We start from the raw sequence: 72,089 nt of genomic DNA on the forward strand, positions 1-72,089 counted from the left end.
CAAACCGTGTTGGATTTAGAGTTCCAAATACATCTATGAATATAGGAGAAAACAGAGTGAAACCTAAAAATTCAAACTGTTACTGGAAACGAACGCTTCAACATAGAAGAACGAAATCTGGGGAACCAAGTCGCCTTAGTGTACTGCTCATTACCTGAAAGTATCATCCATTTTGGGTGAAAAAATATTTGCTGAGATTTCTGGAGATTCGTAATTTTGGGAAGCCTGGCAACCCCTTTCCATGAAAGTGTTTCTCGCCAGTCACTGCTTAGGGCTACATCAAGAGGAAACAAAACATAGAGATAGAACGTGAAACTACTTTATTGTGTCAAGTTTCAAGAAGCTAGCACAAACCGTGTTGGATTTAGAGTTGCAAATACATCTATCAATATAGGAGAAAACAGAGTGAAACCTAAAAATTCAAAATGTTACTGGAAACGAACGCTTCAACATAGAAGAACGAAATCTGGGGAACCAAGTCGCCTTAGTGTACTGATCATTACCTGAAAGTATCATCCAGTTTGGTTGAAAAAATATTTGCTGAGATTTCTGTAGATTCGTAATTTTTGGAAGCTTGGCAACCCCTTTCCATGAAAGTGTTTCTCGCCAGTCACTGCTTAGGGCTACATCAAGAGGAAACAAAACATAGAGATAGAACGTGAAACTACTTTATTGTGTCAAGTTTCAAGAAGGTAGCACAAACCGTGTTGGATTTAGAGTTCCAAATACATCTATGAATATAGGAGAAAACAGAGTGAAACCTAAAAATTCAAACTGTTACTGGAAACGAACGCTTCAACATAGAAGAACGAAATTTGGGGAACCAAGTCGCCTTAGTGTACTGATCATTACCTGAAAGTATCATCCAGTTTGGGTGAAAAAATATTTGCTGAGATTTCTGTAGATTCCTAATTTTGGGAAGCTTGGCAACCCCTTTCCATGAAAGTGTTCCTCGCCAGTCACTGCTTAGGGCTACAAAAAGAGGAAACAAAACATACAGATAGAACGTGAAACTACTTTATTGTGTCAAGTTTCAAGAAGCTAGCACAAACCGTGTTGGATTTAGAGTTGCAAATACATCTATCAATATAGGAGAAAACAGAGTGAAACCTAAAAATTCAAAATGTTACTGGAAACGAACGCTTCAACATAGAAGAACGAAATCTGGGGAACCAAGTCGCCTTAGTGTACTGATCATTACCTGAAAGTATCATCCAGTTTGGGTGAAAAAATATTTGCTGAGATTTCTGGAGATTCGTCATTTTGGGAAGCCTGGCAACCCCTTTCCATGAAAGTGTTTCTCGCCAGTCACTGCTTAGGGCTACATCAAGAGGAAACAAAACATAGAGATAGAACGTGAAACTACTTTATTGTGTCAAGTTTCAAGAAGCTAGCACAAACTGTGTTGGATTTATAGTTCCAAATACATCTATCTATATAGGAGAAAACAGAGTGAAACCTAAAAATTCAAACTGTTACTGGAAACGAACGCTTCATCATAGAAGAACGAAATTTGGGGAACCAAGTCGCCTTAGTGTACTGATCATTACCTGAAAGTATCATCCAGTTTGGGTGAAAAAATATTTGCTGAGATTTCTGTAGATTCGTAATTTTGGGAAGCTTGGAAACCGCTTTCCATGAAAGTGTTTCTCGCCAGTCACTGCTTAGGGATACATCATCAGGAAACAAAACATAGAGATAGAACGTGAAACTACTTTATTGTGTCAAGTTTCAAGAAGCTAGCACAAACCGTGTTGGATTTAGAGTTCCAAATACATCTATCAATATAGGAGAAAACAGAGTGAAAGCTAAAAATTCAAACTGTTACTGGAAACGAACGCTTCAACATAGAAGAACGAAATCTGGGGAACCAAGTCGCCTTAGTGTACTGCTCATTACCTGAAAGTATCATCCATTTTGGGTGAAAAAATATTTGCTGAGATTTCTGGAGATTCGTAATTTTGGGAAGCCTGGCAACCCCTTTCCATGAAAGTGTTTCTCGCCAGTCACTGCTTAGGGCTACATCAAGAGGAAACAAAACATAGAGATAGAACGTGAAACTACTTTATTGTGTCAAGTTTCAAGAAGCTAGCACAAACCGTGTTGGATTTAGAGTTCCAAATACATCTATCGATATAGGAGAAAACAGAGTGAAACCTAAAAATTCAAACTGTTACTGGAAACGAACGCTTCAACATAGAATAACGAAATTTGGGGAACCAAGTCGCCTTAGTGTACTGATCATTACCTGAAAGTATCATCCAGTTTGGGTGAAAAAATATTTGCTGAGATTTCTGGAGATTCGTCATTTTGGGAAGCCTGGCAACCCCTTTCCATGAAAGTGTTTCTCGCCAGTCACTGCCTAGGGCTACATCAAGAGGAAACAAAACATAGAGATATAACGTGAAACTACTTTATCGTGTCAAGTTTCAAGAAGCTAGCACAAACAGTGTTGGATTTAGAGTTCCAAATACATCTATCAATATAGGAGAAAACAGAGTGAAACCTAAAAAATCAAACTGTTACTGGAATCGAACGCTTCAACATACAAGAACGAAATCTGGGGAACCAAGTCGCCTTAGCGTACTGATCATTACCTGAAAGTATCATCCAGTTTGGGTGAAAAAATATTTGCTGAGATTTCTGGAGATTCGTCATTTTGGGAAGCCTAGCAACCCCTTTCCATGAAAGTGTTTCTCGCCTGTCACTGCTTAGGGCTACATCAAGAGGAAACAAAACATAGAGGTAGAACGTGAAACTACTTTATTGTGTCAAGTTTCAAGAAGCTAGCACAAACCATGTTGGATTTAGAGTTCCAAATACATCTATCAATATAGGAGAAAACAGAGTGAAACCTAAAAATTCAAACTGTTACTGGAAACGAACGCTTCAACATAGAAGAATGAAATTTGGGGAACCAAGTCGCCATAGTGCACTGATCATTACCTGAAAGCATCATCCAGTTTGGTTGAAAAAATATTTGCTGAGATTTCTGTAGATTCGTAATTTTGGGAAGCCTGGCAACCCCTTTCCATGAAAGTGTTCCTCTCCAGTCACTGCTTAGGGCTACATCAAGAGGAAACAAAACATAGAGATAGAAGGTGAAACTACTTTATTGTGTCAAGTTTCAAGAAGCTAGCACAAACCGTGTTGGATTTAGAGTTCCAAATACATCTATCAATATAGGAGAAAACAGAGTGAAACCTAAAAATTCAAACTGTTACTGGAAACGAACGCTTCAACATAGAAGAACGAAATTTGGGGAACCAAGTCGCCTTAGTGTACTGCTCATTAGCTGAAAGTATCATCCATTTTGGGTGAAAAAATATTTGCTGAGATTTCTGTAGATTCGTAATTTTTGGAAGCTTGGCAACCCCTTTCCATGAAAGTGTTTCTCGCCAGTCACTGCTTAGGGCTACATCAAGAGGAAACAAAACATAGAGATAGAACGTGAAACTACTTTATTGTGTCAAGTTTCAAGAAGCTAGCACAAACCGTGTTGGATTTAGAGTTCCAAATACATCTATCAATATAGGAGAAAACAGAGTGAAACCTAAAAATTCAAACTGTTACTGGAAACGAACGCTTCAACATAGAGGAACGAAATTTGGGGAACCAAGTCGCCTTAGTGTACTGATCATTACCTGAAAGTATCATCCAGTTTGGGTGAAAAAATATTTGCTGAGATTTCTGTAGATTCCTAATTTTGGGAAGCTTGGCAACCCCTTTCCATGAAAGTGTTCCTCGCCAGTCACTGCTTAGGGCTACAAAAAGAGGAAACAAAACATAGAGATAGAACGTGAAACTACTTTATTGTGTCAAGTTTCAAGAAGCTAGCACAAACCGTGTTGGATTTAGAGTTCCAAATACATCTATCAATATAGGAGAAAACAGAGTGAAACCTAAAAATTCAAACTGTTACTGGAAACGAACGCTTCAACATAGAAGAACGAAATCTGGGGAACCAAGTCGCCTTAGTGTACTGCTCATTAGCTGAAAGTATCATCCAGTTTGGGTGAAAAAATATTTGCTTAGATTTCTGGAGATTCGTCATTTTGGGAAGCCTGGCAACCCCTTTCCATGAAAGTGTTTCTCGCCAGTCACTGCTTAGGGCTACATCAAGAGGAAACAAAACATAGAGATAGAACGTGAAACTACTTTATTGTGTCAAGTTTCAAGAAGCTAGCACAAACCGTGTTGGATTTAGAGTTCCAAATACATCTATCAATATAGAAGAAAACAGAGTGAAACCTAAAAATTCAAACTGTTACTGGAAACGAACGCTTCAACATAGAAGAACGAAATCTGGGGAACCAAGTCGCCTTAGTGTACTGCTCATTAGCTGAAAGTATCATCCATTTTGGGTGAAAAAATATTTGCTGAGATTTCTGGAGATTCGTAATTTTGGGAAGCCTGGCAACCCCTTTCCATGAAAGTGTTTCTCGCCAGTCACTGCTTAGGGCTACATCAAGAGGAAACAAAACATAGAGATAGAACGTGAAACTACTTTATTGTGTCAAGTTTCAAGAAGCTAGCACAAACCGTGTTGGATTTAGAGTTCCAAATACATCTATCAATATAGGAGAAAACAGAGTGAAACCTAAAAATTCAAAATGTTACTGGAAACGAACGCTTCAACATAGAAGAACGAAATTTGGGGAACCAAGTCGCCTTAGTGTACTGATCATTACCTGAAAGTATCATCCAGTTTGGGTGAAAAAATATTTGTTGAGATTTCTGGAGATTCGTAATTTTGGGAAGCTTGGCAACCCCTTTCCATGAAAGTGTTTCTCGCCAGTCACTGCTTAGGGCTACATCATCAGGAAAAAAAAACATAGAGATAGAACGTGAAAGTACTTTATTGTGTCAAGTTTCAAGAAGCTAGCACAAACCGTGTTGGATTTAGAGTTCCAAATACATCTATCAATATAGGAGAAAACAGAGTGAAAGCTAAAAATTCAAACTGTTACTGGAAACGAACGCTTCAACATAGAAGAATGAAATTTGGGGAACCAAGTCGCCTTAGTGTACTGATCATTACCTGAAAGTATCATCCAGTTTGGGTGAAAAAATATTTGCTGAGATTTCTGGAGATTCGTCATTTTGGGAAGCCCGGCAACCCCTTTCCATGAAAGTGTTTCTCGCCAGTCACTGCTTAGGGCTACATCAAGAGGAAACAAAACATAGAGATAGAACGTGAAACTACTTTATTGTGTCAAGTTTCAAGAAGCTAGCACAAACCGTGTTGGATTTATAGTTCCAAATACATCTATCTATATAGGAGAAAACAGAGTGAAACCTAAAAATTCAAACTGTTACTGGAAACGAACGCTTCATCATAGAAGAACGAAATTTGGGGAACCAAGTCGCCTTAGTGTACTGATCATTACCTGAAAGTATCATCCAGTTTGGGTGAAAAAATATTCGCTGAGATTTCTGTAGATTCGTAATTTTGGGAAGCTTGGAAACCCCTTTCCATGAAAGTGTTTCTCGCCAGTCACTGCTTAGGGATACATCATCAGGAAACAAAACATAGAGATAGAACGTGAAACTACTTTATTGTGTCAAGTTTCAAGAAGCTAGCACAAACCGTGTTGGATTTAGAGTTCCAAATACATCTATGAATATAGGAGAAAACAGAGTGAAACCTAAAAATTCAAACTGTTACTGGAAACGAACGCTTCAACATAGAAGAACGAAATCTGGGGAACCAAGTCGCCTTAGTGTACTGCTCATTACCTGAAAGTATCATCCATTTTGGGTGAAAAAATATTTGCTGAGATTTCTGGAGATTCGTAATTTTGGGAAGCCTGGCAACCCCTTTCCATGAAAGTGTTTCTCGCCAGTCACTGCTTAGGGCTACATCAAGAGGAAACAAAACATAGAGATAGAACGTGAAACTACTTTATTGTGTCAAGTTTCAAGAAGCTAGCACAAACCGTGTTGGATTTAGAGTTGCAAATACATCTATCAATATAGGAGAAAACAGAGTGAAACCTAAAAATTCAAAATGTTACTGGAAACGAACGCTTCAACATAGAAGAACGAAATCTGGGGAACCAAGTCGCCTTAGTGTACTGATCATTACCTGAAAGTATCATCCAGTTTGGTTGAAAAAATATTTGCTGAGATTTCTGTAGATTCGTAATTTTTGGAAGCTTGGCAACCCCTTTCCATGAAAGTGTTTCTCGCCAGTCACTGCTTAGGGCTACATCAAGAGGAAACAAAACATAGAGATAGAACGTGAAACTACTTTATTGTGTCAAGTTTCAAGAAGGTAGCACAAACCGTGTTGGATTTAGAGTTCCAAATACATCTATGAATATAGGAGAAAACAGAGTGAAACCTAAAAATTCAAACTGTTACTGGAAACGAACGCTTCAACATAGAAGAACGAAATTTGGGGAACCAAGTCGCCTTAGTGTACTGATCATTACCTGAAAGTATCATCCAGTTTGGGTGAAAAAATATTTGCTGAGATTTCTGTAGATTCCTAATTTTGGGAAGCTTGGCAACCCCTTTCCATGAAAGTGTTCCTCGCCAGTCACTGCTTAGGGCTACAAAAAGAGGAAACAAAACATACAGATAGAACGTGAAACTACTTTATTGTGTCAAGTTTCAAGAAGCTAGCACAAACCGTGTTGGATTTAGAGTTGCAAATACATCTATCAATATAGGAGAAAACAGAGTGAAACCTAAAAATTCAAAATGTTACTGGAAACGAACGCTTCAACATAGAAGAACGAAATCTGGGGAACCAAGTCGCCTTAGTGTACTGATCATTACCTGAAAGTATCATCCAGTTTGGGTGAAAAAATATTTGCTGAGATTTCTGGAGATTCGTCATTTTGGGAAGCCTGGCAACCCCTTTCCATGAAAGTGTTTCTCGCCAGTCACTGCTTAGGGCTACATCAAGAGGAAACAAAACATAGAGATAGAAGGTGAAACTACTTTATTGTGTCAAGTTTCAAGAAGCTAGCACAAACCGTGTTGGATTTAGAGTTCCAAATACATCTATGAATATAGGAGAAAACAGAGTGAAACCTAAAAATTCAAACTGTTACTGGAAACGAAAGCTTCAACATAGAAGAACGAAATCTGGGGAACCAAGTCGCCTTAGTGTACTGATCATTACCTGAAAGTATCATCCAGTTTGGGTGAAAAAATATTTGCTGAGATTTCTGGAGATTCGTCATTTTGGGAAGCCTGGCAACCCCTTTCCATGAAAGTGTTTCTCGCCAGTCACTGCTTAGGGCTACATCAAGAGGAAACAAAACATAGAGATAGAACGTGAAACTACTTTATTGTGTCAAGTTTCAAGAAGCTAGCACAAACCGTGTTGGATTTATAGTTCCAAATACATCTATCTATATAGGAGAAAACAGAGTGAAACCTAAAAATTCAAACTGTTACTGGAAACGAACGCTTCATCATAGAAGAACGAAATTTGGGGAACCAAGTCGCCTTAGTGTACTGATCATTACCTGAAAGTATCATCCAGTTTGGGTGAAAAAATATTTGCTGAGATTTCTGTAGATTCGTAATTTTGGGAAGCTTGGAAACCGCTTTCCATGAAAGTGTTTCTCGCCAGTCACTGCTTAGGGATACATCATCAGGAAACAAAACATAGAGATAGAACGTGAAACTACTTTATTGTGTCAAGTTTCAAGAAGCTAGCACAAACCGTGTTGGATTTAGAGTTCCAAATACATCTATCAATATAGGAGAAAACAGAGTGAAAGCTAAAAATTCAAACTGTTACTGGAAACGAACGCTTCAACATAGAAGAACGAAATCTGGGGAACCAAGTCGCCTTAGTGTACTGCTCATTACCTGAAAGTATCATCCATTTTGGGTGAAAAAATATTTGCTGAGATTTCTGGAGATTCGTAATTTTGGGAAGCCTGGCAACCCCTTTCCATGAAAGTGTTTCTCGCCAGTCACTGCTTAGGGCTACATCAAGAGGAAACAAAACATAGAGATAGAACGTGAAACTACTTTATTGTGTCAAGTTTCAAGAAGCTAGCACAAACCGTGTTGGATTTAGAGTTCCAAATACATCTATCGATATAGGAGAAAACAGAGTGAAACCTAAAAATTCAAACTGTTACTGGAAACGAACGCTTCAACATAGAATAACGAAATTTGGGGAACCAAGTCGCCTTAGTGTACTGATCATTACCTGAAAGTATCATCCAGTTTGGGTGAAAAAATATTTGCTGAGATTTCTGGAGATTCGTCATTTTGGGAAGCCTGGCAACCCCTTTCCATGAAAGTGTTTCTCGCCAGTCACTGCCTAGGGCTACATCAAGAGGAAACAAAACATAGAGATATAACGTGAAACTACTTTATCGTGTCAAGTTTCAAGAAGCTAGCACAAACAGTGTTGGATTTAGAGTTCCAAATACATCTATCAATATAGGAGAAAACAGAGTGAAACCTAAAAAATCAAACTGTTACTGGAATCGAACGCTTCAACATACAAGAACGAAATCTGGGGAACCAAGTCGCCTTAGCGTACTGATCATTACCTGAAAGTATCATCCAGTTTGGGTGAAAAAATATTTGCTGAGATTTCTGGAGATTCGTCATTTTGGGAAGCCTAGCAACCCCTTTCCATGAAAGTGTTTCTCGCCTGTCACTGCTTAGGGCTACATCAAGAGGAAACAAAACATAGAGGTAGAACGTGAAACTACTTTTTTGTGTCAAGTTTCAAGAAGCTAGCACAAACCATGTTGGATTTAGAGTTCCAAATACATCTATCAATATAGGAGAAAACAGAGTGAAACCTAAAAATTCAAACTGTTACTGGAAACGAACGCTTCAACATAGAAGAATGAAATTTGGGGAACCAAGTCGCCATAGTGCACTGATCATTACCTGAAAGCATCATCCAGTTTGGTTGAAAAAATATTTGCTGAGATTTCTGTAGATTCGTAATTTTGGGAAGCCTGGCAACCCCTTTCCATGAAAGTGTTCCTCTCCAGTCACTGCTTAGGGCTACATCAAGAGGAAACAAAACATAGAGATAGAAGGTGAAACTACTTTATTGTGTCAAGTTTCAAGAAGCTAGCACAAACCGTGTTGGATTTAGAGTTCCAAATACATCTATCAATATAGGAGAAAACAGAGTGAAACCTAAAAATTCAAAATGTTACTGGAAACGAACGCTTCAACATAGAAGAACGAAATCTGGGGAACCAAGTCGCCTTAGTGTACTGATCATTACCTGAAAGTATCATCCAGTTTGGGTGAAAAAATATTTGCTGAGATTTCTGGAGATTCGTAATTTTGGGAAGCTTGGCAACCCCTTTCCATGAAAGTGTTTCTCGCCAGTCACTGCTTAGGGCTACATCAAGAGGAAACAAAACATAGAGATAGAACGTGAAACTACTTTATTGTGTCAAGTTTCAAGAAGCTAGCACAAACCGTGTTGGATTTAGAGTTCCAAATACATCTATCAATATAGGAGAAAACAGAGTGAAACCTAAAAATTCAAACTGTTACTGGAAACGAACGCTTCAACATAGAAGAACGAAATTTGGGGAACCAAGTCGCCTTAGTGTACTGCTCATTAGCTGAAAGTATCATCCATTTTGGGTGAAAAAATATTTGCTGAGATTTCTGTAGATTCGTAATTTTTGGAAGCTTGGCAACCCCTTTCCATGAAAGTGTTTCTCGCCAGTCACTGCTTAGGGCTACATCAAGAGGAAACAAAACATAGAGATAGAACGTGAAACTACTTTATTGTGTCAAGTTTCAAGAAGCTAGCACAAACCGTGTTGGATTTAGAGTTCCAAATACATCTATCAATATAGGAGAAAACAGAGTGAAACCTAAAAATTCAAACTGTTACTGGAAACGAACGCTTCAACATAGAAGAACGAAATTTGGGGAACCAAGTCGCCTTAGTGTACTGATCATTACCTGAAAGTATCATCCAGTTTGGGTGAAAAAATATTTGCTGAGATTTCTGTAGATTCCTAATTTTGGGAAGCTTGGCAACCCCTTTCCATGAAAGTGTTCCTCGCCAGTCACTGCTTAGGGCTACAAAAAGAGGAAACAAAACATAGAGATAGAACGTGAAACTACTTTATTGTGTCAAGTTTCAAGAAGCTAGCACAAACCGTGTTGGATTTAGAGTTCCAAATACATCTATCAATATAGGAGAAAACAGAGTGAAACCTAAAAATTCAAACTGTTACTGGAAACGAACGCTTCAACATAGAAGAACGAAATCTGGGGAACCAAGTCGCCTTAGTGTACTGATCATTACCTGAAAGTATCATCCAGTTTGGGTGAAAAAAATATTTGTTGAGATTTCTGGAGATTCGTAATTTTGGGAAGCTTGGCAACCCCTTTCCATGAAAGTGTTTCTCGCCAGTCACTGCTTAGGGCTACATCATCAGGAAAAAAAAAACATAGAGATAGAACGTGAAAGTACTTTATTGTGTCAAGTTTCAAGAAGCTAGCACAAACCGTGTTGGATTTAGAGTTCCAAATACATCTATCAATATAGGAGAAAACAGAGTGAAAGCTAAAAATTCAAACTGTTACTGGAAACGAACGCTTCAACATAGAATAACGAAATTTGGGGAACCAAGTCGCCTTAGTGTACTGATCATTACCTGAAAGTATCATCCAGTTTGGGTAAAAAAATATTTGCTGAGATTTCTGGAGATTCGTCATTTTGGGAAGCCTGGCAACCCCTTTCCATGAAAGTGTTTCTCGCCAGTCACTGCTTAGGGCTACATCAAGAGGAAACAAAACATAGAGATAGAACGTGAAACTACTTTATTGTGTCAAGTTTCAAGAAGCTAGCACAAACCGTGTTGGATTTAGAGTTCCAAATACATCTATCAATATAGGAGAAAACAGAGTGAAACCTAAAAATTCAAACTGTTACTGGAAACGAACGCTTCAACATAGAAGAACGAAATTTGGGGAACCAAGTCGCCTTAGTGTACTGATCATTACCTGAAAGTATCATCCAGTTTGGGTGAAAAAATATTTGCTGAGATTTCTGTAGATTCGTAATTTTTGGAAGCTTGGCAACCCCTTTCCATGAAAGTGTTTCTCGCCAGTCACTGCTTAGGGCTACATCAAGAGGAAACAAAACATAGAGATAGAACGTGAAACTACTTTATTGTGTCAAGTTTCAAGAAGCTAGCACAAACCGTGTTGGATTTAGAGTTCCAAATACATCTATCAATATAGGAGAATACAGAGGGAAACCTAAAAATTCAAACTGTTACTGGAAACGAACGCTTCAACATAGAATAACGAAATTTGGGGAACCAAGTTGCCTTAGTGTACTGATCATTACCTGAAAGTATCATCCAGTTTGGGTGAAAAAATATTTGCTGAGATTTCTGGAGATTCGTCATTTTGGGAAGCCTGGCAACCCCTTTCCATGAAAGTGTTCCTCTCCAGTCACTGCTTAGGGCTACATCAAGAGGAAACAAAACATAGAGATAGAACGTGAAACTACTTTATTGTGTCAAGTTTCAAGAAGCTAGCACAAACCGTGTTGGATTTAGAGTTCCAAATACATCTATCTATATAGGAGAAAACAGAGTGAAACCTAAAAATTCAAACTGTTACTGGAAACGAACGCTTCAACATAGAATAACGAAATTTGGGGAACCAAGTCGCCTTAGTGTACTGATCATTACCTGAAAGTATCATCCAGTTTGGGTGAAAAAATATTTGCTGAGATTTCTGGAGATTCGTCATTTTGGGAAGCCTGGCAACCCCTTTCTATGAAAGTGTTTCTCGCCAGTCACTGCTTAGGGCTACATCAAGAGGAAACAAAACATAGAGATATAACGTGAAACTACTTTATCGTTTCAAGTTTCAAGAAGCTAGCACAAACAGTGTTGGATTTAGAGTTCCAAATACATCTATCAATATAGGAGAAAACAGAGTGAAACCTAAAAAATCAAACTGTTACTGGAAACGAACGCTTCAACATACAAGAACGAAATCTGGGGAACCAAGTCGCCTAGCGTACTGATCATTACCTGAAAGTATCATCCAGTTTGGGTGAAAAAATATTTGCTGAGATTTCTGGAGATTCGTCATTTTGGGAAGCCTAGCAACCCCTTTCCATGAAAGTGTTTCTCGCCTGTCACTGCTTAGGGCTACATCAAGAGGAAACAAAACATAGAGGTAGAACGTGAAACTACTTTTTTGTGTCAAGTTTCAAGAAGCTAGCACAAACCGTGTTGGATTTAGAGTTCCAAATACATCTATCAATATAGGCAAAACAGAGTGAAACCTAAAAATTCAAACTGTTACTGGAAACGAACGCTTCAACATAGAAGAATGAAATTTGGGGAACCAAGTCGCCATAGTGCACTGATCATTACCTGAAAGTATCATCCAGTTTGGTTGAAAAAATATTTGCTGAGATTTCTGTAGATTCGTAATTTTGGGAAGCCTGGCAACCCCTTTCCATGAAAGTGTTCCTCTCCAGTCACTGCTTAGGGCTACATCAAGAGGAAACAAAACATAGAGATAGAAGGTGAAACTACTTTATTGTGTCAAGTTCAAGAACCTAGCACAAACCGTGTTGGATTTAGAGTTCCAAAGACATCTATCTATATAGGAGAAAACAGAGTGAAACCTAAAAATTCAAACTGTTACTGGAAACGAACGCTTCAACATAGAAGAACGAAATCTGGGGAACCAAGTCGCCTTAGTGTACTGCTTTTAGCTGAAAGTATCATCCATTTTGGGTGAAAAAATATTTGCTGAGATTTCTGGAGATTCGTAATTTTGGGAAGCCTGGCAACCCCTTTCCATGAAAGTGTTTCTCGCCAGTCACTGCTTAGGGCTGCATCAAGAGGAAACAAAACATAGTGATAGAACGTGAAACTACTTTATTGTGTCAAGTTTCAAGAAGCTAGCACAAACCGTGTTGGATTTAGAGTTCCAAATACATCTATCAATATAGGAGAAAACAGAGTGAAACCTAAAAATTCAAACTGTTACTGGAAACGAACGCTTCAACATAGAAGAACGAAATTTGGGGAACCAAGTCGCCTTAGTGTACTGAGCATTACCTGAAAGTATCATACAGTTTGGGTGAAAAATATTTGTTGAGATTTCTGGAGATTTGTAATTTTGGGAAGCTTGGCAACCCCTTTCCATGAAAGTGTTCCTCGCCAGTCACTGCTTAGGGCTACATCATCAGGAAAAAAAACATAGAGATAGAACGTGAAACTACTTTATTGTGTCAAGTTTCAAGAAGCTAGCACAAACCCTGTTGGATTTAGAGTTGCAAATACATCTATCAATATAGGAGAAAACAGAGTGAAACCTAAAAATTCAAACTGTTACTGGAAACGAACGCTTCAACATAGAAGAACGAAATCTGGGGAACCAAGTCGCCTTAGTGTACTGATATTTACCTGAAAGTATCATCCAGTTTGGGTGAAAAAATATTTGCTGAGATTTCTGGAGATTCGTAATTTTGGGAAGCTTGGCAACCCCTTTCCATGAAAGTGTTTCTCGCCAGTCACTGCTTAGGGCTACATCAAGAGGAAACAAAACATAGAGATAGAACGTGAAACTACTTTATTGTGTCAAGTTTCAAGAAGCTAGCACAAACCGTATTGTATTTAGAGTTCCAAATACATCTATCAATATAGGAGAAAACAGAGTGAAACCTAAAAATTCAAACTGTTACTGGAAACGAACGCTTCAACATAGAAGAACGAAATTTGGGGAACCAAGTCGCCTTAGTGTACTGCTCATTAGCTGAAAGTATCATCCATTTTGGGTGAAAAAATATTTGCTGAGATTTCTGTAGATTCGTAATTTTTGGAAGCTTGGCAACCCCTTTCCATGAAAGTGTTTCTCGCCAGTCACTGCTTAGGGCTACATCAAGAGGAAACAAAACATAGAGATAGAACGTGAAACTATTTTATTGTGTCAAGTTTCAAGAAGCTAGCACAAACCGTGTTGGATTTAGAGTTCCAAATACATCTATCAATATAGGAGAAAACAGAGTGAAACCTAAAAATTCAAACTGTTACTGGAAACGAACGCTTCAACATAGAAGAACGAAATTTGGGGAATCAAGTCGCCTTAGTGTACTGATCATTACCTGAAAGTATCATCCAGTTTGGGTGAAAAAATATTTGCTGAGATTTCTGTAGATTCCTAATTTGGGGAAGCTTGGCAACCCCTTTCCATGAAAGTGTTCCTCGCCAGTCACTGCTTAGGGCTACAAAAAGAGGAAACAAAACATAGAGATAGAACGTGAAACTACTTTATTGTGTCAAGTTTCAAGAAGCTAGCACAAACCGTGTTGGATTTAGAGTTCCAAATACATCTATCAATATAGGAGAAAACAGAGTGAAACCTAAAAATTCAAACTGTTACTGGAAACGAACGCTTCAACATAGAAGAACGAAATCTGGGGAACCAAGTCGCCTTAGGGTACTGATCATTACCTGAAAGTATCATCCAGTTTGGGTGAAAAAATATTTGCTTAGATTTCTGGAGATTCGTCATTTTGGGAAGCCTGGCAACCCCTTTCCATGAAAGTGTTTCTCGCCAGTCACTGCTTAGGGCTACATCAAGAGGAAACAAAACATAGAGATAGAACGTGAAACTACTTTATTGTGTCAAGTTTCAAGAAGCTAGCACAAACCGTGTTGGATTTAGAGTTCCAAATACATCTATGAATATAGGAGAAAACAGAGTGAAACCTAAAAATTCAAACTGTTACTGGAAACGAACGCTTCAACATAGAAGAACGAAATCTGGGGAACCAAGTCGCCTTAGTGTACTGATCATTACCTGAAAGTATCATTCAGTTTGGTTGAAAAAATATTTGCTGAGATTTCTGTAGATTCGTAATTTTGGGATGCCTGGCAACCCCTTTCCATGAAAGTGTTCCTCTCCAGTCACTGCTTAGGGCTACATCAAGAGGAAACAAAACATAGAGATAGAACGTGAAACTACTTTATTGTGTCAAGTTTCAAGAAGCTAGCACAAACCGTGTTGGATTTAGAGTTCCAAATACATCTATCTATATAGGAGAAAACAGAGTGAAACCTAAAAATTCAAACTGTTACTGGAAACGAACGCTTCAACATAGAAGAACGAAATCTGGGGAACCAAGTCGCCTTAGTGTACTGATCATTACCTGAAAGTATCATCCAGTTTGGGTGAAAAAATATTTGCTGAGATTTCTGGAGATTCGTAATTTTGGGAAGCTTGGCAACCCCTTTCCATGAAAGTGTTTCTCGCCAGTCACTGCTTAGGGCTACATCAAGAGGAAACAAAACATAGAGATAGAACGTGAAACTACTTTATTGTGTCAAGTTTCAAGAAGCTAGCACAAACCGTGTTGGATTTAGAGTTCCAAATACATCTATCAATATAGGAGAAAACAGAGTGAAACCTAAAAATTCAAACTGTTACTGGAAACGAACGCTTCAACATAGAATAACGAAATTTGGGGAACCAGGTCGCCTTAGTGTACTGCTCATTAGCTGAAAGTATCATCCATTTTGGGTGAAAAAATATTTGCTGAGATTTCTGTAGATTCGTAATTTTTGGAAGCTTGGCAACCCCTTTCCATGAAAGTGTTTCTCGCCAGTCACTGCTTAGGGCTACATCAAGAGGAAACAAAACATAGAGATAGAACGTGAAACTACTTTATTGTGTCAAGTTTCAAGAAGCTAGCACAAACCGTGTTGGATTTAGAGTTCCAAATACATCTATCAATATAGGAGAAAACAGAGTGAAACCTAAAAATTCAAACTGTTACTGGAAACGAACGCTTCAACATAGAAGAAGGAAATCTGGGGAACCAAGTCGCCTTAGTGTACTGATCATTACCTGAAAGTATCATCCAGTTTGGGTGAAAAAATATTTGCTGAGATTTCTGTAGATTCCTAATTTTGGGAAGCTTGGCAACCCCTTTCCATGAAAGTGTTCCTCGCCAGTCACTGCTTAGGGCTACATCAAGAGGAAACAAAACATAGAGATAGAACGTGAAACTACTTTATTGTGTCAAGTTTCAAGAAGCTAGCACAAACCGTGTTGGATTTAGAGTTCCAAATACATCTATCAATATAGGAGAAAACAGAGTGAAACCTAAAAATTCAAACTGTTACTGGAAACGAACGCTTCAACATAGAAGAACGAAATCTGGGGAACCAAGTCGCCTTAGGGTACTGATCATTACCTGAAAGTATCATCCAGTTTGGGTGAAAAAATATTTGCTTAGATTTCTGGAGATTCGTCATTTTGGGAAGCCTGGCAACCCCTTTCCATGAAAGTGTTTCTCGCCAGTCACTGCTTAGGGCTACATCAAGAGGAAACAAAACATAGAGATAGAACGTGAAACTACTTTATTGTGTCAAGTTTCAAGAAGCTAGCACAAACCGTGTTGGATTTAGAGTTCCAAATACATCTATGAATATAGGAGAAAACAGAGTGAAACCTAAAAATTCAAACTGTTACTGGAAACGAACGCTTCAACATAGAAGAACGAAATCTGGGGAACCAAGTCGCCTTAGTGTACTGATCATTACCTGAAAGTATCATCCAGTTTGGTTGAAAAAATATTTGCTGAGATTTCTGTAGATTCGTAATTTTGGGAAGCCTGGCAACCCCTTTCCATGAAAGTGTTCCTCTCCAGTCACTGCTTAGGGCTACATCAAGAGGAAACAAAACATAGAGATAGAACGTGAAACTACTTTATTGTGTCAAGTTTCAAGAAGCTAGCACAAACCGTGTTGGATTTAGAGTTCCAAATACATCTATCTATATAGGAGAAAACAGAGTGAAACCTAAAAATTCAAACTGTTACTGGAAACGAACGCTTCAACATAGAAGAACGAAATCTGGGGAACCAAGTCGCCTTAGTGTACTGATCATTACCTGAAAGTATCATCCAGTTTGGGTGAAAAAATATTTGCTGAGATTTCTGGAGATTCGTAATTTTGGGAAGCTTGGCAACCCCTTTCCATGAAAGTGTTTCTCGCCAGTCACTGCTTAGGGATACATCATCAGGAAACAAAACATAGAGATAGAATGTGAAACTACTTTATTGTGTCAAGTTTCAAGAAGCTAGCACAAACCGTGTTGGATTTAGAGTTCCAAATACATCTATCAATATAGAAGAAAACAGAGTGAAACCTAAAAATTCAAACTGTTACTGGAAACGAACGCTTCAACATAGAAGAACGAAATCTGGGGAACCAAGTCGCCTTAGTGTACTGCTCATTAGCTGAAAGTATCATCCATTTTGGGTGAAAAAATATTTGCTGAGATTTCTGGAGATTCGTAATTTTGGGAAGCCTGGCAACCCCTTTCCATGAAAGTGTTTCTGGCCAGTCACTGCTTAGGGCTACATCAAGAGGAAACAAAACATAGAGATAGAACGTGAAACTACTTTATTGTGTCAAGTTTCAAGAAGCTAGCACAAACCGTGTTGGATTTAGAGTTCCAAATACATCTATCAATATAGAAGAAAACAGAGTGAAACCTAAAAATTCAAACTGTTACTGGAAACGAACGCTTCAACATAGAAGAACGAAATCTGGGGAACCAAGTCGCCTTAGTGTACTGCTCATTAGCTGAAAGTATCATCCATTTTGGGTGAAAAAATATTTGCTGAGATTTCTGGAGATTCGTAATTTTGGGAAGCCTGGCAACCCCTTTCCATGAAAGTGTTTCTCGCCAGTCACTGCTTAGGGCTACATCAAGAGGAAACAAAACATAGAGATAGAACGTGAAACTACTTTATTGTGTCAAGTTTCAAGAAGCTAGCACAAACCGTGTTGGATTTAGAGTTCCAAATACATCTATCAATATAGGAGAAAACAGAGTGAAACCTAAAAATTCAAACTGTTACTGGAAACGAACGCTTCAACATAGAAGAACGAAATTTGGGGAACCAAGTCGCCTTAGTGTACTGATCATTACCTGAAAGTATCATCCAGTTTGGGTGAAAAAATATTTGTTGAGATTTCTGGAGATTCGTAATTTTGGGAAGCTTGGCAACCCCTTTCCATGAAAGTGTTTCTCGCCAGTCACTGCTTAGGGCTACATCATCAGGAAAAAAAACATAGAGATAGAACGTGAAAGTACTTTATTGTGTCAAGTTTCAAGAAGCTAGCACAAACCGTGTTGGATTTAGAGTTCCAAATACATCTATCAATATAGGAGAAAACAGAGTGAAACCTAAAAATTCAAACTGTTACTGGAAACGAACGCTTCAACATAGAAGACCGAAATCTGGGGAACCAAGTCGCCTTAGTGTACTGATCATTACCTGAAAGTATCATCCAGTTTGGGTGAAAAAATATTTGCTGAGATTTCTGGAGATTCGTAATTTTGGGAAGCTTGGCAACCCCTTTCCATGAAAGTGTTTCTCGCCAGTCACTGCTTAGGGCTACATCAAGAGGAAACAAAACATAGAGATAGAACGTGAAACTACTTTATTGTGTCAAGTTTCAAGAAGCTAGCACAAACCGTGTTGGATTTAGAGTTCCAAATACATCTATCAATATAGGAGAAAACAGAGTGAAACCTAAAAATTCAAACTGTTACTGGAAACGAACGCTTCAACATAGAATAACGAAATTTGGGGAACCAAGTCGCCTTAGTGTACTGATCATTACCTGAAAGTATCATCCAGTTTGGGTGAAAAAATATTTGCTGAGATTTCTGTAGATTCGTAATTTTTGGAAGCTTGGCAACCCCTTTCCATGAAAGTGTTTCTCGCCAGTCACTGCTTAGGGCTACATCAAGAGGAAACAAAACATAGAGATAGAACGTGAAACTACTTTATTGTGTCAAGTTTCAAGAAGCTAGCACAAACCGTGTTGGATTTAGAGTTCCAAATACATCTATCAATATAGGAGAAAACAGAGTGAAACCTAAAAATTCAAACTGTTACTGGAAACGAACGCTTCAACATAGAAGAACGAAATTTGAGGAACCAAGTCGCCTTAGTGTACTGATCATTACCTGAAAGTATCATCCAGTTTGGGTGAAAAAATATTTGCTGAGATTTCTGTAGATTCCTAATTTTAGGAAGCTTGGCAACCCCTTTCCATGAAAGTGTTCCTCGCCAGTCACTGCTTTGGGCTACAAAAAGAGGAAACAAAACATAGAGATAGAACGTGAAACTACTTTATTGTGTCAAGTTTCAAGAAGCTAGCACAAACCGTGTTGGATTTAGAGTTCCAAATACATCTATCAATATAGGAGAAAACAGAGTGAAACCTAAAAACTCAAACTGTTACTGGAAACGAACGCTTCAACATAGAAGAACGAAATTTGGGGAACCAAGTCGCCTTAGGGTACTGACCATTACCTGAAAGTATCATCCAGTTTGGGTGAAAAAATATTTGCTTAGATTTCTGGAGATTCGTCATTTTGGGAAGCCTGGCAACCCCTTTCCATGAAAGTGTTTCTCGCCAGTCACTGCTTAGGGCTACATCAAGAGGAAACAAAACATAGAGATAGAACGTGAAACTACTTTATTGTGTCAAGTTTCAAGAAGCTAGCACAAACCGTGTTGGATTTAGAGTTCCAAATACATCTATGAATATAGGAGAAAACAGAGTGAAACCTAAAAATTCAAACTGTTACTGGAAACGAACGCTTCAACATAGAGGAACGAAATTTGGGGAACCAAGTCACCTTAGTGTACTGATCATTACCTGAAAGTATCATCCAGTTTGGGTGAAAAAATATTTGCTGAAATTTCTGGAGATTCGTCATTTTGGGAAGCCTGGCAACCCCTTTCCATGAAAGTGTTTCTCGCCAGTCACTGCTTAGGGCTACACCAAGAGGAAACAAAACATAGAGATATAACGTGAAACTACTTTATCGTTTCAAGTTTCAAGAAGCTAGCACAAACTGTGTTGGATTTAGAGTTCCAAATATATCTATCAATATAGGAGAAAACAGAGTGAAACCTAAAAAATCAAACTGTTACTGGAAACGAACGCTTCAACATACAAGAACGAAATCTGGGGAACCAAGTCACCTTAGTGTACTGCTCATTAGCTGAAAGTATCATCCATTTTGGGTGAAAAAATATTTGCTGAAATTTCTGGAGTTTCGTAATTTTGGGAAGCCTGGCAACCCCTTTCCATGAAAGTGTTTCTCGCCAGTCACTGCTTAGGGATACATCATCAGGAAACAAAACATAGAGATAGAATGTGAAACTACTTTATTGTGTCAAGTTTCAAGAAGCTAGCACAAACCGTGTTGGATTTAGAGTTCCAAATACATCTATCAATATAGAAGAAAACAGAGTGAAACCTAAAAATTTAAACTGTTACTGGAAACGAACGCTTCAACATAGAAGACCGAAATCTGGGGAACCAAGTCGCCTTAGTGTACTGATCATTACCTGAATGTATCATCCAGTTTGGGTGAAAAAATATTTGCTGAGATTTCTGGAGATTCGTCATTTTATGAAGCCTGGCAACCCCTTTCCATGAAAGTGTTTCTCGCCAGTCACTGCTTAGGGCTACATCAAGAGGAAACAAAACATAGAGATAGAACGTGAAACTACTTTATTGTGTCAAGTTTCAAGAAGCTAGCACAAACCGTGTTGGATTTAGAGTTCCAAATACATCTATCAATATAGAAGAAAACAGAGTGAAACCTAAAAATTCAAACTGTTACTGGAAACGAACGCTTCAACATAGAAGAACGAAATCTGGGGAACCAAGTCGCCTTAGTGTACTGCTCATTAGCTGAAAGTATCATCCATTTTGGGTGAAAAAATATTTGCTGAGATTTCTGGAGATTCGTAATTTTGGGAAGCCTGGCAACCCCTTTCCATGAAAGTGTTTCTCGCCAGTCACTGCTTAGGGCTACATCAAGAGGAAACACAACATAGAGATAGAACGTGAAACTACTTTATTGTGTCAAGTTTCAAGAAGCTAGCACAAACCGTTTTGGATTTAGAGTTCCAAATACATCTATCAATATAGGAGAAAACAGAGTGAAACCTAAAAATTCAAACTGTTACTGGAAACGAACGCTTCAACATAGAAGAACGAAATTTGGGGAACCAAGTCGCCTTAGTGTACTGATCATTACCTGAAAGTATCATCCAGTTTGGTTGAAAAAATATTTGCTGAGATTTCTGTAGATTCGTAATTTTGGGAAGCTTGGCAACCCCTTTCCATGAAAGTGTTTCTCGCCAGTCACTGCTTAGGGCTACATCATCAGGAAAAAAAACATAGAGATAGAACGTGAAAGTACTTTATTGTGTCAAGTTTCAAGAAGCTAGCACAAACCGTGTTGGATTTAGAGTTCCAAATACATCTATCTATATAGGAGAAAACAGAGTGAAACCTAAAAATTCAAACTGTTACTGGAAACGAACGCTTCAACATAGAAGACCGAAATCTGGGGAACCAAGTCGCCTTAGTGTACTGATCATTACCTGAAAGTATCATCCAGTTTGGGTGAAAAAATATTTGCTGATATTTCTGGAGATTCGTCATTTTATGAAGCCTGGCAACACCTTTCCATGAAAGTGTTTCTCGCCAGTCACTGCTTAGGGCTACATCAAGAGGAAACAAAACATAGAGATAGAACGTGAAACTACTTTATTGTGTCAAGTTTCAAGAAGCTAGCACAAACCGTGTTGGATTTAGAGTTCCAAATACATCTATCAATATAGGAGAAAACAGAGTGAAACCTAAAAATTCAAACTGTTACTGGAAACGAACGCTTCAACATAGAATAACGAAATTTGGGGAACCAAGTCGCCTTAGTGTACTGATCAGTACCTGAAAGTATCATCCAGTTTGGGTGAAAAAATATTTGTTGAGATTTCTGGAGATTCGTAATTTTGGGAAGCTTGGCAACCCCTTTCCATGAAAGTGTTTCTCGCCAGTCACTGCTTAGGGCTACATCATCAGGAAAAAAAACATAGAGATAGAACGTGAAAGTACTTTATTGTGTCAAGTTTCAAGAAGCCAGCACAAACCGTGTTGGATTTAGAGTTCCAAATACATCTATCAATATAGGAGAAAACAGAGTGAAACCTAAAAATTCAAACTGTTACTGGAAACGAACGCTTCAACATAGAAGAACGAAATTTGGGGAACCAAGTCGCCTTAGTGTACTGATCATTACCTGAAAGTATCATCCAGTTTGGGTGAAAAAATATTTGCTGAGATTTCTGTAGATTCCTAATTTTGGGAAGCTTGGCAACCCCTTTCCATGAAAGTGTTCCTCGCCAGTCACTGCTTAGGGCTACAAAAAGAGGAAACAAAACATAGAGATAGAACGTGAAACTACTTTATTGTGTCAAGTTTCAAGAAGCTAGCACAAACCGTGTTGGATTTAGAGTTCCAAATACATCTATCAATATAGGAGAAAACAGAGTGAAACCTAAAAATTCAAACTGTTACTGGAAACGAACGCTTCAACATAGAAGAACGAAATCTGGGGAACCAAGTCGCCTTAGTGTACTGATCATTACCTGAAAGTATCATCCAGTTTGGGTGAAAAAATATTTGCTTAGATTTCTGGAGATTCGTCATTTTGGGAAGCCTGGCAACCCCTTTCCATGAAAGTGTTTCTCGCCAGTCACTGCTTAGGGCTACACCAAGAGGAAACAAAACATAGAGATATAACGTGAAACTACTTTATCGTTTCAAGTTTCAAGAAGCTAGCACAAACAGTGTTGGATTTAGAGTTCCAAATATATCTATCAATATAGGAGAAAACAGAGTGAAACCTAAAAAATCAAACTGTTACTGGAAACGAACGCTTCAACATACAAGAATGAAATCTGGGGAACCAAGTCGCCTTAGTGTACTGATCATTACCTGAAAGTATCATCCAGTTTGGTTGAAAAAATATTTGCTGAGATTTCTGTAGATTCGTAATTTTGGGAAGCCTGGCAACCCCTTTCCATGAAAGTGTTCCTCTCCAGTCACTGCTTAGGGCTACATCAAGAGGAAACAAAACATAGAGATAGAACGTGAAACTACTTTATTGTGTCAAGTTTCAAGAAGCTAGCACAAACCGTGTTGGATTTAGAGTTCCAAATACATCTATCTATATAGGAGAAAACAGAGTGAAACCTAAAAATTCAAACTGTTACTGGAAACGAACGCTTCAACATAGAAGAACGAAATCTGGGGAACCAAGTCGCCTTAGTGTACTGATCATTACCTGAAAGTATCATCCAGTTTGGGTGAAAAAATATTTGCTGAGATTTCGGTAGATTCGTAATTTTGGGAAGCTTGGCAACCCCTTTCCATGAAAGTGTTTCTCGCCAGTCACTGCTTAGGGATACATCATCAGGAAACAAAACATAGAGATAGAACGTGAAACTACTTTATTGTGTCAAGTTTCAAGAAGCTAGCACAAACCGTGTTGGATTTAGAGTTCCAAATACATCTATCAATATAGAAGAAAACAGAGTGAAACCTAAAAATTCAAACTGTTACTGGAAACGAACGCTTCAACATAGAAGACCGAAATCTGGGTAACCAAGTCGCCTTAGTGTACTGCTCATTAGCTGAAAGTATCATCCATTTTGGGTGAAAAAATATTTGCTGAGATTTCTGGAGATTCGTAATTTTGAGAAGCCTGGCAACCCCTTTCCATGAAAGTGTTTCTCGCCAGTCACTGCTTAGGGCTACATCAAGAGGAAACAAAACATAGAGATAGAACGTGAAAGTACTTTATTGTGTCAAGTTTCAAGAAGCTAGCACAAACCGTGTTGGATTTAGAGTTCCAAATACATCTATCAATATAGGAGAAAACAGAGTGAAACCTAAAAATTCAAACTGTTACTGGAAACGAACGCTTCAACATAGAAGAACGAAATCTGGGGAACCAAGTCGCCTTAGTGTACTGATCATTACCTGAAAGTATCATCCAGTTTGGGTGAAAAAATATTTGTTGAGATTTCTGGGGATTCGTAATTTTGGGAAGCTTGGCAACCCCTTTCCATGAAAGTGTTTCTCGCCAGTCACTGCTTAGGGCTACATCATCAGGAAAAAAAACATAGAGATAGAACGTGAAAGTACTTTATTGTGTCCAGTTTCAAGAAGCTAGCACAAACCGTGTTGGATTTAGAGTTCCAAATACATCTATCAATATAGGAGAAAACAGAGTGAAACCTAAAAATTCAAACTGTTACTGGAAACGAACGCTTCAACATAGAAGACCGAAATCTGGGGAACCAAGTCGCCTTAGTGTACTGATTATTACCTGAAAGTATCATCCAGTTTGGGTGAAAAAATATTTGCTGAGATTTCTGGAGATTCGTAATTTTGGGAAGCTTGGCAACCCCTTTCCATGAAAGTGTTTCTCGCCAGTCACTGCTTAGGGCTACATCAAGAGGAAACAAAACATAGAGATAGAACGTGAAACTACTTTATTGTGTCAAGTTTCAAGAAGCTAGCACAAACCGTGTTGGATTTAGAGTTCCAAATACATCTATCAATATAGGAGAAAACAGAGTGAAACCTAAAAATTCATACTGTTACTGGAAACGAACGCTTCAACATAGAAGAACGAAATCTCTGGAACCAAGTCGCCTTAGTGTACTGATCATTACCTGAAAGTATCATCCAGTTTGGGTGAAAAAATATTTGCTGAGATTTCTGGAGATTCGTCATTTTGGGAAGCCTGGCAACCCCTTTCCATGAAAGTGTTTCTCGCCAGTCACTGCTTAGGGCTACACCAAGAGGAAACAAAACATAGAGATATAACGTGAAACTACTTTATCGTTTCAAGTTTCAAGAAGCTAGCACAAACAGTGTTGGATTTAGAGTTCCAAATATATCTATCAATATAGGAGAAAACAGAGTGAAACCTAAAAAATCAAACTGTTACTGGAAACGAACGCTTCAACATACAAGAACGAAATCTGGGGAACCAAGTCGCCTTAGTGTACTGATCATTACCTGAAAGTATCATCCAGTTTGGGTGAAAAAATATTTGCTGAGATTTCTGGAGATTCGTCATTTTGGGAAGCCTGGCAACCCCTTTCCATGAAAGTGTTTCTCGCCAGTCACTGCTTAGGGCTACATCAAGAGGAAACAAAACATAGAGGTAGAACGTGAAACTACTTTTTTGTGTCAAGTTTCAAGAAGCTAGCACAAACCGTGTTGGATTTAGAGTTCCAAATACATCTGTCAATATAGGAGAAAACAGAGTGAAACCTAAAAATTCAAACTGTTACTGGAAACGAACGCTTCATCATAGAAGAACGAAATTTGGGGAACCAAGTCGCCTTAGTGTACTGATCATTACCTGAAAGTATCATCCTGTTTGGGTGAAAAAATATTTGCTGAGATTTCTGTAGATTCGTAATTTGGGGAAGCTTGGCAACCCCTTTCCATGAAAGTGTTTCTCGCCAGTCACTGCTTAGGGCTACATCATCTGGAAACAAAACATAGAGATAGAACGTGAAACTACTTTATTGTGTCAAGTTTCAAGAAGCTAGCACAAACCGTGTTGGATTTAGAGTTCCAAATACATCTATCAATATAGGAGAAAACAGAGTGAAACCTAAAAATTCAAACTGTTACTGGAAACGAACGCTTCAACATAGAAGAACGAAATCTGGGGAACCAAGTCGCCTTAGTGTACTGATCATTACCTGAAAGTATCATCCAGTTTGGGTGAAAAAATATTTGCTGAGATTTCTGGAGATTCGTAATTTTGCAAAGCCTGGCAACCCCTTTCCATGAAAGTGTTGCTCGCCAGTCACTGCTTAGGGCTACATCATCAGGAAACAAAACATAGAGATAGAACGTGAAAGTACTTTATTGTGTCAAGTTTCAAGAAGCTAGCACAAACCGTGTTGGATTTAGAGTTCCAAATACATTTATCAATATAGGAGAAAACAAAGTGAAACCTAAAAATTCAAACTGTTACTGGAAACGAACGCTTCAACATAGAAGACCGAAATCTGGGGAACCAAGTCGCCTTAGTGTACTGATCGTTACCTGAAAGTATCATCCAGTTTGGGTGAAAAAATATTTGCTGAGATTTCTGGAGATTCGTAATTTTGGGAAGCCTGGCAACCCCTTTCCATGAAAGTGTTTCTCGCCAGTCACTGCTTAGGGCTACATCAAGAGGAAACAAAACATAGAGATAGAACGTGAAACTACTATATTGTGTCAAGTTTCAAGAAGCTAGCACAAACCGTGTTGGATTTAGAGTTCCAAATACATCTATCAATATAGGAGAAAACAGAGTGAAACCTAAAAATTCAAACTGTTACTGGAAACGAACGCTTCAACATAGAATAACGAAATTTGGGGAACCAAGTCGCCTTTGTGTACTGATCAATACCTGAAAGTATCATCCAGTTTGGGTGAAAAAATATTTGTTGAGATTTCTGGAGATTCGTAATTTTGCAAAGCCTGGCAACCCCTTTCCATTGAAGTGTTTCTCGCCAGTCACTGCTTAGGGCTACATCAAGAGGAAACAAAACATAGAGATAGAAGGTGAAACTACTTTATTGTGTCAAGTTTCAAGAAGCTAGCACAAACCGTGTTGGATTTAGAGTTCCAAATACATCTATCAATATAGGAGAAAACAGAGTGAAACCTAAAAATTCAAACTGTTACTGGAAACGAACGCTTCAACATAGAAGAACGAAATTTGGGGAACCAAGTCGCCTTAGTGTACTGATCATTACCTGAAAGTATCATCCAGTTCGGGAGAAAAAATATTTGCTTAGATTTCTGTAGATTCGTAATTTTGGGAAGCTTGGCAACCCCTTTCCATGAAAGTGTTTCTTGCCAGTCACTGCTTAGGGCTACAAAAAGAGGAAACAAAACATAGAGATAGAAGGTGAAACTACTTTATTGTGTCAAGTTTCAAGAAGCTAGCACAAACCGTGTTGGATTTAGAGTTCCAAATACATCTATCAATATAGGAGAAAACAGAGTGAAGCCTAAAAATTCAAACTGTTAATGGAAACGAACGCTTCAACATAGAAGAACGAAATCTGGGGAACCAAGTCGCCTTAGTGTACTGATCATTACCTGAAAGTATCATCCAGTTTGGGTGAAAAAATATTTGCTGGATTTCTGGAGATTCGTCATTTTGGGAAGCCTGGCAACCCCTTTCCATGAGAGAGTTTCTCGCCAGTCACTGCTTAGGGCTACATCAAGAGGAAACAAAACATAGAGATAGAACGTGAAACTACTTTATTGTGTCAAGTTTCAAGAAGCTAGCACAAACCGTGTTGGATTTAGAGTTCCAAATACATCTATCTATATAGGAGAAAACAGAGTGAAACCTAAAAATTCAAACTGTTACTGGAAACGAACGCTTCAACATAGAAGACCGAAATCTGGGGAACCAAGTCGCCTTAGTGTACTGATCATTACCTGAAAGTATCATCCAGTTTGGGTGAAAAAATATTTGCTGAGATTTCTGGAGATTCGTAATTTTGGGAAGCTTGGCAACCCCTTTCCATGAAAGTGTTTCTCGCCAGTCACTGCTTAGGGCTACATCAAGAGGAAACAAAACATAGAGATAGAACGTGAAACTACTTTATTGTGTCAAGTTTCAAGAAGCTAGCACAAACCGTGTTGGATTTAGAGTTCCAAATACATCTATCAATATAGGAGAAAACAGAGTGAAACCTAAAAATTCAAACTGTTACTGGAAACGAACGCTTCAACATAGAATAACGAAATTTGGGGAACCAAGTCGCCTTAGTGTACTGATCAGTACCTGAAAGTATCATCCAGTTTGGGTGAAAAAATATTTGTTGAGATTTCTGGAGATTCGTAATTTTGGGAAGCTTGGCAACCCCTTTCCATGAAAGTGTTTCTCGCCAGTCACTGCTTAGGGCTACATCATCAGGAAAAAAAACATAGAGATAGAACGTGAAAGTACTTTATTGTGTCAAGTTTCAAGAAGCTAGCAAAAACCGTGTTGGATTTAGAGTTCCAAATACATCTATCAATATAGGAGAAAACAGAGTGAAGCCTAAAAATTCAAACTGTTAATGGAAACGAACGCTTCAACATAGAAGAACGAAATCTGGGGAACCAAGTCGCCTTAGTGTACTGATCATTACCTGAAAGTATCATCCAGTTTGGGTGAAAAAATATTTGCTGGATTTCTGGTGATTCGTCATTTTGGGAAGCCTGGCAACCCCTTTCCATGAGAGAGTTTCTCGCCAGTCACTGCTTAGGGCTACATCAAGAGGAAACAAAACATAGAGATAGAACGTGAAACTTCTTTATTGTGTCAAGTTTCAAGAAGCTAGCACAAACCGTGTTGGATTTAGAGTTCCAAATACATCTATCTATATAGGAGAAAACAGAGTGAAACCTAAAAATTCAAACTGTTACTGGAAACGAACGCTTCAACATAGAAGACCGAAATCTGGGGAACCAAGTCGCCTTAGTGTACTGATCATTACCTGAAAGTATCATCCAGTTTGGGTGAAAAAATATTTGCTGAGATTTCTGGAGATTCGTAATTTTGGGAAGCTTGGCAACCCCTTTCCATGAAAGTGTTTCTCGCCAGTCACTGCTTAGGGCTACATCAAGAGGAAACAAAACATAGAGATAGAACGTGAAACTACTTTATTGTGTCAAGTTTCAAGAAGCTAGCACAAACCGTGTTGGATTTAGAGTTCCAAATACATCTATCAATATAGGAGAAAACAGAGTGAAACCTAAAAATTCAAACTGTTACTGGAAACGAACGCTTCAACATAGAATAACGAAATTTGGGGAACCAAGTCGCCTTAGTGTACTGATCAGTACCTGAAAGTATCATCCAGTTTGGGTGAAAAAATATTTGTTGAGATTTCTGGAGATTCGTAATTTTGGGAAGCTTGGCAACCCCTTTCCATGAAAGTGTTTCTCGCCAGTCACTGCTTAGGGCTACATCATCAGGAAAAAAAACATAGAGATAGAACGTGAAAGTACTTTATTGTGTCAAGTTTCAAGAAGCCAGCACAAACCGTGTTGGATTTAGAGTTCCAAATACATCTATCAATATAGGAGAAAACAGAGTGAAACCTAAAAATTCAAACTGTTACTGGAAACGAACGCTTCAACATAGAAGAACGAAATTTGGGGAACCAAGTCGCCTTAGTGTACTGATCATTACCTGAAAGTATCATCCAGTTTGGGTGAAAAAATATTTGCTGAGATTTCTGTAGATTCCTAATTTTGGGAAGCTTGGCAACCCCTTTCCATGAAAGTGTTCCTCGCCAGTCACTGCTTAGGGCTACAAAAAGAGGAAACAAAACATAGAGATAGAACGTGAAACTACTTTATTGTGTCAAGTTTCAAGAAGCTAGCACAAACCGTGTTGGATTTAGAGTTCCAAATACATCTATCAATATAGGAGAAAACAGAGTGAAACCTAAAAATTCAAACTGTTACTGGAAACGAACGCTTCAACATAGAAGAACGAAATCTGGGGAACCAAGTCGCCTTAGTGTACTGATCATTACCTGAAAGTATCATCCAGTTTGGGTGAAAAAATATTTGCTTAGATTTCTGGAGATTCGTCATTTTGGGAAGCCTGGCAACCCCTTTCCATGAAAGTGTTTCTCGCCAGTCACTGCTTAGGGCTACACCAAGAGGAAACAAAACATAGAGATATAACGTGAAACTACTTTATCGTTTCAAGTTTCAAGAAGCTAGCACAAACAGTGTTGGATTTAGAGTTCCAAATATATCTATCAATATAGGAGAAAACAGAGTGAAACCTAAAAAATCAAACTGTTACTGGAAACGAACGCTTCAACATACAAGAATGAAATCTGGGGAACCAAGTCGCCTTAGTGTACTGATCATTACCTGAAAGTATCATCCAGTTTGGTTGAAAAAATATTTGCTGAGATTTCTGTAGATTCGTAATTTTGGGAAGCCTGGCAACCCCTTTCCATGAAAGTGTTCCTCTCCAGTCACTGCTTAGGGCTACATCAAGAGGAAACAAAACATAGAGATAGAACGTGAAACTACTTTATTGTGTCAAGTTTCAAGAAGCTAGCACAAACCGTGTTGGATTTAGAGTTCCAAATACATCTATCTATATAGGAGAAAACAGAGTGAAACCTAAAAATTCAAACTGTTACTGGAAACGAACGCTTCAACATACAAGAACGAAATCTGGGGAACCAAGTCGCCTTAGTGTACTGCTCATTACCTGAAAGTATCATCCATTTTGGTTGAAAAAATATTTGCTGAGATTTCTGTAGATTCGTAATTTTGGGAAGCTTGGCATCCCCTTTCCATGAAAGTGTTTCTCGCCAGTCACTGCTTAGGGATACATCATCAGGAAACAAAACATAGAGATAGAACGTGAAACTACTTTATTGTGTCAAGTTTCAAGAAGCTAGCACAAACCGTGTTGGATTTAGAGTTCCAAATACATCTATCAATATAGAAGAAAACAGAGTGAAACCTAAAAATTCAAACTGTTACTGGAAACGAACGCTTCAACATAGAAGACCGAAATCTGGGTAACCAAGTCGCCTTAGTGTACTGCTCATTAGCTGAAAGTATCATCCATTTTGGGTGAAAAAATATTTGCTGAGATTTCTGGAGATTCGTAATTTTGGGAAGCCTGGCAACCCCTTTCCATGAAAGTGTTTCTCGCCAGTCACTGCTTAGGGCTACATCAAGAGGAAACAAAACATAGAGATAGAACGTGAAAGTACTTTATTGTGTCAAGTTTCAAGAAGCTAGCACAAACCGTGTTGGATTTAGAGTTCCAAATACATCTATCAATATAGGAGAAAACAGAGTGAAACCTAAAAATTCAAACTGTTACTGGAAACGAACGCTTCATCATAGAAGAACGAAATTTGGGGAACCAAGTCGCCTTAGTGTACTGATCATTACCTGAAAGTATCATCCTGTTTGGGTGAAAAAATATTTGCTGAGATTTCTGTAGATTCGTAATTTGGGGAAGCTTGGCAACCCCTTTCCATGAAAGTGTTTCTCGCCAGTCACTGCTTAGGGCTACATCATCTGGAAACAAAACATAGAGATAGAACGTGAAACTACTTTATTGTGTCAAGTTTCAAGAAGCTAGCACAAACCGTGTTGGATTTAGAGTTCCAAATACATCTATCAATATAGGAGAAAACAGAGTGAAACCTAAAAATTCAAACTGTTACTGGAAACGAACGCTTCAACATAGAAGAACGAAATCTGGGGAACCAAGTCGCCTTAGTGTACTGATCATTACCTGAAAGTATCATCCAGTTTGGGTGAAAAAATATTTGCTGAGATTTCTGGAGATTCGTAATTTTGCAAAGCCTGGCAACCCCTTTCCATGAAAGTGTTGCTCGCCAGTCACTGCTTAGGGCTACATCATCAGGAAACAAAACATAGAGATAGAACGTGAAAGTACTTTATTGTGTCAAGTTTCAAGAAGCTAGCACAAACCGTGTTGGATTTAGAGTTCCAAATACATCTATCAATATAGGAGAAAACAGAGTGAAACCTAAAAATTCAAACTGTTACTGGAAACGAACGCTTCAACATAGAAGACCGAAATCTGGGGAACCAAGTCGCCTTAGTGTACTGATCGTTACCTGAAAGTATCATCCAGTTTGGGTGAAAAAATATTTGCTGGATTTCTGGAGATTCGTCATTTTGGGAAGCCTGGCAACCCTTTTCCATGAGAGAGTTTCTCGCCAGTCACTGCTTAGGGCTACATCAAGAGGAAACAAAACATAGAGATAGAACGTGAAACTACTTTATTGTGTCAAGTTTCAAGAAGCTAGCACAAACCGTGTTGGATTTAGAGTTCCAAATACATCTATCTATATAGGAGAAAACAGAGTGAAACCTAAAAATTCAAACTGTTACTGGAAACGAACGCTTCAACATACAAGAACGAAATCTGGGGAACCAAGTCGCCTTAGTGTACTGATCATTACCTGAAAGTATCATCCAGTTTGGGTGAAAAAATATTTGCTGAGATTTCTGGAGATTCGTAATTTTGGGAAGCTTGGCAACCCCTTTCCATGAAAGTGTTTCTCGCCAGTCACTGCTTAGGGCTACATCAAGAGGAAACAAAACATAGAGATAGAACGTGAAACTACTTTATTGTGTCAAGTTTCAAGAAGCTAGCACAAACCGTGTTGGATTTAGAGTTCCAAATACATCTATCTATATAGGAGAAAACAGAGTGAAACCTAAAAATTCAAACTGTTACTGGAAACGAACGCTTCAACATACAAGAACGAAATCTGGGGAACCAAGTCGCCTTAGTGTACTGCTCATTACCTGAAAGTATCATCCATTTTGGTTGAAAAAATATTTGCTGAGATTTCTGTAGATTCGTAATTTTGGGAAGCTTGGCATCCCCTTTCCATGAAAGTGTTTCTCGCCAGTCACTGCTTAGGGATACATCATCAGGAAACAAAACATAGAGATAGAACGTGAAACTACTTTATTGTGTCAAGTTTCAAGAAGCTAGCACAAACCGTGTTGGATTTAGAGTTCCAAATACATCTATCAATATAGAAGAAAACAGAGTGAAACCTAAAAATTCAAACTGTTACTGGAAACGAACGCTTCAACATAGAAGACCGAAATCTGGGTAACCAAGTCGCCTTAGTGTACTGCTCATTAGCTGAAAGTATCATCCATTTTGGGTGAAAAAATATTTGCTGAGATTTCTGGAGATTCGTAATTTTGGGAAGCCTGGCAACCCCTTTCCATGAAAGTGTTTCTCGCCAGTCACTGCTTAGGGCTACATCAAGAGGAAACAAAACATAGAGATAGAACGTGAAAGTACTTTATTGTGTCAAGTTTCAAGAAGCTAGCACAAACCGTGTTGGATTTAGAGTTCCAAATACATCTATCAATATAGGAGAAAACAGAGTGAAACCTAAAAATTCAAACTGTTACTGGAAACGAACGCTTCATCATAGAAGAACGAAATTTGGGGAACCAAGTCGCCTTAGTGTACTGATCATTACCTGAAAGTATCATCCTGTTTGGGTGAAAAAATATTTGCTGAGATTTCTGTAGATTCGTAATTTGGGGAAGCTTGGCAACCCCTTTCCATGAAAGTGTTTCTCGCCAGTCACTGCTTAGGGCTACATCATCTGGAAACAAAACATAGAGATAGAACGTGAAACTACTTTATTGTGTCAAGTTTCAAGAAGCTAGCACAAACCGTGTTGGATTTAGAGTTCCAAATACATCTATCAATATAGGAGAAAACAGAGTGAAACCTAAAAATTCAAACTGTTACTGGAAACGAACGCTTCAACATAGAAGAACGAAATCTGGGGAACCAAGTCGCCTTAGTGTACTGATCATTACCTGAAAGTATCATCCAGTTTGGGTGAAAAAATATTTGCTGAGATTTCTGGAGATTCGTAATTTTGCAAAGCCTGGCAACCCCTTTCCATGAAAGTGTTGCTCGCCAGTCACTGCTTAGGGCTACATCATCAGGAAACAAAACATAGAGATAGAACGTGAAAGTACTTTATTGTGTCAAGTTTCAAGAAGCTAGCACAAACCGTGTTGGATTTAGAGTTCCAAATACATCTATCAATATAGGAGAAAACAGAGTGAAACCTAAAAATTCAAACTGTTACTGGAAACGAACGCTTCAACATAGAAGACCGAAATCTGGGGAACCAAGTCGCCTTAGTGTACTGATCGTTACCTGAAAGTATCATCCAGTTTGGGTGAAAAAATATTTGCTGGATTTCTGGAGATTCGTCATTTTGGGAAGCCTGGCAACCCTTTTCCATGAGAGAGTTTCTCGCCAGTCACTGCTTAGGGCTACATCAAGAGGAAACAAAACATAGAGATAGAACGTGAAACTACTTTATTGTGTCAAGTTTCAAGAAGCTAGCACAAACCGTGTTGGATTTAGAGTTCCAAATACATCTATCTATATAGGAGAAAACAGAGTGAAACCTAAAAATTCAAACTGTTACTGGAAACGAACGCTTCAACATACAAGAACGAAATCTGGGGAACCAAGTCGCCTTAGTGTACTGATCATTACCTGAAAGTATCATCCAGTTTGGGTGAAAAAATATTTGCTGAGATTTCTGGAGATTCGTAATTTTGGGAAGCTTGGCAACCCCTTTCCATGAAAGTGTTTCTCGCCAGTCACTGCTTAGGGCTACATCAAGAGGAAACAAAACATAGAGATAGAACGTGAAACTACTTTATTGTGTCAAGTTTCAAGAAGCTAGCACAAACCGTGTTGGATTTAGAGTTCCAAATACATCTATCAATATAGGAGAAAACAGAGTGAAACCTAAAAATTCAAACTGTTACTGGAAACGAACGCTTCAACATAGAATAACGAAATTTGGGGAACCAAGTCGCCTTAGTGTACTGATCAGTACCTGAAAGTATCATCCAGTTTGGGTGAAAAAATATTTGTTGAGATTTCTGGAGATTCGTAATTTTGGGAAGCTTGGCAACCCCTTTCCATGAAAGTGTTTCTCGCCAGTCACTGCTTAGGGCTACATCATCAGGAAAAAAAACATAGAGATAGAACGTGAAAGTACTTTATTGTGTCAAGTTTCAAGAAGCCAGCACAAACCGTGTTGGATTTAGAGTTCCAAATACATCTATCAATATAGGAGAAAACAGAGTGAAACCTAAAAATTCAAACTGTTACTGGAAACGAACGCTTCAACATAGAAGAACGAAATTTGGGGAACCAAGTCGCCTTAATGTACTGATCATTACCTGAAAGTATCATCCAGTTTGGGTGAAAAAATATTTGCTGAGATTTCTGTAGATTCCTAATTTTGGGAAGCTTGGCAACCCCTTTCCATGAAAGTGTTCCTCGCCAGTCACTGCTTAGGGCTACAAAAAGAGGAAACAAAACATAGAGATAGAACTTGAAACTACTTTATTGTGTCAAGTTTCAAGAAGCTAGCACAAACCGTGTTGGATTTAGAGTTCCAAATACATCTATCAATATAGGAGAAAACAGAGTGAAACCTAAAAATTCAAACTGTTACTGGAAACGAACGCTTCAACATAGAAGAACGAAATCTGGGGAACCAAGTCGCCTTAGTGTACTGATCATTACCTGAAAGTATCATCCAGTTTGGGTGAAAAAATATTTGCTTAGATTTCTGGAGATTCGTCATTTTGGGAAGCCTGGCAACCCCTTTCCATGAAAGTGTTTCTCGCCAGTCACTGCTTAGGGCTACACCAAGAGGAAACAAAACATAGAGATATAACGTGAAACTACTTTATCGTTTCAAGTTTCAAGAAGCTAGCACAAACAGTGTTGGATTTAGAGTTCCAAATATATCTATCAATATAGGAGAAAACAGAGTGAAACCTAAAAAATCAAACTGTTACTGGAAACGAACGCTTCAACATACAAGAATGAAATCTGGGGAACCAAGTCGCCTTAGTGTACTGATCATTACCTGAAAGTATCATCCAGTTTGGTTGAAAAAATATTTGCTGAGATTTCTGTAGATTCGTAATTTTGGGAAGCCTGGCAACCCCTTTCCATGAAAGTGTTCCTCTCCAGTCACTGCTTAGGGCTACATCAAGAGGAAACAAAACATAGAGATAGAACGTGAAACTACTTTATTGTGTCAAGTTTCAAGAAGCTAGCACAAACCGTGTTGGATTTAGAGTTCCAAATACATCTATCTATATAGGAGAAAACAGAGTGAAACCTAAAAATTCAAACTGTTACTGGAAACGAACGCTTCAACATAGAAGAACGAAATCTGGGGAACCAAGTCGCCTTAGTGTACTGATCATTACCTGAAAGTATCATCCAGTTTGGGTGAAAAAATATTTGCTGAGATTTCTGTAGATTCGTAATTTTGGGAAGCTTGGCAACCCCTTTCCATGAAAGTGTTTCTCGCCAGTCACTGCTTAGGGATACATCATCAGGAAACAAAACATAGAGATAGAACGTGAAACTACTTTATTGTGTCAAGTTTCAAGAAGCTAGCACAAACCGTATTGGATTTAGAGTTCCAAATACATCTATCAATATAGAAGAAAACAGAGTGAAACCTAAAAATTCAAACTGTTACTGGAAACGAACGCTTCAACATAGAAGACCGAAATCTGGGTAACCAAGTCGCCTTAGTGTACTGCTCATTAGCTGAAAGTATCATCCATTTTGGGTGAAAAAATATTTGCTGAGATTTCTGGAGATTCGTAATTTTGGGAAGCCTGGCAACCCCTTTCCATGAAAGTGTTTCTCGCCAGTCACTGCTTAGGGCTACATCAAGAGGTAACAAAACATAGAGATAGAACGTGAAAGTACTTTATTGTGTCAAGTTTCAAGAAGCTAGCACAAACCGTGTTGGATTTAGAGTTCCAAATACATCTATCAATATAGGAGAAAACAGAGTGAAACCTAAAAATTCAAACTGTTACTGGAAACGAACGCTTCAACATAGAAGAACGAAATCTTGGGAACCAAGTCGCCTTAGTGTACTGATCATTACCTGAAAGTATCATCCAGTTTGGGTGAAAAAATATTTGTTGAGATTTCTGAGGATTCGTAATTTTGGGAAGCTTGGCATCCCCTTTCCATGAAAGTGTTTCTCGCCAGTCACTGCTTAGGGCTACATCATCAGGAAAAAAAACATAGAGATAGAACGTGAAAGTACTTTATTGTGTCCAGTTTCAAGAAGCTAGCACAAACCGTGTTGGATTTAGAGTTCCAAATACATCTATCAATATAGGAGAAAACAGAGTGAAACCTAAAAATTCAAACTGTTACTGGAAATGAACGCTTCAACATAGAAGACCGAAATCTGGGGAACCAAGTCGCCTTAGTGTACTGATTATTACCTGAAAGTATCATCCAGTTTGGGTGAAAAAATATTTGCTGAGATTTCTGGAGATTCGTAATTTTGGGAAGCTTGGCAACCCCTTTCCATGAAAGTGTTTCTCGCCAGTCACTGCTTAGGGCTACATCAAGAGGAAACAAAACATAGAGATAGAACGTGAAACTACTTTATTGTGTCAAGTTTCAAGAAGCTAGCACAAACCGTGTTGGATTTAGAGTTCCAAATACATCTATCAATATAGGAGAAAACAGAGTGAAACCTAAAAATTCATACTGTTACTGGAAACGAACGCTTCAACATAGAAGAACGAAATCTCTGGAACCAAGTCGCCTTAGTGTACTGATCATTACCTGAAAGTATCATCCAGTTTGGGTGAAAAAATATTTGCTTAGATTTCTGGAGATTCGTCATTTTGGGAAGCCTGGCAACCCCTTTCCATGAAAGTGTTTCTCGCCAGTCACTGCTTAGGGCTACATCAAGAGGAAACAAAACATAGAGATAGAAGGTGAAACTACTTTATTGTGTCAAGTTTCAAGAAGCTAGCACAAACCGTGTTGGATTTAGAGTTCCAAATACATCTATGAATATAGGAGAAAACAGAGTAAAACCTAAAAATTCAAACTGTTACTGGAAACGAACGCTTCAACATAGAGGAACGAAATTTGGGGAACCAAGTCACCTTAGTGTACTGATCATTACCTGAAAGTATCATCCAGTTTGGGTGAAAAAATATTTGCTGAGATTTCTGGAGATTCGTCATTTTGGGAAGCCTGGCAACCCCTTTCCATGAAAGTGTTTCTCGCCAGTCACTGCTTAGGGCTACACCAAGAGGAAACAAAACATAGAGATATAACGTGAAACTACTTTATCGTTTCAAGTTTCAAGAAGCTAGCACAAACAGTGTTGGATTTAGAGTTCCAAATATATCTATCAATATAGGAGAAAACAGATTGAAACCTAAAAAATCAAACTGTTACTGGAAACGAACGCTTCAACATACAAGAACGAAATCTGGGGAACCAAGTCGCCTTAGTGTACTGATCATTACCTGAAAGTATCATCCAGTTTGGGTGAAAAAATATTTGCTGAGATTTCTGGAGATTCGTCATTTTGGGAAGCCTGGCAACCCCTTTCCATGAAAGTGTTTCTCGCCAGTCACTGCTTAGGGCTACATCAAGAGGAAACAAAACATAGAGGTAGAACGTGAAACTACTTTTTTGTGTCAAGTTTCAAGAAGCTAGCACAAACCGTGTTGGATTTAGAGTTCCAAATACATCTGTCAATATAGGAGAAAACAGAGTGAAACCTAAAAATTCAAACTGTTACTGGAAACGAACGCTTCATCATAGAAGAACGAAATTTGGGGAACCAAGTCGCCTTAGTGTACTGATCATTACCTGAAAGTATCATCCTGTTTGGGTGAAAAAATATTTGCTGAGATTTCTGGAGATTCGTAATTTGGGGAAGCTTGGCAACCCCTTTCCATGAAAGTGTTTCTCGCCAGTCACTGCTTAGGGCTACATCATCTGGAAACAAAACATAGAGATAGAACGTGAAACTACTTTATTGTGTCAAGTTTCAAGAAGCTAGCACAAACCGTGTTGGATTTAGAGTTCCAAATACATCTATCAATATAGGAGAAAACAGAGTGAAACCTAAAAATTCAAACTGTTACTGGAAACGAACGCTTCAACATAGAAGAACGAAATCTGGGGAACCAAGTCGCCTTAGTGTACTGATCATTACCTGAAAGTATCATCCAGTTTGGGTGAAAAAATATTTGCTGAGATTTCTGGAGATTCGTAATTTTGCAAAGCCTGGCAACCCCTTTCCATGAAAGTGTTGCTCGCCAGTCACTGCTTAGGGCTACATCATCAGGAAACAAAACATAGAGATAGAACGTGAAAGTACTTTATTGTGTCAAGTTTCAAGAAGCTAGCACAAACCGTGTTGGATTTAGAGTTCCAAATACATCTATCAATATAGGAGAAAACAGAGTGAAACCTAAAAATTCAAACTGTTACTGGAAACGAACGCTTCAACATAGAAGACCGAAATCTGGGGAACCAAGTCGCCTTAGTGTACTGATCGTTACCTGAAAGTATCATCCAGTTTGGGTGAAAAAATATTTGCTGAGATTTCTGGAGATTCGTAATTTTGGGAAGCCTGGCAACCCCTTTCCATGAAAGTGTTTCTCGCCAGTCACTGCTTAGGGCTACATCAAGAGGAAACAAAACATAGAGATAGAACGTGAAACGACTATATTGTGTCAAGTTTCAAGAAGCTAGCACAAACCGTGTTGGATTTAGAGTTCCAAATACATCTATCAATATTGGAGAAAACAGAGTGAAACCTAAAAATTCAAACTGTTACTGGAAACGAACGCTTCAACATAGAATAACGAAATTTGGGGAACCAAGTCGCCTTTGTGTACTGATCAATACCTGAAAGTATCATCCAGTTTGGGTGAAAAAATATTTGTTGAGATTTCTGGAGATTCGTAATTTTGCAAACCTGGCAACCCCTTTCCATTGAAGTGTTTCTCGCCAGTCACTGCTTAGGGCTACATCAAGAGGAAACAAAACATAGAGATAGAAGGTGAAACTACTTTATTGTGTCAAGTTTCAAGAAGCTAGCACAAACCGTGTTGGATTTAGAGTTCCAAATACATCTATCAATATAGGAGAAAACAGAGTGAAACCTAAAAATTCAAACTGTTACTGGAAACGAACGCTTCAACATAGAAGAACGAAATTTGGGGAACCAAGTCGCCTTAGTGTACTGATCATTACCTGAAAGTATCATCCAGTTTGGGAGAAAAAATATTTGCTGAGATTTCTGTAGATTCGTAATTTTGGGAAGCTTGGCAACCCCTTTCCATGAAAGTGTTTCTTGCCAGTCACTGCTTAGGGCTACAAAAAGAGGAAACAAAACATAGAGATAGAAGGTGAAACTACTTTATTGTGTCAAGTTTCAAGAAGCTAGCACAAACCGTGTTGGATTTAGAGTTCCAAATACATCTATCAATATAGGAGAAAACAGAGTGAAGCCTAAAAATTCAAACTGTTAATGGAAACGAACGCTTCAACATAGAAGAACGAAATCTGGGGAACCAAGTTGCCTTAGTGTACTGATCATTACCTGAAAGTATCATCCAGTTTGGGTGAAAAAATATTTGCTGCATTTCTGGAGATTCGTCATTTTGGGAAGCCTGGCAACCCCTTTCCATGAGAGAGTTTCTCGCCAGTCACTGCTTAGGGCTACATCAAGAGGAAACAAAACATAGAGATAGAACGTGAAACTACTTTATTGTGTCAAGTTTCAAGAAGCTAGCACAAACCGTGTTGGATTTAGAGTTCCAAATACATCTATCAATATAGGAGAAAACAGAGTGAAACCTAAAAATTCAAACTGTTACTGGAAACGAACGCTTCAACATAGAAGAACGAAATTTGGGGAACCAAGTCACCTTAGTGTACTGATCATTACCTGAAAGTATCATCCAGTTTGGGTGAAAAAATATTTGCTGAGATTTCTGGAGATTCGTCATTTTGGGAAGCCTGGCAACCCCTTTCCATGAAAGTGTTTCTCGCCAGTCACTGCTTAGGGCTACATCAAGAGGAAACAAAACATAGAGATAGAACGTGAAACTACTTTATTGTGTCAAGTTTCAAGAAGCTAGCACAAACCGTGTTGGATTTAGAGTTCCAAATACATCTATCAATATAGGAGAAAACAGAGTGAAACCTAAAAATTCAAACTGTTACTGGAAACGAACGCTTCAACATAGAAGAACGAAATTTGGGGAACCAAGTCGCCTTAGTGTACTGATCATTACCTGAAACTATCATCCAGTTTGGGTGAAAAAATATTTGCTGAGATTTCTGGAGATTCGTCATTTTGGGAAGCCTGGCAACCCCTTTCCATGAAAGTGTTTCTCGCCAGTCACTGCTTAGGGCTACATCAAGAGGAAACAAAACATAGAGGTAGAACGTGAAACTACTTTCTTGTGTCAAGTTTCAAGAAGCTAGCACAAACCGTGTTGGATTTAGAGTTCCAAATACATCTATCAATATAGGAGAAAACAGAGTGAAACCTAAAAATTCAAACTGTTACTGGAAACGAACGCTTCAACATAGAAGAACGAAATTTGGGGAACCAAGTCGCCTTAGTGTACTGATCATTACCTGAAAGTATCATCCAGTTTGGGTGAAAAAATATTTGCTGAGATTTCTGGAGATTCGTAATTTTGGGAAGCCTGGCAACCCCTTTCCATGAAAGTGTTTCTCTCCAGTCACTGCTTAGGGCTACATCAAGAGGAAACAAAACATAGAGATAGAACGTGAAACTACTTTATTGTGTCAAGTTTCAAGAAGCTAGCACAAACCGTGTTGGATTAGAGTTCCAAATACTTCTATCTATATAGGAGAAAACAGAGTGAAACCTAAAAATTCAAACTGTTACTGGAAACGAACGCTTCATGATAGAAGAACGAAATTTGGGGAACCAAGTCGCCTTAGTGTACTGATCATTACCTGAAAGTATCATCCAGTTTGGGTGAAAAAATATTTGCTGAGATTTCTGTAGATTCGTAATTTTGGGAAGCTTGGCAACCCCTTTCCATTAAAGTGTTTCTCGCCAGTCACTGCTTAGGGCTACATCATCAGGAAACAAAACATAGAGATAGAACGTGAAACTACTTTATTGTGTCAAGTTTCAAGAAGCTAGCAAAAACCGTGTTGGATTTAGAGTTCCAAATACATCTATCAATATAGGAGAAAACAGAGTGAAACCTAAAAATTCAAACTGTTACTGGAAACGAACGCTACAACATAGAAGAACGAAATCTGGGGAACCAAGTTGCCTTAGTGTACTGATCAGTACCTGAAAGTATCATCCAGTTTGGGTGAAAAAATATTTGTTGAGATTTCTGGAGATTCGTAATTTTGGGAAGCTTGGCAACCCCTTTCCATGAAAGTGTTTCTCGCCAGTCACTGCTTAGGGCTACATCATCAGGAAAAAAAACATAGAGATAGAACGTGAAAGTACTTTATTGTGTCAAGTTTCAAGAAGCCAGCACAAACCGTGTTGGATTTAGAGTTCCAAATACATCTATCAATATAGGAGAAAACAGAGTGAAACCTAAAAATTCAAACTGTTACTGGAAACGAACGCTTCAACATAGAAGAACGAAATTTGGGGAACCAAGTCGCCTTAGTGTACTGATCATTACCTGAAAGTATCATCCAGTTTGGGTGAAAAAATATTTGCTGAGATTTCTGTAGATTCCTAATTTTGGGAAGCTTGGCAACCCCTTTCCATGAAAGTGTTCCTCGCCAGTCACTGCTTAGGGCTACAAAAAGAGGAAACAAAACATAGAGATAGAACGTGAAACTACTTTATTGTGTCAAGTTTCAAGAAGCTAGCACAAACCGTGTTGGATTTAGAGTTCCAAATACATCTATCAATATAGGAGAAAACAGAGTGAAACCTAAAAATTCAAACTGTTACTGGAAACGAACGCTTCAACATAGAAGAACGAAATCTGGGGAACCAAGTCGCCTTAGTGTACTGATCATTACCTGAAAGTATCATCCAGTTTGGGTGAAAAAATATTTGCTTAGATTTCTGGAGATTCGTCATTTTGGGAAGCCTGGCAACCCCTTTCCATGAAAGTGTTTCTCGCCAGTCACTGCTTAGGGCTACACCAAGAGGAAACAAAACATAGAGATATAACGTGAAACTACTTTATCGTTTCAAGTTTCAAGAAGCTAGCACAAACAGTGTTGGATTTAGAGTTCCAAATATATCTATCAATATAGGAGAAAACAGAGTGAAACCTAAAAAATCAAACTGTTACTGGAAACGAACGCTTCAACATACAAGAATGAAATCTGGGGAACCAAGTCGCCTTAGTGTACTGATCATTACCTGAAAGTATCATCCAGTTTGGTTGAAAAAATATTTGCTGAGATTTCTGTAGATTCGTAATTTTGGGAAGCCTGGCAACCCCTTTCCATGAAAGTGTTCCTCTCCAGTCACTGCTTAGGGCTACATCAAGAGGAAACAAAACATAGAGATAGAACGTGAAACTACTTTATTGTGTCAAGTTTCAAGAAGCTAGCACAAACCGTGTTGGATTTAGAGTTCCAAATACATCTATCTATATAGGAGAAAACAGAGTGAAACCTAAAAATTCAAACTGTTACTGGAAACGAACGCTTCAACATAGAAGAACGAAATCTGGGGAACCAAGTCGCCTTAGTGTACTGATCATTACCTGAAAGTATCATCCAGTTTGGGTGAAAAAATATTTGCTGAGATTTCGGTAGATTCGTAATTTTGGGAAGCTTGGCAACCCCTTTCCATGAAAGTGTTTCTCGCCAGTCACTGCTTAGGGATACATCATCAGGAAACAAAACATAGAGATAGAACGTGAAACTACTTTATTGTGTCAAGTTTCAAGAAGCTAGCACAAACCGTGTTGGATTTAGAGTTCCAAATACATCTATCAATATAGAAGAAAACAGAGTGAAACCTAAAAATTCAAACTGTTACTGGAAACGAACGCTTCAACATAGAAGACCGAAATCTGGGTAACCAAGTCGCCTTAGTGTACTGCTCATTAGCTGAAAGTATCATCCATTTTGGGTGAAAAAATATTTGCTGAGATTTCTGGAGATTCGTAATTTTGGGAAGCCTGGCAACCCCTTTCCATGAAAGTGTTTCTCGCCAGTCACTGCTTAGGGCTACATCAAGAGGAAACAAAACATAGAGATAGAACGTGAAAGTACTTTATTGTGTCAAGTTTCAAGAAGCTAGCACAAACCGTGTTGGATTTAGAGTTCCAAATACATCTATCAATATAGGAGAAAACAGAGTGAAACCTAAAAATTCAAACTGTTACTGGAAACTAACGCTTCAACATAGAAGAACGAAATCTGGGGAACCAAGTCGCCTTAGTGTACTGATCATTACCTGAAAGTATCATCCAGTTTGGGTGAAAAAATATTTGTTGAGATTTCTGGGGATTCGTAATTTTGGGAAGCTTGGCAACCCCTTTCCATGAAAGTGTTTCTCGCCAGTCACTGCTTAGGGCTACATCATCAGGAAAAAAAACATAGAGATAGAACGTGAAAGTACTTTATTGTGTCCAGTTTCAAGAAGCTAGCACAAACCGTGTTGGATTTAGAGTTCCAAATACATCTATCAATATAGGAGAAAACAGAGTGAAACCTAAAAATTCAAACTGTTACTGGAAACGAACGCTTCAACATAGAAGACCGAAATCTGGGGAACCAAGTCGCCTTAGTGTACTGATTATTACCTGAAAGTATCATCCAGTTTGGGTGAAAAAATATTTGCTGAGATTTCTGGAGATTCGTAATTTTGGGAAGCTTGGCAACCCCTTTCCATGAAAGTGTTTCTCGCCAGTCACTGCTTAGGGCTACATCAAGAGGAAACAAAACATAGAGATAGAACGTGAAACTACTTTATTGTGTCAAGTTTCAAGAAGCTAGCACAAACCGTGTTGGATTTAGAGTTCCAAATACATCTATCAATATAGGAGAAAACAGAGTGAAACCTAAAAATTCATACTGTTACTGGAAACGAACGCTTCAACATAGAAGAACGAAATCTCTGGAACCAAGTCGCCTTAGTGTACTGATCATTACCTGAAAGTATCATCCAGTTTGGGTGAAAAAATATTTGCTGAGATTTCTGGAGATTCGTCATTTTGGGAAGCCTGGCAACCCCTTTCCATGAAAGTGTTTCTCGCCAGTCACTGCTTAGGGCTACACCAAGAGGAAACAAAACATAGAGATATAACGTGAAACTACTTTATCGTTTCAAGTTTCAAGAAGCTAGCACAAACAGTGTTGGATTTAGAGTTCCAAATATATCTATCAATATAGGAGAAAACAGAGTGAAACCTAAAAAATCAAACTGTTACTGGAAACGAACGCTTCAACATACAAGAACGAAATCTGGGGAACCAAGTCGCCTTAGTGTACTGATCATTACCTGAAAGTATCATCCAGTTTGGGTGAAAAAATATTTGCTGAGATTTCTGGAGATTCGTCATTTTGGGAAGCCTGGCAACCCCTTTCCATGAAAGTGTTTCTCGCCAGTCACTGCTTAGGGCTACATCAAGAGGAAACAAAACATAGAGGTAGAACGTGAAACTACTTTTTTGTGTCAAGTTTCAAGAAGCTAGCACAAACCGTGTTGGATTTAGAGTTCCAAATACATCTGTCAATATAGGAGAAAACAGAGTGAAACCTAAAAATTCAAACTGTTACTGGAAACGAACGCTTCATCATAGAAGAACGAAATTTGGGGAACCAAGTCGCCTTAGTGTACTGATCATTACCTGAAAGTATCATCCTGTTTGGGTGAAAAAATATTTGCTGAGATTTCTGTAGATTCGTAATTTGGGGAAGCTTGGCAACCCCTTTCCATGAAAGTGTTTCTCGCCAGTCACTGCTTAGGGCTACATCATCTGGAAACAAAACATAGAGATAGAACGTGAAACTACTTTATTGTGTCAAGTTTCAAGAAGCTAGCACAAACCGTGTTGGATTTAGAGTTCCAAATACATCTATCAATATAGGAGAAAACAGAGTGAAACCTAAAAATTCAAACTGTTACTGGAAACGAACGCTTCAACATAGAAGAACGAAATCTGGGGAACCAAGTCGCCTTAGTGTACTGATCATTACCTGAAAGTATCATCCAGTTTGGGTGAAAAAATATTTGCTGAGATTTCTGGAGATTCGTAATTTTGCAAAGCCTGGCAACCCCTTTCCATGAAAGTGTTGCTCGCCAGTCACTGCTTAGGGCTACATCATCAGGAAACAAAACATAGAGATAGAACGTGAAAGTACTTTATTGTGTCAAGTTTCAAGAAGCTAGCACAAACCGTGTTGGATTTAGAGTTCCAAATACATCTATCAATATAGGAGAAAACAAAGTGAAACCTAAAAATTCAAACTGTTACTGGAAACGAACGCTTCAACATAGAAGACCGAAATCTGGGGAACCAAGTCGCCTTAGTGTACTGATCGTTACCTGAAAGTATCATCCAGTTTGGGTGAAAAAATATTTGCTGAGATTTCTGGAGATTCGTAATTTTGGGAAGCCTGGCAACCCCTTTCCATGAAAGTGTTTCTCGCCAGTCACTGCTTAGGGCTACATCAAGAGGAAACAAAACATAGAGATAGAACGTGAAACTACTATATTGTGTCAAGTTTCAAGAAGCTAGCACAAACCGTGTTGGATTTAGAGTTCCAAATACATCTATCAATATAGGAGAAAACAGAGTGAAACCTAAAAATTCAAACTGTTACTGGAAACGAACGCTTCAACATAGAATAACGAAATTTGGGGAACCAAGTCGCCTTTGTGTACTGATCAATACCTGAAAGTATCATCCAGTTTGGGTGAAAAAATATTTGTTGAGATTTCTGGAGATTCGTAATTTTGCAAAGCCTGGCAACCCCTTTCCATTGAAGTGTTTCTCGCCAGTCACTGCTTAGGGCTACATCAAGAGGAAACAAAACATAGAGATAGAAGGTGAAACTACTTTATTGTGTCAAGTTTCAAGAAGCTAGCACAAACCGTGTTGGATTTAGAGTTCCAAATACATCTATCAATATAGGAGAAAACAGAGTGAAACCTAAAAATTCAAACTGTTACTGGAAACGAACGCTTCAACATAGAAGAACGAAATTTGGGGAACCAAGTCGCCTTAGTGTACTGATCATTACCTGAAAGTATCATCCAGTTCGGGAGAAAAAATATTTGCTTAGATTTCTGTAGATTCGTAATTTTGGGAAGCTTGGCAACCCCTTTCCATGAAAGTGTTTCTTGCCAGTCACTGCTTAGGGCTACAAAAAGAGGAAACAAAACATAGAGATAGAAGGTGAAACTACTTTATTGTGTCAAGTTTCAAGAAGCTAGCACAAACCGTGTTGGATTTAGAGTTCCAAATACATCTATCAATATAGGAGAAAACAGAGTGAAGCCTAAAAATTCAAACTGTTAATGGAAACGAACGCTTCAACATAGAAGAACGAAATCTGGGGAACCAAGTCGCCTTAGTGTACTGATCATTACCTGAAAGTATCATCCAGTTTGGGTGAAAAAATATTTGCTGGATTTCTGGAGATTCGTCATTTTGGGAAGCCTGGCAACCCCTTTCCATGAGAGAGTTTCTCGCCAGTCACTGCTTAGGGCTACATCAAGAGGAAACAAAACATAGAGATAGAACGTGAAACTACTTTATTGTGTCAAGTTTCAAGAAGCTAGCACAAACCGTGTTGGATTTAGAGTTCCAAATACATCTATCTATATAGGAGAAAACAGAGTGAAACCTAAAAATTCAAACTGTTACTGGAAACGAACGCTTCAACATAGAAGACCGAAATCTGGGGAACCAAGTCGCCTTAGTGTACTGATCATTACCTGAAAGTATCATCCAGTTTGGGTGAAAAAATATTTGCTGAGATTTCTGGAGATTCGTAATTTTGGGAAGCTTGGCAACCCCTTTCCATGAAAGTGTTTCTCGCCAGTCACTGCTTAGGGCTACATCAAGAGGAAACAAAACATAGAGATAGAACGTGAAACTACTTTATTGTGTCAAGTTTCAAGAAGCTAGCACAAACCGTGTTGGATTTAGAGTTCCAAATACATCTATCAATATAGGAGAAAACAGAGTGAAACCTAAAAATTCAAACTGTTACTGGAAACGAACGCTTCAACATAGAATAACGAAATTTGGGGAACCAAGTCGCCTTAGTGTACTGATCAGTACCTGAAAGTATCATCCAGTTTGGGTGAAAAAATATTTGTTGAGATTTCTGGAGATTCGTAATTTTGGGAAGCTTGGCAACCCCTTTCCATGAAAGTGTTTCTCGCCAGTCACTGCTTAGGGCTACATCATCAGGAAAAAAAACATAGAGATAGAACGTGAAAGTACTTTATTGTGTCAAGTTTCAAGAAGCTAGCAAAAACCGTGTTGGATTTAGAGTTCCAAATACATCTATCAATATAGGAGAAAACAGAGTGAAGCCTAAAAATTCAAACTGTTAATGGAAACGAACGCTTCAACATAGAAGAACGAAATCTGGGGAACCAAGTCGCCTTAGTGTACTGATCATTACCTGAAAGTATCATCCAGTTTGGGTGAAAAAATATTTGCTGGATTTCTGGAGATTCGTCATTTTGGGAAGCCTGGCAACCCCTTTCCATGAGAGAGTTTCTCGCCAGTCACTGCTTAGGGCTACATCAAGAGGAAACAAAACATAGAGATAGAACGTGAAACTACTTTATTGTGTCAAGTTTCAAGAAGCTAGCACAAACCGTGTTGGATTTAGAGTTCCAAATACATCTATCTATATAGGAGAAAACAGAGTGAAACCTAAAAATTCAAACTGTTACTGGAAACGAACGCTTCAACATAGAAGACCGAAATCTGGGGAACCAAGTCGCCTTAGTGTACTGATCATTACCTGAAAGTATCATCCAGTTTGGGTGAAAAAATATTTGCTGAGATTTCTGGAGATTCGTAATTTTGGGAAGCTTGGCAACCCCTTTCCATGAAAGTGTTTCTCGCCAGTCACTGCTTAGGGCTACATCAAGAGGAAACAAAACATAGAGATAGAACGTGAAACTACTTTATTGTGTCAAGTTTCAAGAAGCTAGCACAAACCGTGTTGGATTTAGAGTTCCAAATACATCTATCAATATAGGAGAAAACAGAGTGAAACCTAAAAATTCAAACTGTTACTGGAAACGAACGCTTCAACATAGAATAACGAAATTTGGGGAACCAAGTCGCCTTAGTGTACTGATCAGTACCTGAAAGTATCATCCAGTTTGGGTGAAAAAATATTTGTTGAGATTTCTGGAGATTCGTAATTTTGGGAAGCTTGGCAACCCCTTTCCATGAAAGTGTTTCTCGCCAGTCACTGCTTAGGGCTACATCATCAGGAAAAAAAACATAGAGATAGAACGTGAAAGTACTTTATTGTGTCAAGTTTCAAGAAGCCAGCACAAACCGTGTTGGATTTAGAGTTCCAAATACATCTATCAATATAGGAGAAAACAGAGTGAAACCTAAAAATTCAAACTGTTACTGGAAACGAACGCTTCAACATAGAAGAACGAAATTTGGGGAACCAAGTCGCCTTAGTGTACTGATCATTACCTGAAAGTATCATCCAGTTTGGGTGAAAAAATATTTGCTGAGATTTCTGTAGATTCCTAATTTTGTGAAGCTTGGCAACCCCTTTCCATGAAAGTGTTCCTCGCCAGTCACTGCTTAGGGCTACAAAAAGAGGAAACAAAACATAGAGATAGAACGTGAAACTACTTTATTGTGTCAAGTTTCAAGAAGCTAGCACAAACCGTGTTGGATTTAGAGTTCCAAATACATCTATCAATATAGGAGAAAACAGAGTGAAACCTAAAAATTCAAACTGTTACTGGAAACGAACGCTTCAACATAGAAGAACGAAATCTGGGGAACCAAGTCGCCTTAGTGTACTGATCATTACCTGAAAGTATCATCCAGTTTGGGTGAAAAAAATATTTGCTTAGATTTCTGGAGATTCGTCATTTTGGGAAACCTGGCAACCCCTTTCCATGAAAGTGTTTCTCGCCAGTCACTGCTTAGGGCTACACCAAGAGGAAACAAAACATAGAGATATAACGTGAAACTACTTTATCGTTTCAAGTTTCAAGAAGCTAGCACAAACAGTGTTGGATTTAGAGTTCCAAATATATCTATCAATATAGGAGAAAACAGAGTGAAACCTAAAAAATCAAACTGTTACTGGAAACGAACGCTTCAACATACAAGAATGAAATCTGGGGAACCAAGTCGCCTTAGTGTACTGATCATTACCTGAAAGTATCATCCAGTTTGGTTGAAAAAATATTTGCTGAGATTTCTGTAGATTCGTAATTTTGGGAAGCCTGGCAACCCCTTTCCATGAAAGTGTTCCTCTCCAGTCACTGCTTAGGGCTACATCAAGAGGAAACAAAACATAGAGATAGAACGTGAAACTACTTTATTGTGTCAAGTTTCAAGAAGCTAGCACAAACCGTGTTGGATTTAGAGTTCCAAATACATCTATCTATATAGGAGAAAACAGAGTGAAACCTAAAAATTCAAACTGTTACTGGAAACGAACGCTTCAACATAGAAGAACGAAATCTGGGGAACCAAGTCGCCTTAGTGTACTGATCATTACCTGAAAGTATCATCCAGTTTGGGTGAAAAAATATTTGCTGAGATTTCGGTAGATTCGTAATTTTGGGAAGCTTGGCAACCCCTTTCCATGAAAGTGTTTCTCGCCAGTCACTGCTTAGGGATACATCATCAGGAAACAAAACATAGAGATAGAACGTGAAACTACTTTATTGTGTCAAGTTTCAAGAAGCTAGCACAAACCGTGTTGGATTTAGAGTTCCAAATACATCTATCAATATAGAAGAAAACAGAGTGAAACCTAAAAATTCAAACTGTTACTGGAAACGAACGCTTCAACATAGAAGACCGAAATCTGGGTAACCAAGTCGCCTTAGTGTACTGCTCATTAGCTGAAAGTATCATCCATTTTGGGTGAAAAAATAGTTGCTGAGATTTCTGGAGATTCGTAATTTTGGGAAGCCTGGCAACCCCTTTCCATGAAAGTGTTTCTCGCCAGTCACTGCTTAGGGCTACATCAAGAGGAAACAAAACATAGAGATAGAACGTGAAAGTACTTTATTGTGTCAAGTTTCAAGAAGCTAGCACAAACCGTGTTGGATTTAGAGTTCCAAATACATCTATCAATATAGGAGAAAACAGAGTGAAACCTAAAAATTCAAACTGTTACTGGAAACGAACGCTTCAACATAGAAGAACGAAATCTGGGGAACCAAGTCGCCTTAGTGTACTGATCATTACCTGAAAGTATCATCCAGTTTGGGTGAAAAAATATTTGTTGAGATTTCTGGGGATTCGTAATTTTGGGAAGCTTGGCAACCCCTTTCCATGAAAGTGTTTCTCGCCAGTCACTGCTTAGGGCTACATCATCAGGAAAAAAAACATAGAGATAGAACGTGAAAGTACTTTATTGTGTCCAGTTTCAAGAAGCTAGCACAAACCGTGTTGGATTTAGAGTTCCAAATACATCTATCAATATAGGAGAAAACAGAGTGAAACCTAAAAATTCAAACTGTTACTGGAAACGAACGCTTCAACATAGAAGACCGAAATCTGGGGAACCAAGTCGCCTTAGTGTACTGATTATTACCTGAAAGTATCATCCAGTTTGGGTGAAAAAATATTTGCTGAGATTTCTGGAGATTCGTAATTTTGGGAAGCTTGGCAACCCCTTTCCATGAAAGTGTTTCTCGCCAGTCACTGCTTAGGGCTACATCAAGAGGAAACAAAACATAGAGATAGAACGTGAAACTACTTTATTGTGTCAAGTTTCAAGAAGCTAGCACAAACCGTGTTGGATTTAGAGTTCCAAATACATCTATCAATATAGGAGAAAACAGAGTGAAACCTAAAAATTCATACTGTTACTGGAAACGAACGCTTCAACATAGAAGAACGAAATCTCTGGAACCAAGTCGCCTTAGTGTACTGATCATTACCTGAAAGTATCATCCAGTTTGGGTGAAAAAATATTTGCTGAGATTTCTGGAGATTCGTCATTTTGGGAAGCCTGGCAACCCCTTTCCATGAAAGTGTTTCTCGCCAGTCACTGCTTAGGGCTACACCAAGAGGAAACAAAACATAGAGATATAACGTGAAACTACTTTATCGTTTCAAGTTTCAAGAAGCTAGCACAAACAGTGTTGGATTTAGAGTTCCAAATATATCTATCAATATAGGAGAAAACAGAGTGAAACCTAAAAAAATCAAACTGTTACTGGAAACGAACGCTTCAACATACAAGAACGAAATCTGGGGAACCAAGTCGCCTTAGTGTACTGATCATTACCTGAAAGTATCATCCAGTTTGGGTGAAAAAATATTTGCTGAGATTTCTGGAGATTCGTCATTTTGGGAAGCCTGGCAACCCCTTTCCATGAAAGTGTTTCTCGCCAGTCACTGCTTAGGGCTACATCAAGAGGAAACAAAACATAGAGGTAGAACGTGAAACTACTTTTTTGTGTCAAGTTTCAAGAAGCTAGCACAAACCGTGTTGGATTTAGAGTTCCAAATACATCTGTCAATATAGGAGAAAACAGAGTGAAACCTAAAAATTCAAACTGTTACTGGAAACGAACGCTTCATCATAGAAGAACGAAATTTGGGGAACCAAGTCGCCTTAGTGTACTGATCATTACCTGAAAGTATCATCCTGTTTGGGTGAAAAAATATTTGCTGAGATTTCTGTAGATTCGTAATTTGGGGAAGCTTGGCAACCCCTTTCCATGAAAGTGTTTCTCGCCAGTCACTGCTTAGGGCTACATCATCTGGAAACAAAACATAGAGATAGAACGTGAAACTACTTTATTGTGTCAAGTTTCAAGAAGCTAGCACAAACCGTGTTGGATTTAGAGTTCCAAATACATCTATCAATATAGGAGAAAACAGAGTGAAACCTAAAAATTCAAACTGTTACTGGAAACGAACGCTTCAACATAGAAGAACGAAATCTGGGGAACCAAGTCGCCTTAGTGTACTGATCATTACCTGAAAGTATCATCCAGTTTGGGTGAAAAAATATTTGCTGAGATTTCTGGAGATTCGTAATTTTGCAAAGCCTGGCAACCCCTTTCCATGAAAGTGTTGCTCGCCAGTCACTGCTTAGGGCTACATCATCAGGAAACAAAACATAGAGATAGAACGTGAAAGTACTTTATTGTGTCAAGTTTCAAGAAGCTAGCACAAACCGTGTTGGATTTAGAGTTCCAAATACATCTATCAATATAGGAGAAAACAAAGTGAAACCTAAAAATTCAAAATGTTACTGGAAACGAACGCTTCAACATAGAAGACCGAAATCTGGGGAACCAAGTCGCCTTAGTGTACTGATCGTTACCTGAAAGTATCATCCAGTTTGGGTGAAAAAATATTTGCTGAGATTTCTGGAGATTCGTAATTTTGGGAAGCCTGGCAACCCCTTTCCATGAAAGTGTTTCTCGCCAGTCACTGCTTAGGGCTACATCAAGAGGAAACAAAACATAGAGATAGAACGTGAAACTACTATATTGTGTCAAGTTTCAAGAAGCTAGCACAAACCGTGTTGGATTTAGAGTTCCAAATACATCTATCAATATAGGAGAAAACAGAGTGAAACCTAAAAATTCAAACTGTTACTGGAAACGAACGCTTCAACATAGAATAACGAAATTTGGGGAACCAAGTCGCCTTTGTGTACTGATCAATACCTGAAAGTATCATCCAGTTTGGGTGAAAAAATATTTGTTGAGATTTCTGGAGATTCGTAATTTTGCAAAGCCTGGCAACCCCTTTCCATTGAAGTGTTTCTCGCCAGTCACTGCTTAGGGCTACATCAAGAGGAAACAAAACATAGAGATAGAAGGTGAAACTACTTTATTGTGTCAAGTTTCAAGAAGCTAGCACAAACCGTGTTGGATTTAGAGTTCCAAATACATCTATCAATATAGGAGAAAACAGAGTGAAACCTAAAAATTCAAACTGTTACTGGAAACGAACGCTTCAACATAGAAGAACGAAATTTGGGGAACCAAGTCGCCTTAGTGTACTGATCATTACCTGAAAGTATCATCCAGTTCGGGAGAAAAAATATTTGCTTAGATTTCTGTAGATTCGTAATTTTGGGAAGCTTGGCAACCCCTTTCCATGAAAGTGTTTCTTGCCAGTCACTGCTTAGGGCTACAAAAAGAGGAAACAAAACATAGAGATAGAAGGTGAAACTACTTTATTGTGTCAAGTTTCAAGAAGCTAGCACAAACCGTGTTGGATTTAGAGTTCCAAATACATCTATCAATATAGGAGAAAACAGAGTGAAGCCTAAAAATTCAAACTGTTAATGGAAACGAACGCTTCAACATAGAAGAACGAAATCTGGGGAACCAAGTCGCCTTAGTGTACTGATCATTACCTGAAAGTATCATCCAGTTTGGGTGAAAAAATATTTGCTGGATTTCTGGAGATTCGTCATTTTGGGAAGCCTGGCAACCCCTTTCCATGAGAGAGTTTCTCGCCAGTCACTGCTTAGGGCTACATCAAGAGGAAACAAAACATAGAGATAGAACGTGAAACTACTTTATTGTGTCAAGTTTCAAGAAGCTAGCACAAACCGTGTTGGATTTAGAGTTCCAAATACATCTATCTATATAGGAGAAAACAGAGTGAAACCTAAAAATTCAAACTGTTACTGGAAACGAACGCTTCAACATAGAAGACCGAAATCTGGGGAACCAAGTCGCCTTAGTGTACTGATCATTACCTGAAAGTATCATCCAGTTTGGGTGAAAAAATATTTGCTGAGATTTCTGGAGATTCGTAATTTTGGGAAGCTTGGCAACCCCTTTCCATGAAAGTGTTTCTCGCCAGTCACTGCTTAGGGCTACATCAAGAGGAAACAAAACATAGAGATAGAACGTGAAACTACTTTATTGTGTCAAGTTTCAAGAAGCTAGCACAAACCGTGTTGGATTTAGAGTTCCAAATACATCTATCAATATAGGAGAAAACAGAGTGAAACCTAAAAATTCAAACTGTTACTGGAAACGAACGCTTCAACATAGAATAACGAAATTTGGGGAACCAAGTCGCCTTAGTGTACTGATCAGTACCTGAAAGTATCATCCAGTTTGGGTGAAAAAATATTTGTTGAGATTTCTGGAGATTCGTAATTTTGGGAAGCTTGGCAACCCCTTTCCATGAAAGTGTTTCTCGCCAGTCACTGCTTAGGGCTACATCATCAGGAAAAAAAACATAGAGATAGAACGTGAAAGTACTTTATTGTGTCAAGTTTCAAGAAGCTAGCAAAAACCGTGTTGGATTTAGAGTTCCAAATACATCTATCAATATAGGAGAAAACAGAGTGAAGCCTAAAAATTCAAACTGTTAATGGAAACGAACGCTTCAACATAGAAGAACGAAATCTGGGGAACCAAGTCGCCTTAGTGTACTGATCATTACCTGAAAGTATCATCCAGTTTGGGTGAAAAAATATTTGCTGGATTTCTGGAGATTCGTCATTTTGGGAAGCCTGGCAACCCCTTTCCATGAGAGAGTTTCTCGCCAGTCACTGCTTAGGGCTACATCAAGAGGAAACAAAACATAGAGATAGAACGTGAAACTACTTTATTGTGTCAAGTTTCAAGAAGCTAGCACAAACCGTGTTGGATTTAGAGTTCCAAATACATCTATCTATATAGGAGAAAACAGAGTGAAACCTAAAAATTCAAACTGTTACTGGAAACGAACGCTTCAACATAGAAGACCGAAATCTGGGGAACCAAGTCGCCTTAGTGTACTGATCATTACCTGAAAGTATCATCCAGTTTGGGTGAAAAAATATTTGCTGAGATTTCTAGAGATTCGTAATTTTGGGAAGCTTGGCAATCCCTTTCCATGAAAGTGTTTCTCGCCAGTCACTGCTTAGGGCTACATCAAGAGGAAACAAAACATAGAGATAGAACGTGAAACTACTTTATTGTGTCAAGTTTCAAGAAGCTAGCACAAACCGTGTTGGATTTAGAGTTCCAAATACATCTATCAATATAGGAGAAAACAGAGTGAAACCTAAAAATTCAAACTGTTACTGGAAACGAACGCTTCAACATAGAATAACGAAATTTGGGGAACCAAGTCGCCTTAGTGTACTGATCAGTACCTGAAAGTATCATCCAGTTTGGGTGAAAAAATATTTGTTGAGATTTCTGGAGATTCGTAATTTTGGGAAGCTTGGCAACCCCTTTCCATGAAAGTGTTTCTCGCCAGTCACTGCTTAGGGCTACATCATCAGGAAAAAAAACATAGAGATAGAACGTGAAAGTACTTTATTGTGTCAAGTTTCAAGAAGCCAGCACAAACCGTGTTGGATTTAGAGTTCCAAATACATCTATCAATATAGGAGAAAACAGAGTGAAACCTAAAAATTCAAACTGTTACTGGAAACGAACGCTTCAACATAGAAGAACGAAATTTGGGGAACCAAGTCGCCTTAGTGTACTGATCATTACCTGAAAGTATCATCCAGTTTGGGTGAAAAAATATTTGCTGAGATTTCTGTAGATTCCTAATTTTGGGAAGCTTGGCAACCCCTTTCCATGAAAGTGTTCCTCGCCAGTCACTGCTTAGGGCTACAAAAAGAGGAAACAAAACATAGAGATAGAACGTGAAACTACTTTATTGTGTCAAGTTTCAAGAAGCTAGCACAAACCGTGTTGGATTTAGAGTTCCAAATACATCTATCAATATAGGAGAAAACAGAGTGAAACCTAAAAATTCAAACTGTTACTGGAAACGAACGCTTCAACATAGAAGAACGAAATCTGGGGAACCAAGTCGCCTTAGTGTACTGATCATTACCTGAAAGTATCATCCAGTTTGGGTGAAAAAAATATTTGCTTAGATTTCTGGAGATTCGTCATTTTGGGAAGCCTGGCAACCCCTTTCCATGAAAGTGTTTCTCGCCAGTCACTGCTTAGGGCTACACCAAGAGGAAACAAAACATAGAGATATAACGTGAAACTACTTTATCGTTTCAAGTTTCAAGAAGCTAGCACAAACAGTGTTGGATTTAGAGTTCCAAATATATCTATCAATATAGGAGAAAACAGAGTGAAACCTAAAAAATCAAACTGTTACTGGAAACGAACGCTTCAACATACAAGAATGAAATCTGGGGAACCAAGTCGCCTTAGTGTACTGATCATTACCTGAAAGTATCATCCAGTTTGGTTGAAAAAATATTTGCTGAGATTTCTGTAGATTCGTAATTTTGGGAAGCCTGGCAACCCCTTTCCATGAAAGTGTTCCTCTCCAGTCACTGCTTAGGGCTACATCAAGAGGAAACAAAACATAGAGATAGAACGTGAAACTACTTTATTGTGTCAAGTTTCAAGAAGCTAGCACAAACCGTGTTGGATTTAGAGTTCCAAATACATCTATCTATATAGGAGAAAACAGAGTGAAACCTAAAAATTCAAACTGTTACTGGAAACGAACGCTTCAACATACAAGAACGAAATCTGGGGAACCAAGTCGCCTTAGTGTACTGCTCATTACCTGAAAGTATCATCCATTTTGGTTGAAAAAATATTTGCTGAGATTTCTGTAGATTCATAATTTTGGGAAGCTTGGCAACCCCTTTCCATGAAAGTGTTTCTCGCCAGTCACTGCTTAGGGATACATCATCAGGAAACAAAACATAGAGATAGAACGTGAAACTACTTTATTGTGTCAAGTTTCAAGAAGCTAGCACAAACCGTGTTGGATTTAGAGTTCCAAATACATCTATCAATATAGAAGAAAACAGAGTGAAACCTAAAAATTCAAACTGTTACTGGAAACGAACGCTTCAACATAGAAGACCGAAATCTGGGTAACCAAGTCGCCTTAGTGTACTGCTCATTAGCTGAAAGTATCATCCATTTTGGGTGAAAAAATATTTGCTGAGATTTCTGGAGATTCGTAATTTTGGGAAGCCTGGCAACCCCTTTCCATGAAAGTGTTTCTCGCCAGTCACTGCTTAGGGCTACATCAAGAGGAAACAAAACATAGAGATAGAACGTGAAAGTACTTTATTGTGTCAAGTTTCAAGAAGCTAGCACAAACCGTGTTGGATTTAGAGTTCCAAATACATCTATCAATATAGGAGAAAACAGAGTGAAACCTAAAAATTCAAACTGTTACTGGAAACGAACGCTTCATCATAGAAGAACGAAATTTGGGGAACCAAGTCGCCTTAGTGTACTGATCATTACCTGAAAGTATCATCCTGTTTGGGTGAAAAAATATTTGCTGAGATTTCTGTAGATTCGTAATTTGGGGAAGCTTGGCAACCCCTTTCCATGAAAGTGTTTCTCGCCAGTCACTGCTTAGGGCTACATCATCTGGAAACAAAACATAGAGATAGAACGTGAAACTACTTTATTGTGTCAAGTTTCAAGAAGCTAGCACAAACCGTGTTGGATTTAGAGTTCCAAATACATCTATCAATATAGGAGAAAACAGAGTGAAACCTAAAAATTCAAACTGTTACTGGAAACGAACGCTTCAACATAGAAGAACGAAATCTGGGGAACCAAGTCGCCTTAGTGTACTGATCATTACCTGAAAGTATCATCCAGTTTGGGTGAAAAAATATTTGCTGAGATTTCTGGAGATTCGTAATTTTGCAAAGCCTGGCAACCCCTTTCCATGAAAGTGTTGCTCGCCAGTCACTGCTTAGGGCTACATCATCAGGAAACAAAACATAGAGATAGAACGTGAAAGTACTTTATTGTGTCAAGTTTCAAGAAGCTAGCACAAACCGTGTTGGATTTAGAGTTCCAAATACATCTATCAATATAGGAGAAAACAGAGTGAAACCTAAAAATTCAAACTGTTACTGGAAACGAACGCTTCAACATAGAAGACCGAAATCTGGGGAACCAAGTCGCCTTAGTGTACTGATCGTTACCTGAAAGTATCATCCAGTTTGGGTGAAAAAATATTTGCTGGATTTCTGGAGATTCGTCATTTTGGGAAGCCTGGCAACCCCTTTCCATGAGAGAGTTTCTCGCCAGTCACTGCTTAGGGCTACATCAAGAGGAAACAAAACATAGAGATAGAACGTGAAACTACTTTATTGTGTCAAGTTTCAAGAAGCTAGCACAAACCGTGTTGGATTTAGAGTTCCAAATACATCTATCTATATAGGAGAAAACAGAGTGAAACCTAAAAATTCAAACTGTTACTGGAAACGAACGCTTCAACATACAAGAACGAAATCTGGGGAACCAAGTCGCCTTAGTGTACTGATCAGTACCTGAAAGTATCATCCAGTTTGGGTGAAAAAATATTTGTTGAGATTTCTGGAGATTCGTAATTTTGGGAAGCTTGGCAACCCCTTTCCATGAAAGTGTTTCTCGCCAGTCACTGCTTAGGGCTACATCATCAGGAAAAAAAACATAGAGATAGAACGTGAAAGTACTTTATTGTGTCAAGTTTCAAGAAGCCAGCACAAACCGTGTTGGATTTAGAGTTCCAAATACATCTATCAATATAGGAGAAAACAGAGTGAAACCTAAAAATTCAAACTGTTACTGGAAACGAACGCTTCAACATAGAAGAACGAAATTTGGGGAACCAAGTCGCCTTAATGTACTGATCATTACCTGAAAGTATCATCCAGTTTGGGTGAAAAAATATTTGCTGAGATTTCTGTAGATTCCTAATTTTGGGAAGCTTGGCAACCCCTTTCCATGAAAGTGTTCCTCGCCAGTCACTGCTTAGGGCTACAAAAAGAGGAAACAAAACATAGAGATAGAACTTGAAACTACTTTATTGTGTCAAGTTTCAAGAAGCTAGCACAAACCGTGTTGGATTTAGAGTTCCAAATACATCTATCAATATAGGAGAAAACAGAGTGAAACCTAAAAATTCAAACTGTTACTGGAAACGAACGCTTCAACATAGAAGAACGAAATCTGGGGAACCAAGTCGCCTTAGTGTACTGATCATTACCTGAAAGTATCATCCAGTTTGGGTGAAAAAATATTTGCTTAGATTTCTGGAGATTCGTCATTTTGGGAAGCCTGGCAACCCCTTTCCATGAAAGTGTTTCTCGCCAGTCACTGCTTAGGGCTACACCAAGAGGAAACAAAACATAGAGATATAACGTGAAACTACTTTATCGTTTCAAGTTTCAAGAAGCTAGCACAAACAGTGTTGGATTTAGAGTTCCAAATATATCTATCAATATAGGAGAAAACAGAGTGAAACCTAAAAAATCAAACTGTTACTGGAAACGAACGCTTCAACATACAAGAATGAAATCTGGGGAACCAAGTCGCCTTAGTGTACTGATCATTACCTGAAAGTATCATCCAGTTTGGTTGAAAAAATATTTGCTGAGATTTCTGTAGATTCGTAATTTTGGGAAGCCTGGCAACCCCTTTCCATGAAAGTGTTCCTCTCCAGTCACTGCTTAGGGCTACATCAAGAGGAAACAAAACATAGAGATAGAACGTGAAACTACTTTATTGTGTCAAGTTTCAAGAAGCTAGCACAAACCGTGTTGGATTTAGAGTTCCAAATACATCTATCTATATAGGAGAAAACAGAGTGAAACCTAAAAATTCAAACTGTTACTGGAAACGAACGCTTCAACATAGAAGAACGAAATCTGGGGAACCAAGTCGCCTTAGTGTACTGATCATTACCTGAAAGTATCATCCAGTTTGGGTGAAAAAATATTTGCTGAGATTTCTGTAGATTCGTAATTTTGGGAAGCTTGGCAACCCCTTTCCATGAAAGTGTTTCTCGCCAGTCACTGCTTAGGGATACATCATCAGGAAACAAAACATAGAGATAGAACGTGAAACTACTTTATTGTGTCAAGTTTCAAGAAGCTAGCACAAACCGTATTGGATTTAGAGTTCCAAATACATCTATCAATATAGAAGAAAACAGAGTGAAACCTAAAAATTCAAACTGTTACTGGAAACGAACGCTTCAACATAGAAGACCGAAATCTGGGTAACCAAGTCGCCTTAGTGTACTGCTCATTAGCTGAAAGTATCATCCATTTTGGGTGAAAAAATATTTGCTGAGATTTCTGGAGATTCGTAATTTTGGGAAGCCTGGCAACCCCTTTCCATGAAAGTGTTTCTCGCCAGTCACTGCTTAGGGCTACATCAAGAGGAAACAAAACATAGAGATAGAACGTGAAAGTACTTTATTGTGTCAAGTTTCAAGAAGCTAGCACAAACCGTGTTGGATTTAGAGTTCCAAATACATCTATCAATATAGGAGAAAACAGAGTGAAAAATAAAAATTCAAACTGTTACTGGAAACGAACGCTTCAACATAGAAGAACGAAATCTGGGGAACCAAGTCGCCTTAGTGTACTGATCATTACCTGAAAGTATCATCCAGTTTGGGTGAAAAAATATTTGTTGAGATTTCTGAGGATTCGTAATTTTGGGAAGCTTGGCATCCCCTTTCCATGAAAGTGTTTCTCGCCAGTCACTGCTTAGGGCTACATCATCAGGAAAAAAAACATAGAGATAGAACGTGAAAGTACTTTATTGTGTCCAGTTTCAAGAAGCTAGCACAAACCGTGTTGGATTTAGAGTTCCAAATACATCTATCAATATAGGAGAAAACAGAGTGAAACCTAAAAATTCAAACTGTTACTGGAAATGAACGCTTCAACATAGAAGACCGAAATCTGGGGAACCAAGTCGCCTTAGTGTACTGATTATTACCTGAAAGTATCATCCAGTTTGGGTGAAAAAATATTTGCTGAGATTTCTGGAGATTCGTAATTTTGGGAAGCTTGGCAACCCCTTTCCATGAAAGTGTTTCTCGCCAGTCACTGCTTAGGGCTACATCAAGAGGAAACAAAACATAGAGATAGAACGTGAAACTACTTTATTGTGTCAAGTTTCAAGAAGCTAGCACAAACCGTGTTGGATTTAGAGTTCCAAATACATCTATCAATATAGGAGAAAACAGAGTGAAACCTAAAAATTCATACTGTTACTGGAAACGAACGCTTCAACATAGAAGAACGAAATCTCTGGAACCAAGTCGCCTTAGTGTACTGATCATTACCTGAAAGTATCATCCAGTTTGGGTGAAAAAATATTTGCTTAGATTTCTGGAGATTCGTCATTTTGGGAAGCCTGGCAACCCCTTTCCATGAAAGTGTTTCTCGCCAGTCACTGCTTAGGGCTACATCAAGAGGAAACAAAACATAGAGATAGAAGTTGAAACTACTTTATTGTGTCAAGTTTCAAGAAGCTAGCACAAACCGTGTTGGATTTAGAGTTCCAAATACATCTATGAATATAGGAGAAAACAGAGTAAAACCTAAAAATTCAAACTGTTACTGGAAACGAACGCTTCAACATAGAGGAACGAAATTTGGGGAACCAAGTCACCTTAGTGTACTGATCATTACCTGAAAGTATCATCCAGTTTGGGTGAAAAAATATTTGCTGAGATTTCTGGAGATTCGTCATTTTGGGAAGCCTGGCAACCCCTTTCCATGAAAGTGTTTCTCGCCAGTCACTGCTTAGGGCTACACCAAGAGGAAACAAAACATAGAGATATAACGTGAAACTACTTTATCGTTTCAAGTTTCAAGAAGCTAGCACAAACAGTGTTGGATTTAGAGTTCCAAATATATCTATCAATATAGGAGAAAACAGATTGAAACCTAAAAAATCAAACTGTTACTGGAAACGAACGCTTCAACATACAAGAACGAAATCTGGGGAACCAAGTCGCCTTAGTGTACTGATCATTACCTGAAAGTATCATCCAGTTTGGGTGAAAAAATATTTGCTGAGATTTCTGGAGATTCGTCATTTTGGGAAGCCTGGCAACCCCTTTCCATGAAAGTGTTTCTCGCCAGTCACTGCTTAGGGCTACATCAAGAGGAAACAAAACATAGAGGTAGAACGTGAAACTACTTTTTTGTGTCAAGTTTCAAGAAGCTAGCACAAACCGTGTTGGATTTAGAGTTCCAAATACATCTGTCAATATAGGAGAAAACAGAGTGAAACCTAAAAATTCAAACTGTTACTGGAAACGAACGCTTCATCATAGAAGAACGAAATTTGGGGAACCAAGTCGCCTTAGTGTACTGATCATTACCTGAAAGTATCATCCTGTTTGGGTGAAAAAATATTTGCTGAGATTTCTGGAGATTCGTAATTTGGGGAAGCTTGGCAACCCCTTTCCATGAAAGTGTTTCTCGCCAGTCACTGCTTAGGGCTACATCATCAGGAAATAAAACATAGAGATAGAACGTGAAAGTACTTTATTGTGTCAAGTTTCAAGAAGCTAGCACTAACCGTGTTGGATTTAGAGTTCCAAATACATCTATCAATATAGGAGAAAACAGAGTGAAACCTAAAAATTCAAACTGTTACTGGAAACGAACGCTTCAACATAGAAGACCGAAATCTGGGGAACCAAGTCGCCTTAGTGTACTGATCATTACCTGAAAGTATCATCCATTTTGGGTGAAAAAATATTTGCTGAGATTTCTGGAGATTCGTCATTTTGGGAAGCCTGGCAACCCCTTTCCATGAAAGTGTTTCTCGCCAGTCACTGCTTAGGGCTACATCAAGAGGAAACAAAACATAGAGGTAGAACGTGAAACTACTTTTTTGTGTCAAGTTTCAAGAAGCTAGCACAAACCGTGTTGGATTTAGAGTTCCAAATACATCTATCAATATAGGAGAAAACAGAGTGAAACCTAAAAATTCAAACTGTTACTGGAAACGAACGCTTCAACATAGAAGAATGAAATTTGGGGAACCAAGTCGCCTTAGTGTACTGATCATTACCTGAAAGTATCATCCAGTTTGGGTGAAAAAATATTTGCTGAGATTTCTGGAGATTCGTAATTTTGGGAAGCCTGGCAACCCCTTTCCATTAAAGTGTTTCTCTCCAGTCACTGCTTAGGGGTACATCAAGAGGAAACAAAACATAGAGGTAGAACATGAAACTACTTTATTGTGTCAAGTTTCAAGAAGCTAGCACAAACCGTGTTGGATTTAGAGTTCCAAATACATCTATCTATATAGGAGAAAACAGAGTGAAACCTAAAAATTCAAACTGTTACTGGAAACGAACGCTTCATGATAGAAGAACGAAATTTGGGGAACCAAGTCGCCTTAGTGTACTGATCATTACCTGAAAGTATCATCCAGTTTGGGTGAAAAAATATTTGCTGAGATTTCTGTAGATTCGTAATTTTGGGAAGCTTGGCAACCCCTTTCCATGAAAGTGTTTCTCGCCAGTCACTGCTTAGGGCTACATCATCAGGAAAAAAAACATAGAGATAGATCGTCAAACTACTTTATTGTGTCAAGTTTCAAGAAGCTAGCACAAACCGTGTTGGATTTAGAGTTCCAAATACATCTATCAATATAGGAGAAAACAGAGTGAAACCTAAAAATTCAAACTGTTACTGGAAACGAACGCTTCAACATAGAAGACCGAAATCTGGGGAACCAAGTCGCCTTAGTGTACTGCTCATTACCTGAAAGTATCATCCATTTTGGGTGAAAAAATATTTGCTGAGATTTCTGGAGATTTCTAATTTTGCAAAGCCTGGCAACCCCTTTCCATGAAAGTGTTTCTCGCCAGTCACTGCTTAGGGCTACATCAAGAGGAAACAAAACATAGAGATAGAAGGTGAAACTACTTTATTGTGTCAAGTTTCAAGAAGCTAGCACAAACCGTGTTGGATTTAGAGTTCCAAATACATCTATCAATATAGGAGAAAACAGAGTGAAACCTAAAAATTCAAACTGTTACTGGAAACGAACGCTTCAACATAGAATAACGAAATTTGGGGAACCAAGTCGCCTTAGTGTACTGATCATTACCTGAAAGTATCATCCAGTTTGGGTAAAAAAATATTTGCTGATTTTTCTGGAGATTCGTAATTTTGCAAAGCCTGGCAACGCCTTTCCATGAAAGTGTTTCTCGCCAGTCACTGCTTAGGGCTACATCAAGAGGAAACAAAACATAGAGATAGAAGGTGAAGCTACTTTATTGTGTCAAGTTTCAAGAAGCTAGCACAAACCGTGTTGGATTTAGAGTTCCAAATACATCTATCAATATAGGAGAAAACAGAGTGAAACCTAAAAATTCAAACTGTTACTGGATACGAACGCTTCAACATAGAAGAACGAAATCTGGGGAACCAAGTCGCCTTAGTGTACTGATCATTACCTGAAAGTATAATTCAGTTTGGGTGAAAAAATATTTGCTGAGATTTCTGGAGATTCGTCATTTTGGTAAGCCTGGCAACCCCTTTCCATGAAAGGGTTTTTTGCCAGTCACTGCTTAGGGCTACATCAAGAGGAAACAAAACATAGAGATAGAAGGTGAAACTACTTTATTGTGTCAAGTTTCAAGAAGCTAGCACAAACCGTGTTGGATTTAGAGTTTCAAATACATGTATGAATATAGGAGAAAACAGAGTGAAACCTAAAAATTCAAACTGTTACTGGAAACGAACGCTTCAACATAGAAGAACGAAATTTGGGGAACCAAGTCACCTTAGTGTACTGATCATTACCTGAAAGTATCATCCAGTTTGGGTGAAAAAATATTTGCTGAGATTTCTGTAGATTCGTAATTTTGGGAAACTTGGCAACCCCTTTCCATGAAAGTGTTTCTCGCCAGTCACTGCTTAGGGCTACATCAAGAGGAAACAAAACATAGAGATAGAACGTGAAACTACTTTATTGTGTCAAGTTTCAAGAAGCTAGCACAAACCGTGTTGGATTTAGAGTTCCAAATACATCTATCAATATAGGAGAAAACAGAGTGAAACCTAAAAATTCAAAAAGTTACTGGAAACGAACGCTTCATCATAGAAGAACGAAATTTGGGGAACCAAGTCGCCTTAGTGTACTGATCATTACCTGAAAGTATCATCCAGTTTGGGTGAAAAAATATTTGCTGAGATTTCTGGAGATTCGTAATTTTGGGAAGCTTGGCAACCCCTTTCCATGAAAGTGTTTCTCGCCAGTCACTGCTTAGGGCTACATCATCAGGAAACAAAACATAGAGATAGAACGTGAAAGTACTTTATTGTGTCAAGTTTCAAGAAGCTAGCACAAACCGTGTTGGATTTAGAGTTCCAAATACATCTATCAATATAGGAGAAAACAGAGTGAAACCTAAAAATTCAAACTGTTACTGGAAACGAACGCTTCAACATAGAAGAACGAAATCTGGGGAACCAAGTCGCCTTAGTGTACTGCTCATTACCTGAAAGTATCATCCATTTTGGGTGAAAAAATATTTGCTGAGATTTCTGGAGATTCGTCATTTTGGGAAGCCTGGCCACCCCTTTCCATGAAAGTGTTTCTCGCCAGTCACTGCTTAGGGCTACATCAAGAGGAAACAAAACATAGAGATAGAAGGTGAAACTACTTTATTGTGTCAAGTTGCAAGAAGCTAGCACAAACCGTGTTGGATTTAGAGTTCCAAATACATCTATCAATATAGGAGAAAACAGAGTGAAACCTAAAAATTCAAACTGTTACTGGAAACGAACGCTTCAACATAGAAGAACGAAATCTGGGGAACCAAGTCGCCTTAGTGTACTGATCATTACCTGAAAGTATCATCCAGTTTGGGTGAAAAAATATTTGCTGAGATTTCTGGAGATTCGTAATTTTGCAAAGCCTGGCAACCCCTTTCCATGAAAGTGTTTCTCGCCAGTCACTGCTTAGGGCTACATCATCAGGAAACAAAACATAGAGATAGAACGTGAAACTACTTTATTGTGTCAAGTTTCAAGAAGCTAGCACAAACCGTGTTGGATTTAGAGTTCCAAATACATCTATCAATATAGGAGAAAACAGAGTGAAACCTAAAAATTCAAACTGTTACTGGAAACGAACGTTTCAACATAGAATAACAAAATTTGGGGAACCAAGTCGCCTTAGTGTACTGCTCATTACCTGAAAGTATCATCCATTTTAGGTGAAAAAATATTTGCTGAGATTTCTGGAGATTCGTAATTTTGGGAAGCCTGGCAACCCCTTTCCATGAAATTTTTCTCGCCAGTCACTGCTTAGGGCTACATCAAGAGGAAACAAAACATAGAGATAGAACGCGAAACTACTTTATTGTGTCAAGTTTCAAGAAGCTAGCATAAACCGTGTTGGATTTAGAGTTCCAAATACATCTATCAATATAGGAGAAAACAGAGTGAAACCTAAAAATTCAAACTGTTACTGGAAACGAACGCTTCAACATAGAATAACGAAATTTGGGGAACCAAGTCGCCTTAGTGTACTGATCATTACCTGAAAGTATCATCCAGTTTGGGTGAAAAAATATTTGCTGAGATTTCTGTAGATTCGTAATTTTGGGAAACTTGGCAACCCCTTTCCATGAAAGTGTTTCTCGCCAGTCACTGCTTAGGGCTACAAAAAGAGGAAACAAAACATAGAGATAGAACGTGAAACTACTTTATTGTGTCACGTTTCAAGAAGCTAGCACAAACCGTGTTGGATTTAGAGTTCCAAATACATCTATCTATATAGGAGAAAACAGAGTGAAACCTAAAAATTCAAACTGTTACTGGAAACGAACGCTTCATGATAGAAGAACGAAATTTGGGGAACCAAGTCGCCTTTTGTACTTATCATTACCTGAAAGTATCATCCAGTTTGGGTGAAAAAATATTTGCTGAGATTTCTGTAGATTCGTAATTTTGGGAAGCTTGGCAACCCCTTTCCATGAAAGTGTTTCTCGCCAGTCACTGCTTAGGGCTACATCATCAGGAAAAAAAAACATAGAGATAGATCGTCAAACTACTTTATTGTGTCAAGTTTCAAGAAGCTAGCACAAACCGTGTTGGATTTAGAGTTCCAAATACATCTATCAATATAGGAGAAAACAGAGTGAAACCTAAAAATTCAAACTGTTACTGGAAACGAACGCTTCAACATAGAAGACCGAAATCTGGGGAACCAAGTCGCCTTAGTGTACTGCTCATTACCTGAAAGTATCATCCATTTTGGGTGAAAAAATATTTGCTGAGATTTCTGGAGATTCGTAATTTTGCAAAGCCTGGCAACCCCTTTCCATGAAAGTGTTTCTCGCCAGTCACTGCTTAGGGCTACATCAAGAGGAAACAAAACATAGAGATAGAAGGTGAAACTACTTTATTGTGTCAAGTTTCAAGAAGCTAGCACAAACCGTGTTGGATTTAGAGTTCCAAATACATCTATCAATATAGGAGAAAACAGAGTGAAACCTAAAAATTCAAACTGTTACTGGAAACGAACGCTTCAACATAGAATAACGAAATTTGGGGAACCAAGTCGCCTTAGTGTACTGATCATTACCTGAAAGTATCATCCAGTTTGGGTAAAAAAATATTTGCTGAGATTTCTGGAGATTCGTCATTTTGGGAAGCCTGGCAACCCCTTTCCATGAAAGTGTTTCTCGCCAGTCACTGCTTAGGGCTACATCAAGAGGAAACAAAACATAGAGATAGAAGGTGAAACTACTTTATTGTGTCAAGTTTCAAGAAGCTAGCACAAACCGTGTTGGATTTAGAGTTCCAAATACATCTATCAATATAGGAGAAAACAGAGTGAAACCTAAAAATTCAAACTGTTACTGGAAACGAACGCTTCAACATAGAATAACGAAATTTGGGGAACCAAGTCGCCTTAGTGTACTGATCATTACCTGAAAGTATCATCCAGTTTGGGTAAAAAAATATTTGCTGAGATTTCTGGAGATTCGTCATTTTGGGAAGCCTGGCAACCCCTTTCCATGAAAGTGTTTCTCGCCAGTCACTGCTTAGGGCTACATCAAGAGGAAACAAAACATAGAGATAGAACGTGAAACTACTTTATTGTGTCAAGTTTCAAGAAGCTAGCACAAACCGTGTTGGATTTAGAGTTCCAAATACATCTATCAATATAGGAGAAAACAGAGTGAAACCTAAAAATTCAAACTGTTACTGGAAACGAACGCTTCAACATAGAAGAACGAAATCTGGGGAACCAAGTCGCCTTAGTGTACTGACCATTAACTGAAAGTATCATCCAGTTTGGGTGAAAAAATATTTGCTGAGATTTCTGTAGATTCGTAATTTTGGGAAACTTGGCAACCCCTTTCCATGAAAGTGTTTCTCGCCAGTCACTGCTTAGGGCTACAAAAAGAGGAAACAAAACATAGAGATAGAACGTGAAACTACTTTATTATGTCACGTTTCAAGAAGCTAGCACAAACCGTGTTGGATTTAGAGTTCCAAATACATCTATCAATATAGGAGAAAACAGAGTGAAACCTAAAAATTCAAACTGTTACTGGAAACGAACGCTTCAACATAGAAGAACGAAATCTGGGGAACCAAGTCGCCTTAGTGTACTGATCATTACCTGAAAGTATCATCCAGTTTGGGTGAAAAAATATTTGCTGAGATTTCTGGAGATTCGTCATTTTGGGAAGCCTGGCAACCCCTTTCCATGAAAGTGTTTCTCGCCAGTCACTGCTTAGGGCTACATCAAGAGGAAACAAAACATAGAGATAGAAGGTGAAACTACTTTATTGTGTCAAGTTTCAAGAAGCTAGCAAAAACCGTGTTGGATTTAGAGTTCCAAATACATCTATCAATATAGGAGAAAACAGAGTGAAACCTAAAAATTCAAACTGTTACTGGAAACGAACGCTTCAACATAGAATAACGAAATTTGGGGAACCAAGTCGCCTTAGTGTACTGATCATTACCTGAAAGTATCATCCAGTTTGGGTAAAAAAATATTTGCTGAGATTTCTGGAGATTCGTAATTTTGGGAAGCCTGGCAACCCCTTTCCATGAAAGTGTTTCTCGCCAGTCACTGCTTAGGGCTACATCAAGAGGAAACAAAACATAGAGATAGAACGTGAAACTACTTTATTGTGTCAAGTTTCAAGAAGCTAGCACAAACCGTGTTGGATTTAGAGTTCCAAATACATCTATCAATATAGGAGAAAACAGAGTGAAACCTAAAAATTCAAACTGTTACTGGAAACGAACGCTTCAACATAGAAGAACGAAATTTGGGGAACCAAGTCGCCTTAGTGTACTGACCATTAACTGAAAGTATCATCCAGTTTGGGTGAAAAAATATTTGCTGAGATTTCTGTAGATTCGTAATTTTGGGAAACTTGGCAACCCCTTTCCATGAAAGTGTTTCTCGCCAGTCACTGCTTAGGGCTACAAAAAGAGGAAACAAAACATAGAGAAAGAACGTGAAACTACTTTATTATGTCATGTTTCAAGAAGCTAGCACAAACCGTGTTGGATTTAGAGTTCCAAATACATCTATCAATATAGGAGAAAACAGAGTGAAACCTAAAAATTCAAACTGTTACTGGAAACGAACGCTTCAACATAGAAGAACGAAATCTGGGGAACCAAGTCGCCTTAGTGTACTGATCATTACCTGAAAGTATCATCCAGTTTGGGTGAAAAAATATTTGCTGAGAATTCTGGAGATTCGTCATTTTGGGAAGCCTGGCAACCCCTTTCCATGAAAGTGTTTCTCGCCAGTCACTGCTTAGGGCTACATCAAGAGGAAACAAAACATAGAGATAGAAGGTGAAACTACTTTATTGTGTCAAGTTGCAAGAAGCTAGCACAAACCGTGTTGGATTTAGAGTTCCAAATACATCTATCAATATAGGAGAAAACAGAGTGAAACCTAAAAATTCAAACTGTTACTGGAAACGAACGCTTCATCATAGAAGAACAAAATTTGGGGAACCAAGTCACCTTAGTGTAGTGATCATTACCTGAAAGTATCATCCAGTTTGGGTGAAAAAATATTTGCTGAGATTTCTGGAGATTCGTAATTTTGGGAAGCTTGGCAACCCCTTTCCATGAAAGTGTTTCTCGCCAGTCACTGCTTAGGGCTACATCATCAGGAAACAAAACATAGAGATAGAACGTGAAAGTACTTTATTGTGTCAAGTTTCAAGAAGCTAGCACAAACCGTGTTGGATTTAGAGTTCCAAATACATCTATCAATATAGGAGAAAACAGAGTGAAACCTAAAAATTCAAACTGTTACTGGAAACGAACGCTTCAACATAGAAGACCGAAATCTGGGGAACCAAGTCGCCTTAGTGTACTGATCATTACCTGAAAGTATCATCCAGTTTGGGTGAAAAAATTTTTGCTGAGATTTCTGGAGATTCGTAATTTTGGGAAGCCTGGCAACCCCTTTCCATGAAAGTGTTTCTCGCCAGTCACTGCTTAGGGCTACATCAAGAGGAAACAAAACATAGACATAGAAGGTGAAACTACTTTATTGTGTCAAGTTTCAAGAAGCTAGCACAAACCGTGTTGGATTTAGAGTTCCAAATACATCTATCAATATAGGAGAAAACAGAGTGAAACCTAAAAATTCAAACTGTTACTGGAAACGAACGCTTCAACATAGAATAACGAAATTTGGGGAACCATGTCGCCTTTGTGTACTGATCATTACCTGAAAGTATCATCCAGTTTGGGTGAAAAAATATTTGCTGAGATTTCTGGAGATTCGTAATATTGCAAAGCCTGGCAACCCCTTTCCATTGAAGTGTTTCTCGCCAGTCACTTCTTAGGGCTACATCAAGAGGAAACAAAACATAGAGATAGAAGGTGAAACTACTTTATTGTGTCAAGTTTCAAGAAGCTAGCACAAACCGTGTTGGATTTAGAGTTCCAAATACATCTATGAATATAGGAGAAAACAGAGTGAAACCTAAATATTCAAACTGTTACTGGAAACGAACGCTTCAACGTAGAAGAACGAAATTTGTGGAACCAAGTCGCCTTAGTGTACTGATCATTACCTGAAAGTATCATCCAGTTTGGGTGAAAAAATATTTTCTGAGATTTCTGGAGATTCATCATTTTGGGAAGCCTGGCAACCCCTTTCCATGAAAGTGTTTCTTGCCAGTCACTGCTTAGGGCTACATCAAGAGGAAACAAAACATAGAGATAGAACGTGAAACTACTTTATTGTTTCAAGTTTCAAGAAGCTAGCACAAACCGTGTTGGATTTAGAGTTCCAAATACATCTATCAATACAGGAGAAAACAGAGTGAAACCTAAAAAATCAAACTGTTACTGCAAACGAACGCTTCAACATAGAAGAACGAAATCTGGGGAACCAAGTCGCCTTAGTGTACTGCTCATTACCTGAAAGTATCATCCATTTTGGGTGAAAAAATATTTGCTGAGATTTCTGGAGATTCGTAATTTTGGGAAGCCTGGCAACCCCTTTCCATGAAAGTGTTTCTCGCCAGTCACTGCTTAGGGCTACATCAAGAGGAAACAAAACATAGAGATAGAACGTGAAACTACTTTATTGTGTCAAGTTTCAAGAAGCTAGCACAAACCGTGTTGGATTTAGAGTTCCAAATACATCTATCAATATAGGAGAAAACAGAGTGAAACCTAAAAATTCATACTGTTACTGGAAACGAACGCTTCAACATAGAAGAACGAAATTTGGGGAACCAAGTCGCCTTAGTGTACTGATCATTACCTGAAAGTATCATCCAGTTTGGGTGAAAAAATATTTGCTGAGATTTCTGGAG

The sequence above is a fragment of the Spermophilus citellus genome, assembly GCF_964194105.1.
Source record: "Spermophilus citellus genome assembly, chromosome: 14".
Taxonomy (NCBI): Eukaryota; Metazoa; Chordata; class Mammalia; order Rodentia; family Sciuridae; genus Spermophilus; species Spermophilus citellus.